At 47.6% G+C, this 69,322-nt stretch overlaps 2 protein-coding genes and 3 long non-coding RNA genes across 5 annotated transcripts; 1 reads left to right on the top strand and 4 right to left on the bottom strand.

Annotated features, from left to right (window-relative positions):
- The first annotated feature begins 5,269 nt into the window (after positions 1-5,269).
- On the top strand, positions 5,270-8,797 carry LOC149912604 (uncharacterized). Its single transcript, XR_016461807.1, has 3 exons — positions 5,270-5,813; positions 6,851-6,914; positions 8,392-8,797. It is a non-coding gene; the product is annotated as an uncharacterized LOC149912604 (long non-coding RNA).
- A 9,973-nt stretch (positions 8,798-18,770) lies between these two features.
- Positions 18,771-20,318, bottom strand: LOC149912605 (maestro heat-like repeat-containing protein family member 2B). Its single transcript, XM_090132483.1, has 4 exons — positions 20,240-20,318; positions 19,610-19,762; positions 19,196-19,350; positions 18,771-19,052 (listed from the first exon to the last, which is right to left on the bottom strand). Exons 1-4 carry the CDS (start codon positions 20,246-20,248, stop codon positions 19,001-19,003), a joined length of 369 nt encoding a protein of 122 aa, XP_089988609.1. The 5' UTR covers positions 20,249-20,318; the 3' UTR covers positions 18,771-19,000.
- A 54-nt stretch (positions 20,319-20,372) lies between these two features.
- On the bottom strand, positions 20,373-21,651 carry LOC149912606 (maestro heat-like repeat-containing protein family member 2B). Its single transcript, XM_090131858.1, has 5 exons — positions 21,528-21,651; positions 21,320-21,412; positions 20,840-20,935; positions 20,543-20,666; positions 20,373-20,380 (listed from the first exon to the last, which is right to left on the bottom strand). Exons 1-5 carry the CDS (start codon positions 21,630-21,632, stop codon positions 20,373-20,375), a joined length of 426 nt encoding a protein of 141 aa, XP_089987984.1. The 5' UTR covers positions 21,633-21,651.
- A 3,024-nt stretch (positions 21,652-24,675) lies between these two features.
- Positions 24,676-25,191, bottom strand: LOC149912607 (uncharacterized). Its single transcript, XR_016461950.1, has 3 exons — positions 25,120-25,191; positions 24,952-24,992; positions 24,676-24,775 (listed from the first exon to the last, which is right to left on the bottom strand). It is a non-coding gene; the product is annotated as an uncharacterized LOC149912607 (long non-coding RNA).
- A 566-nt stretch (positions 25,192-25,757) lies between these two features.
- LOC149912608 (uncharacterized) lies at positions 25,758-26,402 on the bottom strand. Its single transcript, XR_016462269.1, has 3 exons — positions 26,323-26,402; positions 26,164-26,237; positions 25,758-25,833 (listed from the first exon to the last, which is right to left on the bottom strand). It is a non-coding gene; the product is annotated as an uncharacterized LOC149912608 (long non-coding RNA).
- Between the last annotated feature and the right edge of the window lie 42,920 nt (positions 26,403-69,322).

Here is a 69,322-nt window from a genome sequence, read left to right on the forward strand (position 1 = left end):
TCTGAGTCTCTAACCTATAGAGAAGAGTAGTGATACGGCTTGAAACATCACCTGAGGAACAAGGTCTAACTGGAGGTTGAACTGAGGATGTTATCAAGATGAAATGATTTCTTTTAGCATTGTGCTGAATTCAACCTGATAGCAGTGAGAGCCCTAGGCAGAAAATACCAATTTTATGATTGCTTGGTAGGCTTACGACACCTGAGTAAAATTTCTTAATTTGCTATTGCTAGTGTCATACACTGCTACAACTGAGCAAAAGTACTTTAGATGCTCATTGTGCATTCTTATTAATAAGACTTTCTTGCCTCTGAGCCCTTGCAAATCCAAAGTTGATCAGTAGGAGATAAAAGGAAATATCAGAAAGGGATATTCTTAGGCAAGTTCTACGAGATTATAGGAATTTTTCTCACTAGGAAAACAGACCATACATTTGGCATATTACTAGGTTTTTTTCCCTATGTTCAAAAGTTTTTATGAAAAATAATCAAAATAAGCTGAAGACAAACAGCAAGAAGAGTACTCTTCTTTTCCAGTGGAGATAGTTCAGCTTTTGATTTTCACTTTTCAAATACTGTTAGCCATGAGAAAGCTATGGAAAAAACAGAGTCTGATGACTACGTGCAGTGATTAATGTAATTGCCTGCAGGACTAGGCCCCAGATATGTCTCCTATTTTCATCTCGTGGGCACTGTTGGTTTAGGAAAGCTATCAGATGTGTGGGTTTCTCCTCCAGGTGTCTATTGGAATTACAAAATTATATAGGATGTAAAGGACCTCTGGAGGTCATTTAATCTAATGTCCTGTTCAAAATCAGGTACAGGCTAGATCTGGGTGCTGAAGGCTTAACGAGTCAAGCTGTGAGTATCTTCAAGGATGGAGGTCTCACAACCTTTATGAAAGAACCTGTTCTAGATTTTGACTACAATTTTTGTTACAAGATTTTTTTTCTAACATCCAATCGTAATTCCTCTTCTTGCAAGCAGTGTCTCTTGTCCTTTGTCTTTTTCTCTATGAATCTTCAAGAAGTGATGAGTCTTGTTCTGCTAGCCTCCCACTAGCCAGTTGAAGATATGGTCTGGCCCCCTTCCACATCCCAACCCTGAACAAACACAGTTCTGTCAACCTTTCCCACATGTTTCTGTAGACAATGGCATAAAAAATAAAAGAAAGGGATTTTGGAAATATGCGGTAGAAGGGAGAAAGGTCATTGATGGGCTGCCCAATATTAGATCAGATATATCCTTAACATATATTAACTTATATAGTATCCTTGACACTAAAAATGTCAATATGTGTTGAGTGCAGGTTTAATTTTTCATTTGTTAAAAGTCTGTAGGAAAGAGAAGGGCTCTTCAGCCACAGTGCAGCCCAATGGAATACAGATTTTCATGTCTCCTGGTATGTGTTCATATCTTCCAGGTTCCCACAGTCACAGTGCTTTATGTATCAATGTTGCACTGCAAGCAGATAGCTATTTTGATCTTCAGGCACAAATTGGAATATTTTTACCCTACATATTTTAAAATATTCCAAACAATAATATTTATGTTTTGAGTTATTCTCCCCACAGACATCAGTCTACATATTTAAAATCTAACCTCTTTTTTTTTTTCCATTTCTCAATCTTCTGGATTCCTTTTCCCTCTATTTCATTAGAGACTACAATCTTTTCTATTTGAATAGAACTTGCAGCACACTATTGACTCTTTCATCGAGTTGTGGAAGAAGTCAATTGGGCAATCTTTCCTGTACTCAACAAGAACATCCCTCTGCACTGTGCTGGTCTATCGTGACATCCTGCCAGCATTGCTCCTCTCTGCTTATAGCCCTTCACTGAGTTCATTACTGCTCTAACCTGCCATTCCATGCAAAACAAACTGCAGTACATTTCACTCTTCAAATAAACTATTAACCTGTATTCTTAGAGAGGGAAACTTTTCGAGCTGTGTCCTACAATAGAGATTGAGAATATCAGTAGAAATGAGCTCAAAGAAGTGTAAGGAAATATTACCAAGAAGTTAGGAATTAATGTTAAAGCATTACATGTCCTCTCCAGATTGATGCAGCTATATCCCACTTAAAATGTCAGTGCATATGCAGACACCATCTTCAAAGAACTTCTACTATATGCATACACATATATATAAAACTATGTTAATAAGATCAGCCATTTCTGTCTTTGCTCTGAATACTTTTGAGAAAGTGTAGGTGGTTTTCTGTAGTATGATGAATACCTTTTCAGATTAAGAGACTGTAAAAAGAGTTGATTCATCAAAGATGTGCCATCAAATGATATCCAGACAAAACAGTGAATGACTGCATTTCTTTGTGCATGGTTACTTCTTTTCCCTGTTTTTCAAGATACCTTGCTGTTTGTTTAAAAATCCCACTAGAAGAGTTTTTCTGTTGAACAGACAGAAACAGCCATACTGGATTGGACAGAAGATGCCTTAGGGTTAAGTCTTTATTGTCTTTTGAGATAAGCCTTAAAGCAACCTTACAGCCAGTGTGCTATGCCACATGGACTCACTCACGCTCAGCCACAGGCACATCAATCACACATCAGTCTTTCAGGGACATGCAGGCAAACTCTGTGCATGCCTCTGGGTCCTGCTCTGCTCACTCATTTAGAACAGGCTTTGGGATCTAAAGATGTGTAAAGCAGTTGGTATCCCATCTCTTATGCAGTTGGGTGTTAGATGCTTCAAAGGAAGATTCCTGGCTATACTAATGGTGAAGAATTTTGAAATCAATTAGAATCATAGAATCATTGAATTATTTAGGTTGAAGGAGACCTCTGGATGCTATCTAATCCAATCTGTTGCTCAGAGAGGGAGTGATTATATCATTTTGCTCAGGGAGGTTTCTAATTGAGTGTTCAACAACTCCAAGGCTGGAGATCCCAAAAGCTGTCTGAACACGTTCCAGTGTTTGACTATCCTTATAATGAAAATATTTTCCTTATATCTAATTGGAATTTCCTGTGTTCCAAACTCTGCCCACAGCCTTTTTTCCCCTGCTGTTCTGCACATCTGTTAAGAATTTTGCTCAGCCTGGCTCCACCTGCTCTGAGTCTTCAGTTCAGGTACCAACTTGGTTGTTCCTCCTAATCTAGTGTTGTCTGCAGACTTGCTGAGAATGCATATTGTCCTGCCATTGGGGTTAATAATGAAGACATTAAACAGTATGAACTTCAGTGTCAGCCCCTGAAGGGTGCTGTAGTTTCTGGCTGCCAGTTGGACTTTGCACCGCTGATCACAACATTTTGCTATGTTGTTTTCGCAGGGACTGAACTGAGACTGACCAGCCTTTAAGTGACCTGGATCCTTACGCCTGCAATTCCTGAAGCTGGATGAAGACCTGCTGAAATGTTCTTGCCCTGAGGCTCCTGTGGTTAACCATTATTTTATTCTTTATACATAAGAACTTACAAACCTCATAGATAGTGTATCTAGACTTCCATTAAATAAAAAATGCTGCAGATTTCGTGGCTCTAAGAGTAAACTGGGTTAGCAAATTCATGGGTCTGAAACTGTTCCTGTCGATTGTTGTTCCTGAATATGAGCCAGTACCAATTTTTAGAAGTTCTACTTCTCACTAACACATCTTTATTAGGTTCCTTCAGAATCCCTTGCAATCTTCTCTGATCTTGCCAAATGAAATAATTTTCAACCATCTGCAAAATTAATTGACTGACTCACTGTTCACATTTTTTTTTCTCAGTGATTGTACTCATACAAAACACATGGGGTTCTATCAGACGTTGGTCCTATCATGTTCCCTGAGATGTTTTAAAAGACTATTTTTATTTAAATTTTACAAGATTAACTTACATTGAAATAAAACTCTATGATCTGCGTTTCTCCAGTTCCCTACCTTTTCTTTTTTCCTTTCTTTTTTTTTAATAGCTGGAACGGTTGTTACCCTGCAGGTCTCCAGTGGAGCTGCTGATTTTAACCAGAGATTGAATATTTTGATAGCTGTTAAATCCTTTCTGTCTTCAGCATCTGCAGAGCTTTGGAGAGGTACCAGCTAGTCCTAGGGAGTTGTTGTTTGCCAGTTTGTGCCAGCCTCGTTTGCTGTGACATGGTGGGAAGGGATTATTCAAAGAATTCTTTAAGTTTATTTGCATTTTTGTTGTCTTTTAGTTCGTGGTCACCTTGGGCTTGGAGATAACTAATTCACTTCTGACTTCCTGCTTCTGTAATACCTAGAAAGTTTCATTGGGTTTGTTGTATCCCGTGCAGTTCTTCTCCATATTCCTGCTTTGCTCTTCTATCTTCTTTTCTGCACACTGTCACTAATGATTTTCCCTTTCCTGTTGACTTCTCTTCTCTTGGGTCAGATTTCTTTCTTCTCAGTGAGATTAAGTGCACGGCAGTAGATTTTTAACTTTTTTTACTTATCTAGCTAACTTCCTCAGCTACTGCCTTATATTTCATGTTAGTCTTTCTTACGTATATATGTATACATGAGATTCATTGTATCATTTTTCCCACAGAGTAAAACTTCTAAGATACTTCTGTTACTGCACAAAAAAATCCAGCTTTAAATAATGTTTTGTGGAAAACCCAGCTAATCATGAAATCTTTAGCTGTCAAGAAACGTGTTGCTCAGTCCAGTAAAGCTACTTCTGTTAATTCAGGATTCCGTTAATTAAGCATTCACTTCATCAATGGAGACCACAGTGGAAATGTCAGGAGATGAGGAAGTGGGAGATTTTCCAGCAAGAAACGTTTAAAGCAGTAACCCTGAAGTCAGCTTTAACAGTAACCAGAGAACAAAAATTTCAAAGTGCTTGACAGTGGCCTTTAAGTGAAGGATGAATACTGAGGGAGGAAGAAAGAAGCCACAGTCGTGTAAAAACAGGTTTTGGATTTATAGGTTGCTACAGGCTACTGAAGATGCTTATGTTCTTCAGTTTCTATAAATCTTTCTGTGTGAACTTGTTCATCCAGATGGAGACTCAGTGATGGTACTGATACTGCAACCTGCAGAGTGGAGTTGTAGATTACTTTCTTAAAGATTACTTGTGAACTTTTGTTATAATTTCACAGAGATCTACATATATTCATGATTTTTAAGAGTGAAGAAACTTTTATTTATAGCTAGAAGATAATACTTTCTCAGCACCAACCCTCACGTACCAGATTTATTTCTCTAGCTTTGTTATTCTTGGCAGCAACTGAAACCCACAAGAACTTCCTCTTCATAATCTGCAGCTTTCACTACCCTGCAGCAGTTCTGATTACTTAACAAGTACATTTCTAAACCAGACATAGAAAGGAGATGTATTTACGATAAAAAGAAATTGCCAAAGGAATTCTGAAAGCTAAGCAAGCTATCACTTTCTTTCTTTCCCCAGCTCCGTCACAGTATGATGAATCATAGATCGAGTTATCTTTTATTCTCTTGGAAAAGCTTTTGTAGCTACAAAAGCTAGTGGCTATAACACAAAGACAGCTCATCCCTCCTACTAGCCTTCAGTTCAGTTGACACCTGTGCCACTGGGTCTACCCTGAGGTCAAGTTGAGTTCAGGCTGGGTTTTCACCCTTCTAATTTTCTCCCTGCATATCCTAAGAACTTCTCTGTACTCTCCCTGAATTTCCCATCCCTTCTTCCACAGGAATAAGGTTCTTCTTTTCTCTTGGAGCCTCAGGAAAAGCTCCCTGTTCATCCACGCCGGTGCTCTTCCCCACAGGCTCATCTTGCAGCTCAGGGGGATGGGCTGCTTTTGCACCTTCCAGACTTCCTTCTTGAGGAGGGACCAGCTTTTCTGGACCCCTTTACCTTTCAGGAAATAATCCAGGTATGTATGGGGAGGCCTCTCAAACTATGCGAAACACAGTTTGATTTCACTGCAAAGGAAAGCGTGCAGCATGCTTCACAGCTGGAAGGATCGCATTTCCTTCCTCAGTGAGTGAAGCATTCAGAATTAGATGTGGTGCCAAGGACAGCATCCGGACAGGGAGAGCTGGGTGAGGAGTCTTACAAAACGCATGCAGTGCTGCTTGTAATGATGCTGAGTTTGGTCTGTGGTGCAGCTCAAAGTGGTGGCTGCGAATTAATGGGGAATTTAAGCAAGAATTCTCAAATCAGAAATGAATAATTCCAGACAGCTGATGAAAGAGGGTTTCATACACACAGTTCACCTCATTTCTTGCTTAATGGTTGGGCTTTGATGTTAGTGTAATTTTTCCTCCTTTGCCTAACAATTATTTATATTAATGCTGAGATGATACTGCAGTCGTGTTTCTGAATCTTCCAACCAAATCCTTGTTTAATGTCATAGGCAGTGTTTCAGCCAGGTTTTCTCAAGAGAGTAGCTCTATTTCAGGAAACAATTAAATTTAGATTTGCTTGGTGACCTAAAAGTCCTCAACTGGATTTCAAGCTTATAAACACAGTGGGAAGAAAATGATTCCTGAGAAATGAGAACGGAGTCAAGCTGGGGATAAATACTCTAAATAGTGATCTCAGCCACAAATCCTGTTTCAGGAGCAGAGAGAATGCAGGCAAGGTGGTGATCCAGACTCAGAAGACATGAAACTGCAGTACTGGTTTATTAAGTCTAGCACAAGCATGTTAATCAAAGTCGGTGAAAGAAAAAAGGAGTTGCTGGACTGAAGTGATAAAATCAGATACAAAATCTGATTTGCTAAAACAATCTGCAAGAGGCAAAATTTCATTGTAGGGAGCACGGTCACAAAAAGGTAGAGAGTGCTGTGCTCACTTACACTGAAGCAAAAAGCTGTGTAACAGTGAGGGAGAAAATCAGTATCATATAGGAATAAACAAAAAGAGTATGTGCCAGCAGTAAGTCCTTTCATTCTGTTTGAACTCTAGGAAGCTGTGGGGACTGCACTGGGATCTGAATGCTAACTGCATTGCAACTCTTCTCAGGTTAAAGGTAAGGATCACCCCCAGACTGTCTGATTTTCCACTACATTCACATCAGTGCATATAAAAGCAGTTAAGCAAGATAAGAGCTATGCCTGAATCATAGAAACATATAATCATTAAAAGGTTGGAAAAGACCACTAAGATCATCTGGTCCAACCATTCACCTACCACCAGTTAAACTATTCTTGGATATTCTGTTTTAGGAGAGCCTCAGTCAATGTCTTGCTAGTTCATACTTGCCTTCTGCAACACTTTTTGAACAGTTTAGTAATACATTCTGATGGGGGGACATAGCTCTGGTCTTTGGCACTATGTCTGACATTTTCCTTAACTTGCTAGCAATACCTTACTCCCCTCCCATATACTTACTCTACCAAGCTTTCTCCCTGCTCTGATCCAAAGGATCACTGCATTTTCTGTTGTACGTGGCCCAAATCTTGGTCTTCAGCAAAATAAATATTTCTGTGTAGATGTTCACTGTTCCAATTGGTCTTTTCCATGGAAAGGATGACTAGGTTCAATTGAAAACAGTTGTAAAGTTTTTTTCTATGCCATATTTTGTCCCATGGAAAGGATGGAATAATGCTGCTCCACTGCCACACTTGTGCTGCTTTTGAGTTGTGTCAGGGAAGATATGCTGCCACAGTGAGACCCAGTGAAGGGCTCTTGCCAGTGCAGTGGCTGTTTCCTGAATGCAGTCCCTGTAAAGATGGGAAACAGATCTGACTGTGAATTCTTGTTCTACTGTTTTGTAACTGCTGGAACTTTTATTATTTGATGCAGATGCTCTTACTAAAACCTCTGTCAGTTGCCATCCCTAGGGAAGTGGTGATACTTGGCTGAGAGTAGAAAAGGGAAACCTCAGTTAGAGAAAGCGAGAAGCCTGGGGCAGGGAGCGGGGGGAGCACCCACCTTAGATTTTCCTGCTGGAAAAGGTTTCATGCACTTCTTTTTCTGCTCCCTCTTTGCTGAGTGGGAGGCAGAACACTTCTCCCCAGACATCCCCTGGTGCCTTCTGACGTGTCCTGTGCGGCACCTCTGAAGCACACAGCAGTCCCTGCAGATGAGAGAGCTTCCTTCCATGCTTTCCTGGGGACGTTTGAGCAGATTGCATTCTTCAGGGTGGTTACTTTTTGTTCTAATTACCAAGAACAGCTTTACAAGGTTACTCAAACAGTGGTCTATCCAGAGGAAGTTGTGTAACTTGTGACCTGATGGCACTGTGACTGACTCAGATGGGTTTTGAACGTTCAGATCTGGTGTTATTGGCTCTTGTTGTCCAATGCAGTTTCTTTTCAACACAGGCAGAGTGTTGAAATATTTCTTCAGTACACTGCATCTTTGACATCACACAGGCAAACGGAACCTTACAGCTCCTCCCTTCAAATTCATGACAATTATTTAAATATCACAAGAAACATCACAAGAAGGATGGTATTTATTTATTTATTTATTTTAAATATATATTTTTTCTCTGTTTACAGCCTTTAAATTTGTGGCTATGGTGGGTTGACTCCAAGTGGCAGCTAAGTCCCCACTCAGTTTCTCACTCCTTACCTGCAGTACTTGGGAGAGAAAATTGGAAGAGCAAGAGTAAGAACAGATTATGGTTCAAGACAAAGACAGTGTCTGTATCCCCAGCTTTTATGGTTGAGCTTGACGTCATATGATATGGAATTTTGTTCAGCTGGAGTCAGCTGTCCCTCCCAGCTTCTTTTGCAGCCACAGCATCCTCACTGGCAGGGCAGTATGGGAAGCTGAAAGTCCATGACTTGGTGTATGCACTGCTCAGCAGCAGTCAAAACACTGCTGTGCTATCAACATTATTTTCATCCCAAATTCAGAACACAGAACCACCCCAACTGCTATAATAACTCTGTGCTACCTGAGACCAGGTACCTCCCAACCCTTATCTTCTCTCCAGCCTACTTTCAGTGGGGCCAGAAAGGGAAAAAAAGACAAGGCCTATATACCGTGCAAGCGCTGCTCAGCAAAAGCTGGAACACCAGTTTGTTATCACCACTCTCTTGGCCACCAATCTAAAATAAAGCCCCAAAGGAGCTATTATGAATTCCAGCCTAGCTGGACTCAGTTAAATCTCTGCCCCTTTTTCCATGCCATTTACATCATGGTCAGTAATGCCCCACTATCTAATGCCTCTTTGTCAGCCACACCTCTCAACCTCACCTTCAGCACATCTACCCATTCCCTGTGTAACATCTCTAAAATGTACAGCAAATATCCACCAGGTTCATTCAACTCTGCCTGTCCATGCCCACCCCTGGGCCTTCCCTTGCCCAAGCCCAGGCCCCCACACCATCCTGGGGCTGTGGTCCCTTTCCCAGCAAGACAACAGCAGGCTGGGCTTCGGCCCTTCACAGCCCTGCCAGGTCAGCCCTTTGCCCAGCTGAGCCCACCTGTGGCCCAAACCCACCCCAACTTGTGGGCCTGTCCCCCTCCAAGGAGACTCCACACCCAAGGTCTGCACCACTGTCCCTGACCACCTTCCTGTGCTTGGGAACACAGGATGGGATCAGGTTGCCAGGGCCTGCCCTGAACTCCCCATGGGGACCCCCAACACTCTTGTCTTACAGGGTGCCCCTGGCCCATCTTCCCATGCTGTGTCACTGAGTGGCAGAGAACTCTTCCATCCTTTTAAAAAAATTGTTGTTGTTTTCAGCTTTTGTTTGTTTCTTACTTTCTGCATCCAAGCTGTGTTTCTTGCCCAAGCGTGAACCTTAGAGATGAATCTTTCAAAACAACAGAACATAAAACCATACTTCACAGCAAAGTTGTGTTTGCACTTGTGAATATGTTGACAAAAAGGCCAACTTTCAAGAAAGAAAGAAATTCAAGGGAACACAAGAGACACAGGAATAGTCTGTAGGCAGAAATATGGCCTGCCCTTACGTATGAATGGGAAAATACTTCTTCTAATGTAGTATGTAAATAATTATAGATGACGACCCCTAAGAAATATCTTACAAACAGTTGCTTTTTCCAACACCTTCTATTTGGTTTGGTTCAGGTTGTTGTATTTTATTCAGTTTTTATGTCTCCTGGGCTGGATCTTATTGCCTTCTCTGGGCTGAACAGTTGAAACCTATCATTAAAATATTCCTTCTGCTAGATCTTTGAGAGCGAGCACTCAACCTCTGCAAATCCCCATTAGTTCTATATTTTAAGTTGCTGCGGAAGTTTGTTCTGCCGTGTCACATGCACAGTGTGCAAAGTGCAGTGTGAAGGGTCAGGCTGTGTCAGGTGGAATTCCCAGTCCGAACTGAACGTTGCTCAATTTTCCCACTGCCCAGAAGCATTTTGAGAAATGACCTTTCAGTCATGCCTTTAGGCAGGAATCTTCAGACTGTCCGACTTGATCCACCAGCCCTCACAACATGGGTATATGAAAGTTGGGGCCAGGACTTTATTCCAGACTACAGGATATTTTAGTACTGCTCATCAAAGCCCCTGGTTACTCTTACCAGTGTAGTGCACACCATGTTCTTAGAGAACATACTTCTAAACAGCTTAGCTGGCCTTTCAGCATGTTCTGCTTCTCACCTGAGTTAACCATTAAAGAAGGCTGAACAAAGGACATTATCTTCCTACTGATGGCAAACAAATCCAAAGAGAATGATACGGTAGAATTGACAAAGCAGCATGAAATAGAAAGAAGGAGAGCTCTGACACTGATGACTCAAAACCAGCAAATACTCCAAATTTCAAAGCCAGCGTAATTTGAAAACTGTGATGAAATCATAGGAGTATGTTTAGCAAAAAACACTGTGATTACCTCTTTCTTGACAGTCTGCTGCTTCATGGGTACTTGATGGATATTATGTGCATTCATAGCAGTACATAGTTTGAGCAAATGAGTTTCAAAGTACAAAGCTAAATGTTTTCATAATGCAATATTTCAGGATGAACATAGTGCAAATGAGACCTAGAAAATCAGTTCTCTAGAAACATAGTCCATTTCTTTTGTTACATTTTGGCTTATTGAAGGATACAGGTAAGATTGCATGTTACAGTTGTCACTGGAGCAGGTATTTTACATAAAACGTCTATTTAAGTTTAAAAAATATTTTACTTTTTTTTTTTTTTTCAGTATTGAAAAGATATTATGCTGTTTTGTGGATTCTGGGCTATCATTTATTCACACTTTTATGTACCTCTGACTGCAATTCCTGCATATATTAATTCTCTCTTTAGCAGCTTCATCTGCAAGAAAAAAAATTGCAGCACAAGAGTTGTCCTATCTGCAAATTTTGCAAGGAGCAAAATTTGTAGAGCAAATTCTGAAAAACATTTCAATACAGTTTTCCTTGTGTGACATCTAATACTGCTAAAAGCAGTGTTTTGTTCCCATTTCTAGGGATTTATTTACAGTATGAGGGAACCATCAGCTGCACTTCCTTTCTCTTGTAATTCTTACTCCTTTATTGAAGTTGCTGTTACATGGCTTCTCCTGGAAGCTGTTGGCACTGTCTGTGGTCTCTACCAGCATCATGATTTGGAAGGTACGACATTTCTGGCTCAATGGAAAGAAAGTACATGTAGTAGATGTAGAAAGTCATGCTTCCATGTTCTGACAGCACTTGGTTACAGGACGGCAGCCCTTTGGCACTGTGCAGCTGGGTGTGATTTAGAAAGAAGTTTGCCGAGGCATCTCCAGACAGTGTGGGAAATTCAGTTCACAAAGGGCTTAGAAATGAAGGATGTATATTCCTGTGCCCTTTTTCTGTTGCTGTGCTTTTTCTTGGCAGTGTGAAAGCAGGAAACAGTAACGGAAGGAACAGAAACCTGCAGATGATGTTCTTGCAAACAAAGTACGCTCATGTTACTCTTGAGATTTTCACCTTGCAGATCGCTGAGTAGAATTCAGGTGCTTGTGCATGAATGGCTACAACTATTTTAGATGCCTTGGGACACCTGAAACATTCAGAAGCCTGCAAACATGCCGTGGATCCTACAGAAGATCTGTATCCTTGTGGAGAGCAAGTTACAGGCCAAGAGAAAAGCTGGGGAGGCTTAATTGGTGTTAGATGTCCTGTGCTTATTTGAAAGATTCCTGTCTACACTGCGTCTCAGGTGAGTGTCCTGTGTCTGAAAGGAGAGGGCAAAGAGTAGAGAAGGGAGGTTCACATGGATGTATTGGTAGAAATGTTCTGTAGATTGTAGGTCAGTTGGCTCTTATCTTCACCATCACTGTTAGTAAGAAAACTATTTTGCATTGTATAGCACTGTATGAGTGTGCCTTTCAGTGCATGGATTGTTCTTACCGTGTTTGCTCTGAGAACTTGCCCCTTGCTCTACAGCACTGGTGACGTGAAAGAGGGGAAGGTTGAGCTCATCACAGCACCAGTTCTTTTTGTGAGAGCACTTATATAGTGTATGTTAGCCTCCAGAACTGCTGGATGTTCTTTCCCAGGTCAAGAGGTACTGCTTAAAATGGAGATTGCTTATGTTACCTGAAAGCAAGTAAACTGTGTTACAAATACTGATGAAATGATTTAATCTTCTTCATTCATACAAATACAATTAAGCCACTGTTCTCCACTCTTCCCTCTAATCCTCACATTGACACAGAGTCAGTGGGACAGTTGTTATTCTGGGGTTTGCTATCTGATAGAACAAAAAAATAAAGGACTTATTCATTACAGAATGGTTTATGGTCAGTGAAGCTCTGACTACCTGTTCTCTTTAGCTGTACTGTATTCTCATGTCAGGAATGAGAAAATACAAATTTGTCCATTTCATCTCTCTTTTGGGAACAAAAAAAGTTGTAGCAATTTTTGTTTGGACACGTGCTAATTTTTCTTCCTGCCCTAGGACAGAATGGTTTGGAAATGGCTTTAACAGAGTGCTTTGGAAACTGTTCCCAGCTAATGAAAGCTATTAAGTAGCCAGATCTAGCTGAAGGAGGATGGCTTTGGTAACCTGTGTAGAGCAACATGCTGGTTTTGCTTTGCAGTATAATTAGCCTCTGGATGAGGCACCCTGCTTTTATTTTAAAAGTAAAATATATGTGTGGTTTATGAAAACCAAGCATCTGCCACAGAAACACTAAAATATGTACCCTAAAATATCTTCTGCTAATACACTGCTAAGTACATTAAACAAATTAACAACGATCCAAACGGACATTTTAACACTGAAATTATGGTTACCTGTCACTTAACTCATGTATCTTCCCATTAACTATACTTCTGATATACAAAAATATATCTTCCATGTTTCTGAATCATCTTTTCATCTACTGACCACAAGACTTGCTTCACTCCCAGAATGAGCAGATCTCATACATTTTTCTTCTCAATTCTTTTCTTCTTAATTTCTTCTTTATTTCCTCCTTAATTGTATAGGATTGATTCCTCTTTATCATTGCTCAGTGATGTCTACCCTAGAAAAGCAGAAGACCAGTTTGTCACCTGTCAGATGCTAGCAGAATAAGAGACACTGATTGATGGAACGATGACTTCAATCTCCCCACATATGCCGAAACTGCCCTAAATATTCCTTTGGCCGTGGTATTTACAGGAAAAAATGCTGGAATGTGGCAATAAAGGAAATGAATATGAAGGGCAGACTGACTTTTCTGCTGGTGGTTTTCGCTACACAAAAACTTAACTCCCAGGCAGTGACACCTTGTACTAATGAGAAGCACCGTTATCCAGGGTCTTTCCTAACAGCACATGAAGCTTACTTGAAGTTTCAGCTTTCTCTCCCCTACTAATTGAAACTAGAAAACACAACTAATGCATTTGATAATTAAACTGCCAAGTTACTTCATGGGAAACCGCTCACACCACTTCAGCTTGTGTTCAAATCAGCAACCGGCTGGAGAAACGTGGTGTCTTTTCATCATTCTGTTGTCAAAGGGCAAGCTTGGAAAACAAACTGAAACATGCATGCTGGCTTTCTGTCACTGAATAGGCGGTAGCAAAAAGTGAATGCTGACACGGACTTAAAGATTGGAGATCTTGAAAGTGAGGGAGGCAAGTTTTCCTAAGATTTCATTAGAACTCTCCAATAAGGTAAGGCAAGGCTGCACTTACAGGCACTGAAATTGTTGAGAACAGAAATAATTTCTGTTGAGAGTCAGAGTTGTAGTTCATGGGAGGAACTACTCTTAAAATCTCCTCGTCTGAATGCAGTTTGATAGCTGGATAAGCTAATGGTGTGAATTAAGTTTCTGTCTGTACATTCCCTTTTCTTTATTTGTTGATTTGTTTAGTTTGCTTTTCAGGGAGGAAGAGGCAGTAGGACAAGACCAGCTGTTTTAACATCAGGCTGTGAAAAACAGCCACCAAATAATGCAATAAATTATTCCTCTTGTCCAGTGAGCAGCACTATGGAACCACCTTCAGTGAGAAAATAGAGATTTGTAAATACAGAACATTTCACAAGGATTGTATTAAGAAATCTTTGAAAATAATTTGTTTCAACTTCATTTAGAATAAAAAACGTGTGCATTTCTTATGCTGCATGTTGGTGGTAAACTTGAGACACACACAAAATGAACATACTTCTACATGTATAATAAGCCATGGTGCAAATGAGAAATCTTTTTTAAAAGAAATAGGTTGTTTTTCACTGAGGGCATTCTGAGTCTTCATGCTGGAAAACTATGGCTCTCATTTCAGTACGATTTTAATTGCAAAGTCTCCTTCAGCAGAAAAACAATGAACTGCTGGATGGGTAGATGAAGGTACGTGATTAATGGAGTTGTTACCTGGAAAGGGAAATATTCAGCCACATTAGAAGCCTAGCCTGTTTCTGTTTGCATATTTGGCAGCCTTAAAAAAAAGACATTAACCAGTACTGCTGTGTCAGTGGGGTTATGTCATATTGTGTGGGGACACCAGTGGTTCTTCCCTATATGATATTCTAAGGTTAAAAAGGAGAGGGAGAGGAAAAAAAAAAGATAAATCAAAATCAAGTTGTTCATTTTTGCTGTTGTAGTGTTTCTTTTAGTGCAAAAATTAAAACATAGTTTTATTTTATCTTAGCCATTTGTCAAGGAAATAAGGAAAAGTTTAAACTTGTGCTCTTGTTCTTGAAAAAGCAACAAGCAACTAGTGCATGATGTAGTAACCTTTTCATCTTAGCAGCATTTCAGTGCTTGTATATGTTTGCAGAAAATAACACTTTTTTTTCTAGCATCTGTCTGTAGCGCCATCTGCTGCTGTGCTTCAGGCAGCTTCAACTGTGTGAACTTAGCTTTCCAGACAGTTTGCCAGATGTGGAGCTGCTGAAGATGTATCCTCCTTCATGCCCTACTGAGACCTTTGATGGTGTCCAGCAGACGCAGTGCAGAATGTGCAGACCTCAGCTGTAGTGAAAGCATTTCTTGCTTCCTCAGTTCTGCTTGTGACTTCACACGTCTGAGTCAGCAGGATGCGCACTGGGGACAGATAACAGCATTCTTCCTGCCGCTCCAGGTTTGAATTAAACACACGCAAGGAGAGCTTTATTTCTCTTTGCACATGACACACAAAGGAAACAAGTTACATGAGTAAGTAACAGCGTGGTCTCCAGGAGAGACACTGGGCCACTTTTGCTTTTCCTCCATGAATTGCAACAGAGAAAACCATTAAAAACGTTTCCCAGTCTTCTTGTATTACCAGTGGTGAATCTTTGCATCTCATTTTCCACCTTGTGACTGTCACTATTCTCTCTTGCTCTTTGTTTCCTATTGTGAATACCAAACTTGCATTTAGGAATTACAGAAAGAAAATCATTTCTTCTGTTAGAGTCTCTGAATAGATTGTGTAGGTGTATGTAAGCTCCTTTATTTTTTAATATTTTCCTACTGTGTGTCTTCAAGTAGGCCATGGGTAGTTGCTGAAGGAAATAAACTAACAGAAGTATGTACTGAGAGATTTTCTGGTTCTTAATTTGTAATTCCAGGGAAAAAAAATCTTCTAATCTTTTTCGTTTTCCCTTTCTTTAGGTACACTTAATTTTATTTATTTACGTATTTATTTTTCTGTCATGGACATTTATGGAAAATGAAATTAAAACTTCCTTGCTTAAGCATTCCCTTAAAGCAGACCTAAATTCTCTCTCCATAAGTAATTTTCTCATCAGATAATCACATTGTGATCTGCTGACTCATAGACCTGCCCCTGTGACACAGCCCTGCTCTGAGCTCTGGGTTTATTTACCAAACAGACTGAACACACATTTCTTTCTTTCTGCTGCAGAGTTCGTATCTGATCCAATGCAGCAAGTTAACAGATATTGTGTGCACGAATAGAGAGGATTGTTTTTGTATTTTGCTATTCTGTGTCGAGGACATGCAGCTGCTGCCATCTTCAAAAGATCAAGATAACGTGTGAGCTAATAGACCTGACACGATTGCACTAAAGCAGTTTCAGGCTGAGTTTATGGAAGTAAGCTGTAGTGGCAGGTTTATGAATCAGCAGATCATAAAGTTGCAGTGAATGGAGGTTGAAAGCTTAGTATTTCTGTGCTGAGAAAATTACCCCGCGTCCAGAGGAACAGACAGACATTACAGCCATGACACCTATGTGGATTTTGTTATGCCTGTCCTTCTCATGGACATAGGCCCTGAGTCTTCAGAATTTGTAGACAGAAGTGCCTTTAAACAACCTGTGTGTCAGTTTTGGACTGGGCCCTAGAGAAAAAATAGCCTCCTACCACCCCCTCTCCTCAATTTTGCATGCGTGTAAGAGGCTCTCCTGTAGGCTCTTGGTCTGTGCTTAAGAAGCAATCAGAAACGTGCCAGAACATCCAGGTGCATCTCATGTAATAACTAAGTGCTGCTCCTGGGCCAGCAGTCGGACCTGTGCTTTTTCTTCATGATGCTTTTCTGCAACGTACAGCAAGGCATGTGACCTTTGTCTGTGAATAAAATGTATCATAGAATCATAGAATCACAGGATAGCCTGGGTTGAAAGGAACAATGATCACACAGTTTCAACGCCCCTGCTGTGTGCAGGGCACCAAGCACTCAACCAGGCTGCCCAGAGCCACATCCAGCCTGGCCTCGAATACCTCCAGGGATGGGCATCCACAGCCTCCTTACTCTTCTCCAGTGTGAGAAATGCTATTGCTGGGCTACCTTGGAGTTTGTTCTGTGTCCTCACGATGTTCTAGTGAGGCCAAACATCTGCCAACCTGTCTAATTGAGTGTGGCTGACAGCTGCTTTTGCTTCTGGAAGTCTGTAAACCCACTGAATCTAACTAGGAGCACAGCGTAGTTGTGAGAGATGTGTGAACTTGCAGCCTAATTCCACCCTTAGCTGTGCAGCCCATCTGCCACTGCTGAGAGTGGCTTCTATTACTGTTGGTTCACATTTCATGCTGTTGCCAAAATAATGCAAATTATTGTGTGAATATTTCCAGATTTGCTGCCAAGATAAGCAGAGCTAGCAGATAAATACCTCTTTGGCATCTGAGTTGCCAAGAGACATTGCTGAGTTTTGAACGAGCGTCAGCCACTCAGTGAGGAACCACCCACAGCTCCAACATGGACCAGATTCTCTCAGTGGTACTCATGTCTGACTGCACAACTGAGGAGCCTCCAAATTTAAGGCGTCTGCAGCAACTACATTTGAGTGTCTAAATGTAAGTGTCTGAATCTAGAGCTGAGCTACACAGCTTCTGGTCTGAAAGACTGTTAAAATTAAAGCCTGCCACCAAGCACTATCTGCCAACTTATTATGACACATTTTGTCATGGATGCTAGGGATGTGAGGAATTTAAGGGGGAAAAAGAGACGTGTAGATGTGTCCTAGTTTCATGAGAGACACATGCACTTAGACTGCTGAGGTAAACTTTTACAGTTCATAACTCAACTAGTTTTTCAATTCTGAAGGCCACTCAGACTTTCAGACCCCTCAGTAAGGGTGATGGAGCACTGGAGCAGGTTGCCCAGAGAGGCTGTGGGGTCTCCTTCTCTGGAGACATTACTCAAAACCTGCCTGGATGCGTTCCTGAGTGACCTAATCTAGGAGTTCTGCTAAGGCAGGGGATTGCACTAGATGAGCTTCCCAGGTTCCTTCAGCTATAAATAGGAAGACTGCTAAAAAAGTACCCTTTTCACATCTCAGCCAGGATTCTCGCATTTATTTATTTTTAATAAATGATACAATCTTCTCTTCTCTTCTCTTCTCTTCTCTTCTCTTCTCTTCTCTTCTCTTCTCTTCTCTTCTCTTCTCTTCTCTTCTCTTCTCTTCTCTTCTCTTCTCTTCTCTTTCTTTCTCCTCTCTTCTCTTCTTTCTCCTCTCTTCTCCTCTCTTCTCTTTCTTTCTCCTCTCTTCTCCTCTCTTCTCTTTCTTTCTCCTCTCTTCTCCTCTCTTCTCCTTTCCCCTCCTTTCCTTTTTCCTTCCCTTTTCCTTCCCTTTCTCCTTCCATTTTCCCTTCCCTTTTTCTTCTACTCCTCTCATTTTAATTTTTTTTTCATTCCCTTTTTCCTTCCCTCTCTGTTTCTTCCTCATCCCCCCTCCTTTCCCTTTTCCCTCCTCTCCCTTCTCCTCCCCTTCTCTCTTTTCATTTTCTTTCCTCCCCACTCTTCTCCTCCCTTCTCTTCTCCTCCCTTCTCTTCTCCTCCCTTCTCTTCTCCTCCCTTCTCTTCTCCTCCCTTCTCTTCTCCTCCCTTCTCTTCTCTTCTCCTCCCTTCTCTTCTCCTCCCTTCTCCTCTCTTCTCTTCTCTTCTCTTCTCTTCTCTTCTCTTCTCTTCTCTTCTCTTCTCTTCTCTTCTCTTCTCTTCTCTTCTCTTCTCTTCTCTTCTCTTCTCTTCTCTTCTCTTCTCCTCTCCTCTCCTCTCCTCTCCTCTCCTCTCCTCTCCTCTCCTCTCCTCTCCTCTCCTCTCCTCTCCTCTCCTCTCCTCTCCTCTCCTCTCCTCTCCTCTCCTCTCCTCTCCTCTCCTCATTTTAAATTTCTCTTTTTCATTCCCTTTTTCTTCCCTCCCCTTTCCTCTCATTCCTCCTCATTCCCTCTCCTTTCCCTTTTCCCTCCTCTCCCTTCTACTCCCCTTCTCTCCTTCTTCTCTTTTTTTCTTTTTTCTCTTCTTTCATTTTCTCTTTTTCTTTTCGTTTCCTTTTCTTTTTCTTCCTTTTTCTTCTACCGGCTCCACCGTTGAAGGCAGAACTCTCTTATTCTCTTCCACGTCTCACTAGAAAATGGAGAGTCTCAAGTTGTGACTGAGTAATTTCCACCTCACACAGACTTTGAGAGGAAAAAAGAGAAGCTGCCTCCTCCCTGGATCCCTCTGACAGAGGCAAGCTACAACTACAGCAAAGGCAGGAGTGCCAGTACCTGTCTGTGGGTCCAGGCGGCCGGGAGAAGTTGTTCATCACGGCCTCAGTGTGACAGCGGGTGAGGATGACCACCGCCTGGCACAGGAAGGGCACGAACGTGCTCTGCTGCGTAGATGACGCGCAGCTGCGCAGGATGTAGAGGATGGGTGGCACCTGGAAGAAGAAGGGGAGAAGGAAGGACTTGCTGCATCCTGGACTCTGCAGGGCCTAACCAGGGACATTCAGCGCGTGAGCAGTGCCCGCTCCCTTGACATGCTGCAATGCCTAAGCCTAAATTTCAAACCAGGCCCCCTGTCCAAGCCCTGGCTCTGCGCTCAGGCTGTGCTGCTTTAGTACCAGAGGCAGACGGCACAGGGCATGGTGCAACAGCCAGAAACAAACCAAGACACGTGGAAGAAAGAAAGTCTCTTACGTTCCAACAGATGTCCTTCCCGTGCATCTGCAGAAAGGTGGTCACCCACTTCCCAGCAGCACGCACGCGCACTCCTGTGGCTTTCCGGATGGTCTCCTTGGTGGCCATCATGAAGTCGACGGTGCGTTCGACGGGGAAGTTTCTGCACACGATCTGCAGAGAGATGAGAAGCAGGAGAGATCCCATCACTGCTCTGCGCAGCTCTTCAGAGCACAAAGCAGGCTGGAGGGCATTCTTAGCTCAGTGGCTTGCCGGCCATTCACAACGCTCCTGCTGTCCGTACCCTGCTATTTACACGGAAGGCGGCTGAGCCTTCGCTCAGCTTCTGCACCCATGGTGTCTGCTGACATGCAAAGCCTACCTCCCAGCAGCCACAGTCACACATGCACGCAAGTGCACACACACACACACACACACACACACACACACACACACACACATCATGGAGTCAGCCCCTTGCACTGCGTGCCTGAAGGCCAGCCATAGCTCAGAGCCTCCTGCTGCTTGCTGAGAACAGCGGTCTCAGGGTGACAGCTCATTTTGGAAACGGTGTGAAAGGCTGGGAGCAGCACAGAGTCGTGCAGAAGCCTCCGCACAGAGATCCCACCACCCCTTTCTGGGTCCACTTACCATGGCCATTTTGGACGTGGTCTGGAGCTGAGAGACACTGCTGCAGGCATGCAGTCCCTCAGACAGGCTCCCGATGTCTCCTGGCTCCCTGTTGGCTGTTTTGGCTGGAAAGAGCCCGGGGAGAAAAGGGAAGTCATGCTTCTGGAAATGGAACCGCTCTCCACGGGGGAGACAGAGGACAGGGTGGGGACGAGAAGAGAGCTGTGCACGGTGCCTCTCCCTCCTGTAAACAGGGCCCAGCCCGTGGGGCTCTGGCAGTGCTACGGAGGAGGGCAGAGGGCTGGTGCAACCTGCTCTGCTCACCTTGGATTCGGAGAAGGGAGCTCAGACACGTGGCAGCCAACTGGCGGGATGCGGGCATGGGGTCGCACGTCAGAGGCGCCAGCAATCCCACCAGGGAGCCAAAGTGCTCGCAGGCATCTGCTCTCTGCAGGGGTGAGAGGCAGGAAGAAAGCTGTAGGCAGCCCCGGCTCTCCCTGGCTTCTCCGCCTGTGCCTTCCTCACGCCGTGGCACAGCATGCACAGCTGGGCGGAGCTCGCCTTCCAGCTCAGGGGCTCTGGGAAGGGAGCAGGGGGCATGCGGTGGGGCTCTTTACTCACTCGAAGCTCTTCGCAAACAGCCAGCAGCTGGGAGCAGGTCTGCAGGGCCCTCTTGCGCTCCCACACGTTCTCCGCTACCATGGATTTCTGCAGGACCTGGGGTAGAGCATCTGTCTCACTGAGGACATCTTTGCTTTCCCTCCTGCCGCCCCTCTCCCTGTCCCTCCTTCCCCAGCACTTTCCCCCAAGGCTGCCCTGTGGCTCCACGTGGCCTCCAGCCTCACTGAGCACCAGCACTGCTGCCCCCGCTCTCTGCAGTCATCCTGCCTGCCAACCCGGGAGCTTTTCCTCGGCTGTGGCCTGCCAGGGGCTGGCTCCTGCCTTTCCCCTGCAGGGCCCATCGCTCTGCCCATTTCTGAGCTCGCAGTGAGCTGGCACGTCAGCAGGAGATTGCTCCCCTCTGATCACCCTCTCAGTCCCCAGATCTGCCCCCACTACCGACAGGCACCATGCTTTCTCCCTTGCCCCACACATACTCACATGCACTATGTTCTGAAAGAAGCCGCCGCTGGGCTCTGTCTGGAGCAGAACCGCCATGAGCCGGCCCAGAGCTTTCAGGGACGTTTGCTGAAGCTGAAAGCAGAAGAGGGCAGTGAGGTTTAGCATCACGGCTGCTGCCAGAGCATAGGCTGTGTGTGCTGAGGTCGGGTTTGACCGAGAGGTGGCCGGGAAAGTTACGGCAGGTTACCTGCAGGTACTGCGCTGCGTGCTGTGACTTCCTGATCTTCAGCATCATCTCTGCTGAAGGGTGCGTCACGATGTTCTTGCAGCACAGGACCAACATCTCCCGCATGTCCTTGCTTTCGAAAGTGGGCTTCAGCTTGCTGACAGGAGGAAGAAAGGAAGAGAAATCAGAAAGGGCCTTTAGCAGCGCTCTCCAGACTGGTTCAGACAGCATCTGACTTTCTCCTAATCGACAGCTACCAAGCCAATACCCCCAGCTCCTGCTGCTGAGCACTGTCTTCAGTTCCAGCAGCGCCCACCTCCTCTCCGGCAGCACTGAACCAGCTCCCGCTCTGAAGGGAAGGAGACCCCAACTCTCCCTTCTCTTCCCTGCCAGGGGACAGGAGCACCAGGGCCTTTCTCCCTGCCCAGAACCTCAGCTCTGCTGGGCACAACAGCCCAGTCTTCACTCCTATAGATGCGGCTCCTCGCCCCCTACCCCCTCCAGGCCTTCAGGAGCTACCCAAAATGGGGACCACCATCCTGCCTTGCAACCTCAGACCTTACCTCAGCTGCTCCAGGGCCAGGACCACCTTGAGGGGCACTGGGGAGACAGGGATGCCCGAATAATATTTCTTCAGCAGGTCCTGCAAGTCCCAGAGAGACACTGTCAAGGTGGGCAGGGGGCACACGAGAGCTGTTCCACCCGGCTCCGAGACAGGCACAACTGCCACACACCAGCCCCATCACTCCCATGTTTCCCATGGAAGCACTGCAGGATGCAGCAGCTCGACAGCTGGTGCACCTAGCCCGCTGCCCAGCAGCTGCCTCCAGCACCCAAAGTCCCCACCAGCTGGAGACGTGTGGCTGATGGAGACCTGTGTGCCCCCAGGGAAGTGGGCCGCGTGGCACAGCCCAGAACTCTGCAGGCAGCCCTGCCTCTAGGCACTCACCATCAGGATCTCCAGAAGCTTTCCCTTCAAGGAGGGATTAAAGCATGCAGAATCACCCACGACTGCTTGGAAGGCAGAGCTGAAGTCGGTGATGCTCTGCACCAGTGCGAGGTTGTTCTGCAGGTCCTGAGGCCCAAGAGAGAAGAACATTCTTTGAACTGCGGGATGGGACAAGGGCTGCAAGGGGGACACGTGGGGACAACGCTAAGGGAAGGGCTTGGGTCTTCATCTGGGCACAAACCATTCCCTGAGGGACCGTTGGAAAGGGAAGGCCCATCTCAGCATCCCCCCATGTGGAGGGGCTGCAGCTGGGCGCTCAGACACCCTGGCACGCTTTGAGCTCTCACCCGGCAGCTGCAGCTGTAGAGCATCAGGATGTTGCCCACGATGTCTCCCTCCAGGTGGGCGAGCAGCTGTTCCTTGGAGGCACGCAGTGCCAAGCTGCCGTGGGCGAGCACGAGAGCGCTGCGTGTGGCCTGAGCTCTCGTGCTGTCCAGCTCCATCTGTGTGGGAAGAAATGCCTTGAGACACTCGCTCAACGGCCCCCAGTGCCCCGCAATGCACCTGGGCTCCAGGGCAGAAAATAAGGCAGAAGAATGCCAAGATGGAAACCCGTAACGCTTTACCTTCTTGCGCCTGGAAATCCTCGCGTTGCGGCCTTTGCACAGCCTGGACGCAAACGTGGTGAGCGTGGCCAGGACTGCTTGGAAGTTACTCTCAGCCGCGTGGCTCAGAAGAGAGACCATTCCCTGCACAAAGGAACAAGGGGCAGTTGGCACAGGCCTGCATCTACAGATCCTCTCCTGAGGAAAAGGGCAGCAGGGAGGAGATGGAAAGGCGCGGAGCAGGGCCAGGAGAAGCCCTCTGCCCCAGGGACGGAGCGGGGATGCTCGCAGGAGCTGGAGGAGAGCAGGGCTCACCTGGGCCTCACATGGGTCCTCCGCGTTTGCTTCCTCCAGGTGCTGCAGCAGCTTCTCCTGGACGTGGAGGACTCCCTTACAGGCTCCCAGCACTGTGCCCAGAGCCTTGTACAGGAAAGACTGCAGGGGAAGGGAAGGAAGAAGTTGAGATGTGGCAGCAGCTTAACCTGTTGGGGGAGGGCCAGGTGGAAGGAGCCACGCTCCCCGGGAGTCGCTGAGAGCAGCTGCAGGGCCGAGCTTTATCCATCCCTGGGCAGATTGCAGGGAAAGGCCCTCTGGGGGCACAGACTGGGGAAGCAGCACCAGCATCCCGCGTGGGCAGAGCACCAGCCGCAGCCCCAGCCCCAGTTGGACACCTGCAGCTGCACCGCTGGGTGGAGCCAGGGGGAACTCACCTTTTCTGCAGAGCTGCTGGCAGAGCTGCTCAGCCACCGGCTCAGCTCACAGCTCAGGGCCTCGATCCAGGCCTCATCCCGTATGGTGTCCATTGACGCCCCGAGGAACTGTTGGAGAACAGGAGAAGACGATGTTCCCTTGCCCTTTGCCTCTTCCCTCACTCCCAATTGCTGCAGCCCTCTGGGGAGAGGTGTCTGGAAGAACAGTTCCTCTCCCAGCTCCCCCAGCATTCCCTCCCTTAAAGCCTCCTGCCGCTCTTCTCCTAAGACCCCCCTTGGGCTTGGGACAGAGCGGAAGAGGCAGCGCCTCAAAGGCTCCTCAGCAGCACTGGAGAGGCTGTTCCTGTCCCGTGGTGGCTCATATGGGAGCGGGGCTACTTGGGGCAGGCAAGCACTTCTCTGCACCCAGCAGTGCTGTACCTTCAGCAGACGGCGCTCCCACCCTGCAGCATCCAGGAAGCTCTCATCTTTCCCTGCACAGCAACAGGAAGAAAAAGACCCTTACTTGGGATCAAGGCACAGAAGAAGAGCTGCTGCAAACCTGGCTTGGCCTGGGCACTTGACACTGCCAAGCTGGGACCCGCACCCCCTCCACCATGACCTGTCCCTCCCCACAAACACTGTCCCCGCAGGAACACAGAACTAACTGAGGGGACGTGAAGGGCCCATCCGTGTCCTGGAAGGGGCAGATCCCCGCGGGGAAAGATCCCCGGGCCTCAGCGCTGTCTCCCTGGAATGGGAACAGCAGCAGAGCAAGCACTGGGCTGCAGGCAATGCTTCCCCTCTGCCACCCTGCAGAGAGAGCTGCATTTTCACTCCCGCCCTTCCCTGCCTCCGCCTCTCCCTCCCCACCAGCACTTTACCTTGGAGACACTGCAGCAGCAGGGGGATCTCAGCGGCCCACATGGCCCCCACAGCTCTGTGGAACCTGCTGTGGAGGTTTTGCATCAGCTGCAAGGCAGCGGCCTGGAGTTCGCTGCCTGCAACAGGGCTCCCTGCCACCACCTGAGCGAGAGCAAGGAGAAGCAGGGTCACTTCTGCAGCAAGAGCAGCGGCTTCCCCCCAGGATGGAAGCAGCGTGGCTCTGCCCTGGCAGGCAAGGAGCAGCCAACAGCTCTGCCCGTGGCCGTGCTGCTTCCTCCCGGGGGCTGGTGGCACTGGGCTCTGGAGCATCTACTCACCAGCAGGCGCGCCAGCAGTGTCTGGGGAGTCAGTCGTGGGCCTGTGAGGAGAAAAAAGTGCTGAGTCAGACTCCAAGACGCTCCGTGCCCAGCCACGCGCAGCTCCGCTGTCCCTTCTGGGTGGTAGCACAGGTCAGCAGAGCTCACTGGCGGAGCTTCTGCTCCTACCTTGAAACATGGAGCTGAGGAAATGGGGATCCAGCTCCTCTACTCGCCGTCCTGTCAGATCCTCTCTCTCGGCCAGGGCTCGGACACAGCGCGAGACCGGGATCAGCATGCCGGTGTGCTGGGCTGGCACCACGAACAGCAGCAGCCGTGGCCACACGAGCTGTCGGGAACGAGGCAGTTGAGCGTGTCAGCATTCCTGCCTCCGCTCAGAGACGAAGAGGACTCTGCGAATTTCCCTGAGCCTTGCGTGCTTCAGAGCACGCTGGAGGAGAGACCTGGGGTGGTGGGATGAGGAACAGGTGGTGCGAAGGCAAGGAGCAGCAGCAGGGCAGATGTGACTTACTTTGGACATCCCTGTCGCAGAGACGTCCAGAGACCCCAGGATGTCCATGCACAGCGTCTGCAGAGCTCCTTCTTCCTGGGCTTCCCGGGCAGAAAGGTCTCCAGCTGCCTGCACAACAACGGTGTTGAAACCCGGTTACCTCAGTTCTCAGGAGCCTCTCAGGAGGCTCAGGTGCGGCCCCAGCGGTGCTTCTGTGCCACCCTCTGAGCGGCACAGGTCTTCCCAAAGAAGATGCTGCCCACTGTCCTTACCCTTCTTCCAGCGGTGCGGCTGAACTCAGTGAAGATGTGCCCCACCACATCCCAGGCTGAGCAGCTCCGGGTGTTCGAACTGAGCAGGTCCTTGATGAAGTGCAGAACTGCCGTCCTCACCTGCCAGGGGTCAGTTGTGGGTGTGATTTTTCAGGTCAGAAGGCAAAGGGAAGCCACCTGCTCATCGGGGCAGCCTTTGGGCACGAGCAGAGACAACAGGAGCAGAGGAGAAGCCTTGGCTCCTGAGGTGAGGGCCAGGCCGTAGCACCAGGCTGTGCACTTTCCAAGCACAGCACAGGGACCTGCCCGCTCCGCTCTGCCTGCTCTCCCACAGGAGCCATCGTGACCGTGTGGTCAATGCCCCAGCACCTCTCTAGTCACCCCAGCCCTGCCCGTGTTGGCAGCAGCATCACCACCCTGACAGAGCTTTCCATTCCCAAAGCAGCTCACCCGGATCCTGAGGTCGCTGCACAGACACTGCACAGCCTCAACCACCTGGGGCAGCTTCTCCATCATCACGGGCTCTGCAAGAGATGCACAGAAGCATGAGCGGAGCCACAACCCCGATGGCAGAGGGGATCCCTGGAAGTCCCAGCCTGTGGTACTGACCATCAGAGCGAGCCAGAGCACCGAGCAGACCCAGTGCTGCCACGCGTCCAGCCTCCCAGTCCTCGCCCAGCTGTGACTGCAGAAACAGGACCATTTCCTCTGGGCAGATCCGGGCTGCAGGGAGGAAATCCCACGCTATGTTAGCAAGAAACTCAAGCCCATTCCTGAGGTTTGTGAGAGGGGTTTTGGCCAGGGCACCGCCAAGCATTGCCAAAGCTCCTCTCCTTACCCTGCAGCAGGATGCAGTGGGTCAGCTCCGCACGATCAGGCTCGCTGTGCTGCTTGGTGTTGTCATAGAGCTGTGGGAACAAAGTCCATATGAGAAAATCACATCAGCACTGAGGATGGAAAAGACGCTGTGCTGCTGCTCTCATCTCCCTGGGCACTCTCAGGAAGAGCACAGGCAGACAAAACCCAGCCTGCCTCACAGCATCCCCGGGGGGACAGGCACGGTTCTGGAACAGCCATGAGCATGCAGGAGCCAAGGCTGAGCTGCATTAGTCAGGAGCTCAGACCTTTGCACTCCTCCTGAGACTTAGGCAAGAGGGAAACTGCTGTGGGCACAGGGATAGGCTCCCCTTACCTGGTAGAACACGGCACTCGTGATGTCCAGAAACCTGTCCTTCTGGATGACAGACTCAATGCCCTCTAAGGCCTCCAGGAAGACAGTGAGGCTCTGCAAGAGACAAGGAGAGGAAGAAAGGGATGAAGCCACATCTAGCCACTTGGGAGTGGAAAAACTTTTTCCCAATTGTTTCTCTGCAGGGAGAAGCTCCTGCACAGGCTTTTTATCCCCCACCTCCCAGCAGCACCGAGAGTCTCTCTGCTCTCAAACAAGCTGTGTTTGGGCATCATTTGCAGGCATTTCCCACCCAGCAGCCCTCTTCTCCTCCAGTCAGATGCAACTGACCCCCAGTTGCTAGCACAGAGCTCCTCAGGCTCTCAGGCACCCATTCCTCCTTTCTCCAAGGGCTCCCCACCTCCTCCCTGCACCCCCCGACCCCTCGTGGCACTTGCACTGGCCCCACGTCCACCCTGAGCCCTGCACAGCGTCTCACCTTGGCCACCCTGCAGGTGTCTTGGATCTCCTGACACGGGTGCACGAGCCAGAGGAGCTGCTCCCAGACGTGCTCTTGGTGCAGCTCCTCTTGCAGGAGAACATCCAGCATGGCAGCCACGGCCCCGAGGACGGCCTGTTTGTCCTGGAGAGGGATGGCAGAGGCCCGGCATCAAAGACCGAAGGTCTGCCCTTCCTACAGAGAAGGCTTTCTCTTTCCCTTCCCCTTCCCCAACCCCCACGCCCAGCAGGAGATGGGCTCGCTCTGGAGGGCAGGCAGGTTTTCCCCAGACCCTCATCCCCAGCTCTTCCTGCCACATGCTGTGACATGCAGCTGCTCCCTGCCACAGAGCCACTTCGGGGCCCTTTGCAGAGCCAGCCCACTCCCTCCCATCACTGCTCAGCTGCCAGCCCACTGGGCACAGACAGAGCTGCCACATGGGTGCCCCCGCTGCCACCCTGGGCTGGGGGCGCAGCAAGGCTCACCTCCTCCTCCTGGCAGTCCTGCCAGCTCCTCAGCACAGAGAAGAGCAGCTCCTGAAGGTTCTCATAGATCTGCTCTTTCTCCATGGCAGGCAAGGGGCATTGGGATCCAGAGGACAAGTTAGACTTCACTCCATCCAGCCACTGTTTCAAAACTGAAAACAAACAAACAAACAAAAATAATGAATAATATATATATATATATTTTTTAAAACAGAGTGAGAGAAAAGGCAGCCTGTGAGAGCCTGCAGCAGGGCGAGGTGCAAGGGCTGTCCCGAGGCCCCCTGCTCTGGAGCCAGCACTCACCAGCACAAGCGAGGCGCAGGGTCCGGCCGCTCCTCACCTGGCCCACCACACTGCGCAGGCCAGCCAGCATCAGCCACGTGAAGGGGATGCACTGTGGAGCTGCAGAGGAGAAGGAGAGGTCCACAGTCAGAGCCCTGGCAGTAACAGAGGCGGGGGGGAAGCCCTGCATCCCCCAGAGAGGAAAGACCCCTTTCCCCAGTTGTCATAGGTGTAGGGTGGCTGAGAGCACTCTACCGTAGATGCCGAACAGTTTGCTGAGGGTGATGAGCACGAAATCCTTGGGTTTCTCCCCGATGGCCTTCAGCTGGCCCTGGAGCTCAGCCATCACCAAGCTGAAATGCATCCGGGCCAGAGCCACCAGGACGTTGCTGGCAGCCGTCCTCACGTTGTCCCTGACACCCTGAAAAGGAGTCACTGGTGACACACCGTCCAGGAGACTGCCTGAGACCCTGGGAAGGGCTGAGCCACCGCCGTCCACCAGCACAACACCAGCACGGGCAGCGGCTCCCTTTGCCTTTGGCTGTAACCCCTCACCTGGGCTGCCGTCAGGTCCCGGGACACCTCTGCCAGCAGCCGGTTCACCACTCCGCACGGCGGGCGGCTGTCGTCTTCCCACAGGGCGCCCTCCAGCTCGCGGTACACCTGTGCTCGATCACCCTGGGGACAGGGACCAGTCATGCTTTGCTTTGCCCTTGCTCTCGGGGAGCCGCCCACTGCCACCCATCACCGTGCCGGTGTGGTGCCGCGGCCCGGCACCCACAGGACCACGGCACTGCGCCACGGCAAGGATTCACGGCCGGACGTCCCCAGCTCACCTCCCGGTCTTGCAGGCGCTGTTGCAGCACAGTCACAGCGGAGACAGGGACAGGGCTCGGCACCCTGCTTCTCTCCCTGCGACGCGTACGTCTGGGCACGCAGCCCACACAGGCAAAGAGACCTGGAAGCAAAGAGCGGAGCAGCTGCCGCCGGTGTCGCTCGGAGCCAGGGCCGAGCATCCGGCCGGCTCTGGGAGGAACGCTCCTCCAGCCCCACGGTTGGCGGGGACGGGGGAGGGAGCTTTCCCCTTGCTGGGGTGCCGGGGAAACCACGGCGGGCAGCTGCGCTCAGCAGAGCGAGGACGGTGCTGCCGGCGCGGCCTGAACTGACTCTGGAGGCACACGTGCGCTCGGGCGGCGTCACGGCGTGCGGAGAGGTGGAGGGACTCACCTCGAAGGGCTCTCAGCCGCTCCATGACAGCAGGAAATCTCCAGGTAGACGCAACGCTCTCTCTGGTTCCGCTTCCTGCGGGTCCCACAAGCGGACTGAGCCACCGCTCCCACCGCTGCCACGAGGGCGCACGAGGTACCACTGTGACATCACAGCGCAGTGTCACCTCACAGGGAATGGCTGGGGACCAGGCAGCACGCAGGGCAGCCCTGCAGGCCCCCAAACGCAGCATCTTCTGTGATGCACTCGGCTCTGGGGTTCCGGTTCCATGCGGAATTCCAAGCAGGGAATGACCTCAGCTGAGGGAGAGCCCCTGCCAGGGAGCAGCTGCTGGGCACCGCTGCCCGGCACTGTCTCAGTGACTGGGGACTCCATGCTGGGAGGTCCTTCTGGATCGCATCCCTCCCTTCTACTCTGCCAGCTGTACCACCTCACTGGGTATCATCAGCAAATTTGCTGAGGGTACACTTGTGTCATGGAATCATAGAATCTTGCAATGGCCTGGGTTGAAAAGGACACCATGATCACATAGTTTTAATCCCCCTGCTGTGTGCAGTCACAACCAGCAGCCCAGGCTGCCCAGAGCCACATCCAGCCTGGCCTGGGATGCTTGCAGGGATGGGGCATCCACAGCCTCCTTGGGCAACCTGTTCCGGTGCCTCACCACCCTCCGTGTGTTGTTTCCACTGCCTATGACATTGATGAAAACGCTGAAGAGCACCAGTCCCAGGATGGACCCTTAGGGGACACCACTCACGACTGGCCTCCACCCGGACTCAGAACCGGTGATAACAACCTCTGGCTGTGACCATCAGACCAATTATTTGCCCACAGAATGATTCAGCCTTCAAATCCATCTCTCTCCAACTTAGAGATAAGGACGCAATGTGGGAACATGTCAAATCTCTATTGTAGAAAATGCTGGCATACAAAATAATCTCCTTTATTGAAAAGTTTACGGTTAAGAGTTCAGCCCACATGAAGATAGAAGCTTCACTTCTTTTGATTGCTATCTGGAGCTCTGCTGCTACGTTTCTAATAAAATTGGAAACATGACAAACCTAGCTAGCAACACTAACCTTAGAGTCTAAATCATGAAAAAGAAAAGGGAAGGCAGCAATTTCACATTTCCACTGCTGTCGCCGTCCAAGGAGGTGACTAGGCTGCATTATTTTCAACAGCTGAAGTCATCAGGGCCCAAACTGTGTAACTGTAAAGGAAGACCAGCGTGTTCTGACTCAGACTGCTTGCTTATCTCTGTGGCTGCAAGGAAAAACTGAAATCTTCCATTCAGTTCAGCAGTCAGCTCCTCCAGCTGACACAAGGCCAAATGTTCTATTGCACTCACTCATAAATAAAGCATGGGGCAGATCTGCTAGGTTTACAAATTGCTGGAGGAGATGGTGTCTGCAGATTGCCTTTCCTTTGCCCTCTTCTACTACATGTGAGAGGAATCCAAACTGAGTTCTTCCTCTGCCTGGGGCATTTGGAACCCACACAGTCAGATCCGATACTAGGAGAAAAATTCTAAGAGTGGTGAGGTGCTGAACACCTCAATAGAAAGCAGAAAACTCTCCAAATCCTGTCCTTATTGCTTGTGTCCCACACTGAAGTTAGCTTTTCCCTTCCCACCAAGGGCCGCAGTCTTTGATTCTCTCCATCTTCCCCCATCTTGCTCCCTTCTCCGTCACAGAAAAGCTTTACTTTCTAAAGTGCACACGATGCCTTGTTTACCTGCTGCCATGCTGCTCAGTACCGTCTCTTCTCCTGCTCTGTGCTGGAATATATTCAGACACAGCCTGATTTTCCAAGAAATCAAGCTCACAGTTCTGTTCCGACCATTACTGGATTGTGGAAGGATGCTCCCAGCAATATGCCATTCAGCAGGTAGAGCTTGTTGCTGGGAGGATGGTAAGATTTGACTCAGAAAGAAGGCTGTCACTGCAGCCAAAACCTTGTCAGAAGAGAGACGTGAGCTTGTCATTTGTCCATTGCATTCCTTGCAGGTTTGATATAGCACATGAAGATTTCGGTACATCAGCAGTGAGCTTCCACCATTCTCATCTTCACTTGTGATTGCTTGGGTGATTTACATACCAGCAGCACAAGGAGCCTTTATACTTCTTCTTCCTTTGTTTTCTTATTGGAAAATTACTGTGAGACAGGTAAAATGGTTTACAGGTGTCAGTGCAATATATTTGCTTCTAGTAATGCAGATGTATTGATGCCTTGTTTTTCATCTGGCGAATGTACTTTGTAAGTTATGTACTTCTTTGTAAGCAGTAAGCAAGTACTTTTAATTACTGATACAAATTATTTTACCTGGACTTGAGCAAGGCCTTTGACATGGTCCCCCACCACATCCTTCTCTCCAAACTGGAGGGATGTGGATTTGATGGGTGGACCACTCGATGGATAAGAAACTGGTTGAAAGGCCGCAGACAGAGGGTGGTCATCAATGGCTCCATGTCCAGGTGGAGGCCGGTAACGAGCGGCGTCCCCCAGGGGTCTGTGTTGGGACCGGTGCTCTTTAACACCTTTATCAATGACATCGAGGACGGAATCGAGTGCACCCTCAGCAAGTTTGCTGACGACACCAAGCTGAGTGGTGTGGTTGACACGGTTGAAGGACGGGATGCCATTCAGAGGGACCTCGAGAGGCCAGAAAGGTGGGCCCGGGTGAACCTGATGAGGTTCAACATGGCAAAGTGCAGAGTTTTGCACTTGGGCCGGAGGAATCCCAGGCATCCCTACAGACTGGAAGGAGCGGTCCTTGAGAGCAGCCCTGTGGAGAAGGACCTGGGGGTCTTGGTAGACGAAAAACTTAACATGAGCCAGCAGTGTGCCCTTGTGGCTCGGAAGGCAAATGGGATCCTGGGCTCCATCAGAAGAGGGGTGGCCAGCAGGGACAGAGAGGTGATTGTTCCCCTCTATTCTGCTCTTGTGAGGCCCCATCTGGAATACTGCGTCCAGGTCTGGAGCCCCCAGTACAAGAAAGACGGGGAGCTGTTGGAGAGGGTCCAGAGGAGGGCCACGAAGATGATCAGGGGACTGGAGCACCTCCCCTATGAGGACAGGCTGAGGCAGCTGGGCTTGTTCAGCCTGGAGAAGAGAAGGCTGCGGGGTGACCTCATGGCAGCCTTTCAGTACCTAAAGGGAGCCTACAAACAGGAGGGAAATCAACTCTTTGAAAGGGTGAGTGACAGCAGGACAAGGGGAAATGGTTTTAAGCTGAAGGAAGGGAGATTTAGGTTGGACGTCAGGGAGAAGTTCTTTACGGAGAGAGTGGTGAGGTACTGGAACAGCTGCCCAGGGAGGCTGTGGATGCTCCATCCCTGGAGGTGTTCGAGGCCAGATTGGATGGGGCCCTGGGCAGCCTGGTCTAGCATTAGGTGGGATGGTTGGTGGCCCTGCGTGTGGCAGGGGGGTTGGAGATTCATGACCCTTGAGGTCCCTTCCAACCCTGGCAATTCTGTGATTCCTTGATAAAATTCCTTACTACCTTCAGTTTTATAGCCAAAGCAGTGTTTGAGCTGGTAATGTATTCTTGAACAGCACTGCTGCCTTTAGCATTTGTATGTTTAGATATGAAAAGAGAACTTGGTCATTATTTCACGATGAGAGAACCTTGATTTCACACAACAGAATTACAATACTGTAAAATGCCACTGTAAGAATGTGGCTTTTCTTCTTTCTTCTTTTTTTTTTTTTTTTTTTTTTAATTGCAATGGTGAGTGTATGATTGATTCAAGATAAACATTTTTTTGTAAGTCAATCTCTATACCTGTTTTGAAAAATATGTGTTTTTATTTCTCATTATTTATTGTCAGGCGTGAAGAATCACGAGGTCACTCATGCTACAAGATCAGTAAATATCTCACGTCAAGGTTAGAGAACATTCTCTGTGTACATTTTAACAGAGGAGCTGCATCTGTACGTAACTGTAGCTACACACGATGAGCTTTTCTTGAAGGTAGGCAGGAAATTTGGTCTGCGCTGGAACAAAAATCCAGTCCTGTTTTGACTGCTCTACTTTTCACTGAGATAAAAAAATGGCATCATTCTGCAGGATGAACTAGATATACGGAATTTGGCACTGCCCTTAAATTTTGTGTAGTGAACTGAGGGACATCAGAGCTTTACAGATTTCTACATATTCTCATGGAGAAATCTAGAGAGATCACAGGACGTAACACTGAGCTTCCAAATGAATAACAAAACACTGATGTTTTTCAGAAGACCAGAAGCTGTAGAGGACCAAGTAGCCTGGCTAGAAAAAGAGTGCACTGAATAATTGGCTGGATTAAATGAACTGCAGTGTATTTGCAGTGTTTATTCTGGAGTACTGCAGGACTTGACTGATTTTTGGCATCCTATGAGAATATACTACAGCATTTACATTCTGATTAAATCATAGAATCACAGAATGGTCTGGGTTGAAAAGGACCACAATGATCATCTAGTTTCAACCCCCTGCTCTGTGCAGGGCAGCCAACCACTAGACCAGGCTGCCCAGAGCCAAATCCAGCCTGGCCTTGAATGCATACAGGAGTGGGGCATCCACAACTTACTTGGGTTTTCACTTTCTGGTAATAATCCAGAGATGTCATGCAGCCGGGAGCAGAGGACCAAAGTTCCACCTCATGAGGACCTGCTGAAAACTGAGAGATTCTTCAGTCTGTGTTTGTCTAGTCTGAACTATGGGCAAATTGTCAGGTGGATACTCAGGGTCCAGAAGAATGTGTGATCGCCAAAGTGAAAGACAATTTGATGATAGCCCATGGAAACAGGAATCCTCCTGGCCTCTGGCACTCAAAGACAAAGAGAAGAGTAAAACCAGATGTGTTCCCCTGCCCATGGCAAACACCTGCCTTTCCATCCTTCCTGATGCCCACAGATGCCAGCAGCTGATGCCCTCAAGGACAGCCAGCCTGGACTTATTTTCATTACATATCTTTGTCCTGATGTCCTTCTACAAGCTGGAACATTTCTCCATCTCAGCAGAAGAGGGCAGGAGGGGTCCAAGGTGAGGGCACACTCTCCTCTTTTTCTGGCACTCAAAGAGAAAGAGAAAATGAAAACCAGATGTGTTTCCCTGCCCATGGCAAACACCAGCCTTTCCATCCTTACAGTCCTTCCTGACATCAGCAGCAACAGAAACAACATCCCACTCACCTTTGCCATGTCTGGCAGAGGTTGCAGCTCTGTCTATTGCATCCCTCTAGCTGTCAAGTCAAGAGCTCCTGTGTCACTCAAGGAAAAGCAATCTTTTACCTGCTTTGCCATGCTCATGGCAGCAGCAATGCAGATGCCAGCAGCTGATGCCCACAAGGACAGCCAGCCTGGACTTATTTTCATTACATATCTTTGTCCTGATGTCCTTCTAGAAGCTGGGACATTTCTCCATCTCAGCAGAAGAGGGCAGGAGGGCTCCAAGTTGCAGGCACACTCTCCTCTATTTTTCTGGCACTCAAAGACAAAGGGAACAAGAAAACCAGATGTGTTTCCCTGCCCATGGCAAACACCAGCCTTTCCATCCTTACAGTCCTTCCTGATGGCAGAGATATTTTGCTTTCTTGTGCCACTTCATCCCTTTAGCATCTGGCATTCTAACAAAAAAGTACTTACAAGGAATTTTAATATTTTCATATTAAATGTCAGAATTAGAACCTTAGATTTACCAAATATTTAAAATGTTCAACCCAGTGAGAAGTGAATTGATGTTGTATTTAGCATTCAGGTAAGAACTTGTAAAGGAAGTAAAAAGTGCTGCTTTCATAAACTATAGTCTCCTTGTCAAGCCTTGCACTGTCTCAGCAGATTATTACAGAATGTTCATTCAAGCAGGAATTAAGAGATGCGTCTGAATTGATAACAACAACGAATAATTAAGAAAGCTTGACTGCAGTCTGCTTGAGGATTCCAGTCTGAAGTGTGTTCCACCTGATGACAACTGGGAATGTCTTTCTCTCACCATTAGAACCATTGCACCTCTGACTAAACACATAGCTAATCACCACTGAAAACTAACTACATGTTGATTAACATTCAGAGAGATTGTGCAGGTGTCCTTTTAGGAACTGGCCTACAGTGTGCTAAGAGGGATGGATGTGGGGACATTAGGATAACGTGCCCTCTGCCTTTTAAGGCAGCCCCAGCAGAGCAGGTCAGCAGGCTGAAGAGCTGCGTGGGTCACCAGGGCTCAGAGACTTCACTCGGCCATCTGAAAGTTGAGGGACTTCAGCCCAAGCTGCCCTTTTCCATGCAGGCAAGGAGGCCAAGAGAAGGTGGATCGGCACGGTTCTGGTGCAGACAGGGGCTGCAGTGTGAGCAGGCCTACACAGACAAGGCTGTGCCCACACAGAGTGACAGCAGCTTTCGCTGTGAGCAGATTCCCAGGGGGCCTGAGCCATGGCAGTTCTTGATGGCAGCATGTTCCAATCAGCCCTGGAAGTCTTCTCTGGACGTCTGTCGCATTCTGGAATCCACACTGAGGACGCAGTCGCTGTGTCAGAGCAGCTGGCAGAGTCACGGGGAACCGTGACGTAGTTGGCCCAGGGAGCAACAACAAGGCCTGCACTGCTCAGCCAGCCCAGGCCAAAGGGGAGCACGAGAGAGAGCAGAGGAGAGAGGGGGGGAAAGAGGGCCAGGAAGGAAAGGCCTGTGCCTGAATGGACGTGTAGCAGCAGCTGCTGACAGCAAACTCGGTGATGGCAGGGGCACAGCAGAGCAGTGCAATGCTGGCAGCTTCCTGTGTCTTTCACACAGGCACTGCAGACATGGCCAGCACTGGGAGATCAGCAGAACTGCTGCACACCTCTGCCAGCCCAGGCCAGAGGAGTGCAGAACAGTGAGCTGCTGCTGAGGGGAGAGAGGATGGCCTGAGAGCTGACCTGAGAGGCAGGGCTGGCTGTGTTACAGCAGCCTCTGTGTCCTCCTCCTGTGTCTGTGAGGGCCAGAGGGCCAGAAGAGAACATGCCCAGACAACGAAGCCCTGCTGTCCTCTGCTGCTCAGCTGGAGAGATGTTCCGCCTTCCTGAAGGACGCTGATCCAAAGGGAAGGAATCAAAGGAAGTCCAGGCTGGCTGTCCTTGTGGGCATCAGCTGCTGGCAGCTGCCTCTGTGCTGCCATGGGCAGGGCACAGCACACACAGTGTTTGCAGTTCCCTGTGTGACACTGGCCCTGGTGACCTGACAGCCATAGGGAGACAAGAGAAAGAGCTGCCTCCCTCTGCCAGATGAGGCAAAGGGGAGAATCCCAGAATCACAGCATGGCCCGGGTTGGAAAGGAGCTCAAGGTTCATGAATCTCCAACCCTTGGCTCTCCAAGGGTGCACAGGGGGCTTTGTTCTCCCTGTGGTGCAGCTTCAGTGCCAACTCACAGCTGAGCTGGTTGGCACACTGTGACAGCCTGCCGCTCTGAAGCTCTTGGGGCAGTGCTCAGTTCTTTCTGAAGTACTCTGGAAAATGCTGCTTCTCCTTCACCAAGTCTGTTTCCAGACAGACGTCTTTTTCTCCTCTGTACACACAAACAGTATCTTGTAACTCCCTGGCACAGTGCTCAGAAGTGATACTTCTGGAAGCACGTCAGAGAAAAGTGGCCTTGTCCCAGTGGACTTTCAGAGCAGATGAGAACAAGTCTTGGTTGACGGCTTTCTTCTGCTTCTGGAACTGCACAGGCAGGTTGTGTGTTGTCATACTTTATGCCAAAGTGCCAAACTGAAGCAGTTTCTGCAACTTCTTTTTTTCATACTTGTCACTCTTTGCTGAGACCTTAACTTAGTCATTTTTAATGCGCTCTCATCTAAACTACTGTGTCCTCCAGTGTCAGTGTTGTATGAATCAGGACTGTGGGATTTCATCAGTGAAAGGATTCTGCTCTAATGACTGTCATTCTAAAGCTGATATTGTTTCTACCGCATCAGGCTTGCAGGAAGCATCTTTGATCAACAGAGAAATCAGAAAAATTGCTTTTCCTATTGCAGTTTCCTTTTAACTAGTGATGAAAGCTGTCAGTTTATTTTTGGCACCAGAAATCCTGGGATGCAACCAGGTTAGAGAAGAAGTGAAACTGAGTCAACAGTAAGGGAACACAGATGAGATAGCATCACACAGCTCTGGAAAAGATGTTCCAGCTCTGTGTCTACCTACACCTTCAGGAGATGAAAAGTACTGGCTTACTGAGGTGTCCTGGGTTGCAGGTTCTGTTAATCTCCATTTTTGGAAGAGCTGCTTGCAATAAATACCTTGTAAGGTGAATGAGCTTGATAGAAGTAGGGTGTGAAAGAGATGGATTTGCTGTTTCCCTGAAGGTGCAGGAGTATTGCTGTGCCTACAGTCAGTAAACAAGGCAGAAATCACTGTGTTCCTCAGAATGAAAAGCAAAAGAATAAAAATCTTTTTGGGAGTGACAGCACGCCTGAATGAAGCATAAATCTAAACATTTAAAATAAGGGCTAGTGTCAAAGGGACTTGCAGTATTTCTCGTGAAGAAATATTTGATGCTTCTTCATGAAAGTCATCATAACAAAAGTGTCCTGATGTCTTTGCTGAGGATTTCCTTGGTTCCAGCCTGAAGGTGTGCGCAGGCATGAGCAGGCAGTGCTGAGCTGCAGGTGAGTGCCTGTGTCCCACAGCAGGAAACCCGTGGATGTCTTCAGGGGGTTGAAATGGGCAGAGCTGTGAAACCTGCAGGCTTTCACTGAAATTGTCCCCTGCTTTATTTTGTAATCTTAGTTTCACCAATGCTTTCCAATATAATTTTCGTATGAATGCAGATACATGGGATAGGATTTAAAGTTTTTATGGTGCTGCTGTATAGTTTTCTGTGGTCATCATAAGCCAATAAAAAAAATAAATGGTAATCAGGCAATCTATTAACAACCTGTGGCACGTGTAAAACAATGAAATTCCTTGCAGGAAGACAATATTGCCATATAATAATGTGGCTATCCAAAACTGTTAATTATACTTGATGAGCTGGAGATAAACCTGAAATGCAGGACTTTGATCTTAGCCAAGAATAATAAAAGTTATTATCGTTCTTAAATTGGCAGCTGCTATCAAAAGCCTGTGTCTTATTTCCCTTTTAGTAACACTGGCTAAATCAGAGAAAGTGATAAAAGAATTTCATGATTGCAGCTTAGGGATTCTTTCCCACTTGAACAGAAGTAATCTATGTCCAAAAATGTCTGTAAATACTTTTTCTATCTTATTTTGCCAGATGTATTGATATTTGAGATGAATGGCAAAAACATTTTGCGTACATAGATAAGCAGTGCAAATTTGTTGGATTGTTTTAGAGAAAAAAGCTCTGGTTATCAGATCGTTTCCATGCAGAAATAAGATTTACATAAAAATTCTCATTATTATTATTCATGCATGAATAAGTTCAAAAAAGAGACGTGGGGGATGTTGTTTCAATTCCGTCTGATTGTAGGAAGGACTGTCAGGATGGAAAGGCTAGTGTCTGCATGGGCAAAGAAACACTTCTGGTTTTCATGTTCCCTTTGTCTATGAGTACAAGAGGCCATGAGGAGAGTGTGCCCTAAACTTGGACCCTTTTTGACCATTGCAGCAGAGATGGAGAAGTGTTCAACCTTCTAGAAGGACTTCAGGACAAAGATATGTAATGAAAATAAGTCCAGGTTGGCTGTCCTTGTGGGCATCAGCTGCTTACATCTGCATAGTTGTTGCTATGGGAATGGCAGAACAGCAGGAATGTTGCATTTCCTTGTGTGACACAAGCACTGGTGAATTCAAAGCCAGAGGGGTATAATAGAAAGAGCATCACCTCCCTTCCAGATTAGGCAAAGGTGAGTGGGATGTTGTTTCAATTAGTACTGATGTCAGGAAGGACTGTAAGGATGGAAAGCCTGGTGTTTGACATGGGCAGGGAAACACATCTGCTTTTCATTTTTTCTTAATCTTTCACTGCTAGATAAATAGAAAAGAGTGTGCCCTCACCTTGGAACTCTCCTGCCCTCTGCAGCTCAGAGGGAGAAATGTCCAAGCTTCTAGAAGGACATCAGGACAAAGATATATAATGTAAATAAGTCCAGGCTGGCTGTCCTTGTGGGCATCAGCTGCTGGCATCTGCATTGCTGCTGCCATGAGCATGGCAAAGCAGGTAAAAGATTGCTTTTCCTTGTGTGACACAGGAGCTCTTGACTTGAAAGCTAGAGGGATGCAATAGAAAGAGCTGCAACCTCTGCCAGACATGGCAAAGGTGAGTGGGATGTTGTTTCAATTAGTGCTGAGGTCAGGAGGACTGTAAGGATGGAATGGCTGGTGTTTGCCATGGGCAGGGAAACACATCTGGTTTTCATTTTCTCTTTGTGTGCCAGAAAAAGAGCAGAGTGTGCCCTCACCTTGGACCCATCCTGCCCTCTTCTGCTGAGATAGAGAAATGTTCCAACTTCTAGAAGGACATCAGGACAAAGATATGTAATGAAAATAAGTCTAGGCTGGCTGTCCTTGTGGGCATCAGCTGCTGGCATCTGCATTGCTGCTGCCATGAGCATGGCACAGCAGGTAAAAGATTGCTTTTCCTTGTGTGACACAGGAGCTCTTGACTTGAAAGCAAGAGGGATGCAATAGAAAGAGCTGCAAGCTCTGCCAGACATGGCAAAGGTGAGTGGGATGTTGTTTCAATTAGTGCTGATGTCAGGAAGGACTGTAAGGATGGAAAGGCTGGTGTTTGTCATGGGCAGGGAAACACATCTGGTTTTCATTTTCTCTTTGTGTGCCAGAAAAAGAGCAGAGTGTTCCTGCTAGTTCTAACTCTCCTGCCCTCTTCTGCTGAGTGGGAGAAATGTTCCAGCTTCTAGAAGGACATCAGAACAAAGATATGTAATGAAAATAAGTCCAGGCTGCCTCTCCTTGTGGTCATCAGCTGCTGGCAACTGCATTGCTTCTGCCATGAGCATGGCAAAGCAGGTAAAAGATTGCTTTTCCTTGTGTGACACAGGAGCTCTTGACTTGAAGGCTAGAGGGATGCAATAGAAAGAGCTGCAACCTCTGTCAGACATGGCAAAGGTGAGTGGGATGTTGTTTCAGTTGCTGCTGAAGTCAGGAAGGACTCTAAGGATGGAAAGGCTGGTGTTTGCCATGGGCAGGGAAAAACATCTGGTTTTCATTTTCTCTTTCTCTTTGAGTGCCAGATAAACAGGGGAGAGTATGCCTGCAACTTGGACCCATCCTGCCCTCTGCTGCTCAGAGGGAGAAATGTTCCAGCTTCTAGAAGGACATCCGGACAAATATATGTAATGAAAATAAGTCCAGGCTGGCTGTCCTTGTGGGCATCAGCTGCTGGCATCTGCATTGCTGCTGCCATGAGCATGGCACAGCAGGTAAAAGATAGCTTTTCCCTGTGTGACACAGGAGCTCTTGACTTCAAAGAAAGAAGGATGTAATAGAAAGAGCTGCAACGTCTGCGAGACATGGCAAAGGTGAGTGGGATGTTGTTTCAGTTGCTGCTGATGTCAGGAGGACTGTAAGGATGCAAAGTCTGGTGTTTGCCATGGGCAGGGAAACACATCTGGTTTTCATTTTCTCTTTGTGTGGCAGAAAAAGAGGAGAGTGTGCCTGCAACTTCTAACTCTCCTGCCCTCTTCTGCTGAGTGGGAGAAATGTTCCAGCTTCTAGAAGGACATCAGGACAAAGATATGTAATGAAAATAAGTCCAGGCTGGCTGTCCTTGTGGGCATCAGCTGCTGGAAACTGCATTGCTTATGCCATGAGCATGGCAAAGCAGGTAAAAGATTGCTTTTCCTTGTGTGACACAGGAGCTCTTGACTTGAAAGCTAGAGGGATGCAATAGAAAGAGCTGCAACCTCTGCCAGACATGGCAAAGGTGAGTGGGATGTTGTTTCAATTAGTGCTGAAGTCAGGAAGACTGTAAGGATGGAAAGGCTGGTGTTTGCCATGGGCTGGGAAACACATCTGGTTTTCATTTTCTCTTTGTGTGGCAGAAAAAGAGAAGAGTGTGCCTGCAACTTCTAACTCTCCTGCCCTCTGCTGATCAGAGGGAGAAATGTTCCAGCTTCTAGAAGGACATCAGGACAAAGATACGTAATGAAAATAAGTCCAGGCTGGCTGTCCTTGTGGGCATCAGCTGCTGGCATCTGCATTGCTGCTGCCATGAGCATGGCACAGCAGGTAAAAGATTGCTTTTCCTTGTGTGACACAGGAGCTCTTGACTTGAAAGCTAGAGGGATGCAATAGAAAGAGCTGCAACCTCTGTCAGACATGGCAAAGGTGAGTGGGATGTTGTTTCAGTTGCTGCTGATGTCAGGAAGACTGTAAGGATGGAAAGGCTGGTGTTTGCCATGGGCAGGGAAACACATCTGGTTTTCATTTCCTCTTTCTCTTTTTGTGCCAGATAAACAGCGGAGAGTGTGCCCTCACCTTGGACCCCTCCTGCCCTCTGCTGCTCAGAGGGAGAAATGTTCCAGCTTCTAGAAGGACATCAGGACAAAGATATGTAATGAAAATAAGTCCAGGCTGGCTGTCCTTGTGGGCATCAGCTGCTGGCATCTGCATTGCTGCTGCCATGAGCATGGCAAAGCAGGTAAAAGATTGCTTTTGCTTGTGTGACACAGGAGCTCTTGACTTGAAAGCTAGAGGGATGCAATATAAAGAGCTGCAACCTCAGCCAGACATGGCAAAGGTGAGTGGGATGTTGTTTCCATTGCTGCTGATTTCAGGAAGGACTGTAAGGATGGAAAGGCTGGTGTTTGCCATGGGCTGGGAAACACATCTGGTTTTCATTTTCTCTTTCTCTTTGAGTGCCAGATAAAGAGCAGAGTGTGCCCTCACCTTGGACCCATCCTGCCCTCTGCTGCTCAGAGGGAGAAATGTTCCAGCTTCTAGAAGGACATCAGGACAAAGATATGTAATGAAAATAAGTGCAGGCTGGCTGTCCTTGTGGGCATCAGCTGCTGCCATCTGCATTGCTGCTGCCATGAGCATGGCAAAGCAGGTAAAAGATTGCTTTTCCTTGTGTGACACAGGAGCTCTTGACTTGAAAGCTAGAGGGATGCAATAGAAAGAGCTGCAACCTCAGCCAGACATGGCAAAGGTGAGTGGGATGTTGTTTCAATTAGTGCTGATTTCAGGAAGGACTGTAAGGATGGAAAGGCTGGTGTTTGCCATGGGCTGGGAAACACATCTGGTTTTCATTTTCTCTTTGTGTGCCAGAAAAAGAGCAGAGTGTGCCCTCACCTTGGACCCATCCTGCCCTCTGCTGCTCAGAGGGAGAAATGTTCCAGCTTCTAGAAGGACATCAGGACAAGGATATGTAATGAAAATAAGTCCAGGCTGGCTGTCCTTGTGGGCATCAGCTGCTGGCATCTGCATTGCTGCTGCCATGAGCATGGCACAGCAGGTAAAAGATAGCTTTTCCCTGTGTGACACAGGAGCTCTTGACTTCAAAGCAAGAAGGATGTAATAGAAAGAGCTGCAACCTCTGCCAGACATGGCAAAGGTGAGTGGGATGTTGTTTCAGTTGCTGCTGATGTCAGGAGGACTGTAAGCATGCAAAGTCTGGTGTTTGCCATGGGCAGGGAAACACATCTGGTTTTCATTTTCTCTTTGTGTGGCAGAAAAAGAGGAGAGTGTGCCTGCAACTTCTAACTCTCCTGCCCTCTGCTGATCAGAGGGAGAAATGTTCCAGCTTCTAGAAGGACATCAGGACAAAGATATGTAATGAAAATAAGTCCAGGCTGGCTGTCCTTGTGGGCATCAGCTGCTGGCATCTGCATTGCTTATGCCATGAGCATGGCAAAGCAGGTAAAAGATTGCTTTTCCTTGTGTGACACAGGAGCTCTTGACTTGAAAGCTAGAGGGATGCAATAGAAAGAGCTGCAACCTCTGCGAGACATGGCAAAGGTGAGTGGGATGTTGTTTTAATTAGTGCTGAAGTCTGGAAGAACTGTAAGGATGGAAAGGCTGGTGTTTGCCATGGGCTGGGAAACACATCTGGTTTTCATTTTCTCTTTGTGTGCCAGAAAAAGGGCAGAGTGTGCCCTCACCTTGGAAGCATCCTGCCCTCTTCTGCTGAGATGGAGAAATGTTCCAGCTTCTAGAAGGACATCAGGACAAAGATATGTAATGAAAATAAGTCCAGGCTGGCTGTCCTTGTGGGCATCAGCTGCTGCCATCTGCATTGCTGCTGCCATGAGCATGGCACAGCAGGTAAAAGATAGCTTTTCCCTGTGTGACACAGGAGCTCTTGACTTCAAAGCAAGAAGGATGTAATAGAAAGAGCTGCAACCTCTGCCAGACATGGCAAAGGTGAGTGGGATGTTGTTTCAGTTGCTGCTGATGTCAGGAAGGACTGTAAGGATGGAAAGGCTGGTGTTTGCCATGGGCAGGGAAACACATCTGGTTTTCATTTTCTCTTTGTGTGCCAGAAAAAGAGCAGAGTGTGCCCTCACCTTGGACCCATCCTGCCCTCTTCTGCTGAGAGGGAGAAATGTTCCAGCTTCTAGAAGGACATCAGGACAAAGATACGTAATGAAAAAAAGTCCAGGCTGGCTGTCCTTGTGGGCATCAGCTGCTGCCATCTGCATTGCTGCTGCCATGAGCATGGCACAGCAGGCAAAAGGTTGCTTTTCCTTGTGTGACACAGGATCTGTTAACTTGAAAGAAAGAAGGATGCAATAGAAAGAGCTGCAACCTCTGCCAGACATGGCAAAGGTGAGTGTGATGTTGTTTCAATTAGTGCTGATGTCAGGAAGGACTCTAAGGATGGAAAGGCTGGTGTTTGCCATGGGCAGGGAAACACATCTGGTTTTCATTTTCTCTTTGTGTGCCAGAAAAAGAGCAGAGTGTTCCTGCTAGTTCTAACTCTCCTGCCCTCTTCTGCTGAGTGGGAGAAATGTTCCAGCTTCTAGAAGGACATCAGAACAAAGATATGTAATGAAAATAAGTCCAGGCTGCCTCTCCTTGTGGTCATCAGCTGCTGGCAACTGCATTGCTTCTGCCATGAGCATGGCAAAGCAGGTAAAAGATTGCTTTTCCTTGTGTGACACAGGAGCTCTTGACTTGAAAGCTAGAGGGATGCAATAGAAAGAGCTGCAACCTCTGCCAGACATGGCAAAGGTGAGTGGGATGTTGTTTCAGTTGGTTCTGAAGTCAGGAAGGACTCTAAGGATGGAAAGGCTGGTGTTTGCCATGGGCAGGGAAAAACATCTGGTTTTCATTTTCTCTTTCTCTTTGAGTGCCAGATAAACAGGGGAGAGTATGCCTGCAACTTGGACCCATCCTGCCCTCTGCTGCTCAGAGGGAGAAATGTTCCAGCTTCTACAAGGACATCAGGACAAATATATGTAATGCAAATAAGTCCAGGCTGGCTGTCCTTGTGGGCATCAGCTGCTGGCATCTGCATTGCTGCTGCCATGAGCATGGCACAGCAGGTAAAAGATAGCTTTTCCCTGTGTGACACAGGAGCTCTTGACTTCAAAGCAAGAAGGATGTAATAGAAAGAGCTGCAACCTCTGCCAGACATGGCAAAGGTGAGTGGGATGTTGTTTCAGTTGCTGCTGATGTCAGGAGGACTGTAAGGATGCAAAGTCTGGTGTTTGCCATGGGCAGGGAAACACATCTGGTTTTCATTTTCTCTTTGTGTGGCAGAAAAAGAGGAGAGTGTGCCTGCAACTTCTAACTCTCCTGCCCTCTGCTGCTCAGAGGGAGAAATGTTCCAGCTTCTAGAAGGACATCAGGACAAAGATATGTAATGAAAATAAGTCCAGGCTGGCTGTCCTTGTGGGCATCAGCTGCTGGAAACTGCATTGCTTATGCCATGAGCATGGCAAAGCAGGTAAAAGATTGCTTTTCCTTGTGTGACACAGGAGCTCTTGACTTGAAAGCTAGAGGGATGCAATAGAAAGAGCTGCAACCTCTGCCAGACATGGCAAAGGTGAGTGGGATGTCGTTTCAATTCGTGCTGATGTCAGGAAGACTGTAAGGATGGAAAGGCTGGTGTTTGCCATGGGCTGGGAAACACATCTGGTTTTCATTTTCTCTTTGTGTGCCAGAAAAAGAGGAGAGTGTGCCCTCACCTTGGAAGCATCCTGCCCTCTTCTGCTGAGATGGAGAAATGTTCCAGCTTCTAGAAGGACATCAGGACAAAGATATGTAATGAAAATAAGTCCAGGCTGGCTGTCCTTGTGGGCATCAGCTGCTGGCATCTGCATTGCTGCTGCCATGAGCATGGCACAGCAGGTAAAAGACAGCTTTTCCCTGTGTGACACAGGAGCTCTTGACTTCAAAGCAAGAAGGATGTAATAGAAAGAGCTGCAACCTCTGCCAGACATGGCAAAGGTGAGTGGGATGTTGTTTCAGTTGCTGCTTATGTCAGGAAGGACTGTAAGGATGGAAAGGCTGGTGTTTGCCATGGGCAGGGAAACACATCTGGTTTTCATTTTCTCTTTGTGTGCCAGAAAAAGAGCAGAGTGTTCCTGCTAGTTCTAACTCTCCTGCCCTCTTCTGCTGAGTGGGAGAAATGTTCCAGCTTCTAGAAGGATATCAGAACAAAGATATGTAATGAAAATAAGTCCAGGCTGCCTCTCCTTGTGGTCATCAGCTGCTGGCAACTGCATTGCTTCTGCCATGAGCATGGCAAAGCAGGTAAAAGATTGCTTTTCCTTGTGTGACACAGGAGCTCTTGACTTGAAAGCTAGAGGGATGCAATAGAAAGAGCTGCAACCTCTGCCAGACATGGCAAAGGTGAGTGGGATGTTGTTTCAGTTGCTTCTGAAGTCAGGAAGGACTCTAAGGATGGAAAGGCTGGTGTTTGCCATGGGCAGGGAAAAACATCTGGTTTTCATTTTCTCTTTCTCTTTGAGTGCCAGATAAACAGGGGAGAGTATGCCTGCAACTTGGACCCATCCTGCCCTCTGCTGCTCAGAGGGAGAAATGTTCCAGCTTCTAGAAGGACATCAGGACAAATATATGTAATGAAAATAAGTCCAGGCTGGCTGTCCTTGTGGGCATCAGCTGCTGGCATCTGCATTGCTGCTGCCATGAGCATGGCACAGCAGGTAAAAGATAGCTTTTCCCTGTGTGACACAGGAGCTCTTGACTTCAAAGCAAGAAGGATGTAATAGAAAGAGCTGCAACCTCTGCCAGACATGGCAAAGGTGAGTGGGATGTTGTTTCAGTTGCTGCTGATGTCAGGAGGACTGTAAGCATGCAAAGTCTGGTGTTTGCCATGGGCAGGGAAACACATCTGGTTTTCATTTTCTCTTTGTGTGGCAGAAAAAGAGGAGAGTGTGCCTGCAACTTCTAACTCTCCTGCCCTCTGCTGATCAGAGGGAGAAATGTTCCAGCTTCTAGAAGGACATCAGGACAAAGATATGTAATGAAAATAAGTCCAGGCTGGCTGTCCTTGTGGGCATCAGCTGCTGGCATCTGCATTGCTGCTGCCATGAGCATGGCACAGCAGGTAAAAGGTTGCTTTTCCTTGTGTGACACAGGATCTGTTAACTTGAAAGAAAGAAGGATGCAATAGAAAGAGCTGCAACCTCTGCCAGACATGGCAAAGGTGAGTGGGATGTTGTTTCAGTTGCTGCTTATGTCAGGAAGGACTGTAAGGATGGAAAGGCTGGTGTTTGCCATGGGCAGGGAAACACATCTGGTTTTCATTTTCTCTTTGTGTGCCAGAAAAAGAGCAGAGTGTTCCTGCTAGTTCTAACTCTCCTGCCCTCTTCTGCTGAGAGGGAGAAATGTTCCAGCTTCTAGAAGGACATCAGAACAAAGATATGTAATGAAAATAAGTCCAGGCTGCCTCTCCTTGTGGTCATCAGCTGCTGGCAACTGCATTGCTTCTGCAATGAGCATGGCACAGCAGGTAAAAGATTGCTTTTCCTTGTGTGACACAGGAGCTCTTGACTTGAAAGCTAGAGGGATGCAATAGAAAGAGCTGCAACCTGTGCCAGACATGGCAAAGGTGAGTGGGATGTTGTTTCAATTAGTGCTGAAGTCAGGAAGGACTGTAAGGATGGAAAGGCTGGTGTTTGCCATGGGCAGGGAAACACATCTGGTTTTCATTTTCTCTTTCTCTTTGAGTGCCAGATAAACAGGGGAGAGTATGCCTGCAACTTGGACCCATCCTGCCCTCTGCTGCTCAGAGGGAGAAATGTTCCAGCTTCTAGAAGGACATCAGGACAAAGATATGTAATGAAAATAAGTCCAGGCTGGCTGTCCTTGTGGGCATCAGCTGCTGGCATCTGCATTGCTGCTGCCATGAGCATGGCACAGCAGGTAAAAGATAGCTTTTCCCTATGTGACAAAGGAGCTCTAGACTTCAAAGCAAGAAGGATGTAATAGAAAGAGCTGCAACTTCTGCCAGACATGGCAAAGGTGAGTGGGATGTTGTTTCCATTGCTGCTGATTTCAGGAAGGACTGTAAGGATGGAAAGGCTGGTGTTTGCCATGGGCTGGGAAACACATCTGGTTTTCATTTTCTCTTTGTGTGCCAGAAAAAGAGCAGAGTGTGCCCTCACCTTGGACCCATCCTGCCCTCTTCTGCTGAGAGGGAGAAATGTTCCAGCTTCTAGAAGGACATCAGGACAAAGATATGTAATGAAAATAAGTCCAGGCTGGCTGTCCTTGTGGGCATCAGCTGCTGCCATCTGCATTGCTGCTGCCATGAGCATGGCACAGCAGGTAAAAGGTTGCTTTTCCTTGTGTGACACAGGATCTGTTAACTTGAAAGAAAGAAGGATGCAATAGAAAGAGCTGCAACCTCTGCCAGACATGGCAAAGGTGAGTGTGATGTTGTTTCAATTAGTGCTGATGTCAGGAAGGACTGTAAGGATGGAAAGGCTGGTGTTTGCCATGGGCAGGGAAACACATCTGGTTTTCATTTTCTCTTTGTGTGCCAGAAAAAGAGCAGAGTGTTCCTGCTAGTTCTAACTCTCCTGCCCTCTTCTGCTGAGTGGGAGAAATGTTCCAGCTTCTAGAAGGACATCAGGACAAATATATGTAATGAAAATAAGTCCAGGCTGCCTCTCCTTGTGGTCATCAGCTGCTGGCAACTGCATTGCTTCTGCCATGAGCATGGCAAAGCAGGTAAAAGATTGCTTTTCCTTGTGTGACACAGGAGCTCTTGACTTGAAAGCTAGAGGGATGCAATAGAAAGAGCTGCAACCTCTGCCAGACATGGCAAAGGTGAGTGGGATGTTGTTTCAGTTGCTGCTGAAGTCAGGAAGGACTCTAAGGATGGAAAGGCTGGTGTTTGCCATGGGCAGGGAAAAACATCTGGTTTTCATTTTCTCTTTCTCTTTGAGTGCCAGATAAACAGGGGAGAGTATGCCTGCAACTTGGACCCATCCTGCCCTCTGCTGCTCAGAGGGAGAAATGTTCCAGCTTCTAGAAGGACATCAGGACAAAGATATGTAATGCAAATAAGTCCAGGCTGGCTGTCCTTGTGGGCATCAGCTGCTGGCATCTGCATTGCTGCTGCCATGAGCATGGCACAGCAGGTAAAAGATAGCTTTTCCCTGTGTGACACAGGAGCTCTTGACTTCAAAGCAAGAAGGATGTAATAGAAAGAGCTGCAACCTCTGCCAGACATGGCAAAGGTGAGTGGGATGTTGTTTCAGTTGCTGCTGATGTCAGGAGGACTGTAAGGATGCAAAGTCTGGTGTTTGCCATGGGCAGGGAAACACATCTGGTTTTCATTTTCTCTTTGTGTGGCAGAAAAAGAGGAGAGTGTGCCTGCAACTTCTAACTCTCCTGCCCTCTGCTGCTCAGAGGGAGAAATGTTCCAGCTTCTAGAAGGACATCAGGACAAAGATATGTAATGAAAATAAGTCCAGGCTGGCTGTCCTTGTGGGCATCAGCTGCTGGAAACTGCATTGCTTATGCCATGAGCATGGCAAAGCAGGTAAAAGATTGCTTTTCCTTGTGTGACACAGGAGCTCTTGACTTGAAAGCTAGAGGGATGCAATAGAAAGAGCTGCAACCTCTGCCAGACATGGCAAAGGTGAGTGGGATGTTGTTTCAGTTGCTGCTGATGTCAGGAGGACTGTAAGGATGCAAAGTCTGGTGTTTGCCATGGGCAGGGAAACACATCTGGTTTTCATTTTCTCTTTGTGTGGCAGAAAAAGAGGAGAGTGTGCCTGCAACTTCTAACTCTCCTGCCCTCTGCTGCTCAGAGGGAGAAATGTTCCAGCTTCTAGAAGGACATCAGGACAAAGATATGTAATGAAAATAAGTCCAGGCTGGCTGTCCTTGTGGGCATCAGCTGCTGGAAACTGCATTGCTTATGCCATGAGCATGGCAAAGCAGGTAAAAGATTGCTTTTCCTTGTGTGACAGAGGAGCTCTTGACTTGAAAGCTAGAGGGATGCAATAGAAAGAGCTGCAACCTCTGCCAGACATGGCAAAGGTGAGTGGGATGTTGTTTCAATTAGTGCTGAAGTCAGGAAGACTGTAAGGATGGAAAGGCTGGTGTTTGCCATGGGCTGGGAAACACATCTGGTTTTCATTTTCTCTTTGTGTGCCAGAAAAAGAGCAGAGTGTGCCCTCACCTTGGAAGCATCCTGCCCTCTTCTGCTGAGATGGAGAAATGTTCCAGCTTCTAGAAGGACATCAGGACAAAGATATGTAATGAAAATAAGTCCAGGCTGGCTGTCCTTGTGGGCATCAGCTGCTGGCATCTGCATTGCTGCTGCCATGAGCATGGCACAGCAGGTAAAAGACAGCTTTTCCCTGTGTGACACAGGAGCTCTTGACTTCAAAGCAAGAAGGATGTAATAGAAAGAGCTGCAACCTCTGCCAGACATGGCAAAGGTGAGTGGGATGTTGTTTCAGTTGCTGCTTATGTCAGGAAGGACTGTAAGGATGGAAAGGCTGGTGTTTGCCATGGGCAGGGAAACACATCTGGTTTTCATTTTCTCTTTGTGTGCCAGAAAAAGAGCAGAGTGTTCCTGCTAGTTCTAACTCTCCTGCCCTCTTCTGCTGAGAGGGAGAAATGTTCCAGCTTCTAGAAGGACATCAGAACAAAGATATGTAATGAAAATAAGTCCAGGCTGCCTCTCCTTGTGGTCATCAGCTGCTGGCAACTGCATTGCTTCTGCAATGAGCATGGCAAAGCAGGTAAAAGATTGCTTTTCCTTGTGTGACACAGGAGCTCTTGACTTGAAAGCTAGAGGGATGCAATAGAAAGAGCTGCAACCTGTGCCAGACATGGCAAAGGTGAGTGGGATGTTGTTTCAATTAGTGCTGAAGTCAGGAAGGACTGTAAGGATGGAAAGGCTGGTGTTTGCCATGGGCAGGGAAAAACATCTGGTTTTCATTTTCTCTTTCTCTTTGAGTGCCAGATAAACAGGGGAGAGTATGCCTGCAACTTGGACCCATCCTGCCCTCTGCTGCTCAGAGGGAGAAATGTTCCAGCTTCTAGAAGGACATCAGGACAAAGATATGTAATGAAAATAAGTCCAGGCTGGCTGTCCTTGTGGGCATCAGCTGCTGGCATCTGCATTGCTGCTGCCATGAGCATGGCACAGCAGGTAAAAGATAGCTTTTCCCTATGTGACAAAGGAGCTCTAGACTTCAAAGCAAGAAGGATGTAATAGAAAGAGCTGCAACTTCTGCCAGACATGGCAAAGGTGAGTGGGATGTTGTTTCCATTGCTGCTGATTTCAGGAAGGACTGTAAGGATGGAAAGGCTGGTGTTTGCCATGGGCTGGGAAACACATCTGGTTTTCATTTTCTCTTTGTGTGCCAGAAAAAGAGCAGAGTGTGCCCTCACCTTGGACCCATCCTGCCCTCTTCTGCTGAGAGGGAGAAATGTTCCAGCTTCTAGAAGGACATCAGGACAAAGATATGTAATGAAAATAAGTCCAGGCTGGCTGTCCTTGTGGGCATCAGCTGCTGCCATCTGCATTGCTGCTGCCATGAGCATGGCACAGCAGGTAAAAGGTTGCTTTTCCTTGTGTGACACAGGATCTGTTAACTTGAAAGAAAGAAGGATGCAATAGAAAGAGCTGCAACCTCTGCCAGACATGGCAAAGGTGAGTGTGATGTTGTTTCAATTAGTGCTGATGTCAGGAAGGACTGTAAGGATGGAAAGGCTGGTGTTTGCCATGGGCAGGGAAACACATCTGGTTTTCATTTTCTCTTTGTGTGCCAGAAAAAGAGCAGAGTGTTCCTGCTAGTTCTAACTCTCCTGCCCTCTTCTGCTGAGAGGGAGAAATGTTCCAGCTTCTAGAAGGACATCAGGACAAATATATGTAATGAAAATAAGTCCAGGCTGCCTCTCCTTGTGGTCATCAGCTGCTGGCAACTGCATTGCTTCTGCCATGAGCATGGCAAAGCAGGTAAAAGATTGCTTTTCCTTGTGTGACACAGGAGCTCTTGACTTGAAAGCTAGAGGGATGCAATAGAAAGAGCTGCAACCTCTGCCAGACATGGCAAAGGTGAGTGGGATGTTGTTTCAGTTGCTGCTGAAGTCAGGAAGGACTCTAAGGATGGAAAGGCTGGTGTTTGCCATGGGCAGGGAAAAACATCTGGTTTTCATTTTCTCTTTCTCTTTGAGTGCCAGATAAACAGGGGAGAGTATGCCTGCAACTTGGACCCATCCTGCCCTCTGCTGCTCAGAGGGAGAAATGTTCCAGCTTCTAGAAGGACATCAGGACAAAGATATGTAATGCAAATAAGTCCAGGCTGGCTGTCCTTGTGGGCATCAGCTGCTGGCATCTGCATTGCTGCTGCCATGAGCATGGCACAGCAGGTAAAAGATAGCTTTTCCCTGTGTGACACAGGAGCTCTTGACTTCAAAGCAAGAAGGATGTAATAGAAAGAGCTGCAACCTCTGCCAGACATGGCAAAGGTGAGTGGGATGTTGTTTCAGTTGCTGCTGATGTCAGGAGGACTGTAAGGATGCAAAGTCTGGTGTTTGCCATGGGCAGGGAAACACATCTGGTTTTCATTTTCTCTTTGTGTGGCAGAAAAAGAGGAGAGTGTGCCTGCAACTTCTAACTCTCCTGCCCTCTGCTGCTCAGAGGGAGAAATGTTCCAGCTTCTAGAAGGACATCAGGACAAAGATATGTAATGAAAATAAGTCCAGGCTGGCTGTCCTTGTGGGCATCAGCTGCTGGAAACTGCATTGCTTATGCCATGAGCATGGCAAAGCAGGTAAAAGATTGCTTTTCCTTGTGTGACACAGGAGCTCTTGACTTGAAAGCTAGAGGGATGCAATAGAAAGAGCTGCAACCTCTGCCAGACATGGCAAAGGTGAGTGGGATGTTGTTTCAATTAGTGCTGAAGTCAGGAAGACTGTAAGGATGGAAAGGCTGGTGTTTGCCATGGGCTGGGAAACACATCTGGTTTTCATTTTCTCTTTGTGTGCCAGAAAAAGAGCAGAGTGTGCCTGCAACTTCTAACTGTCCTGCCCTCTGCTGAACAGAGGGAGAAATGTTCCAGCTTCTAGAAGGACATCAGGACAAAGATACGTAATGAAAATAAGTCCAGGCTGGCTGTCCTTGTGGGCATCAGCTGCTGGCATGTGCATTGCTGCTGCCATGAGCATGGCACAGCAGGTAAAAGATTGCTTTTCCTTGTGTGACACAGGAGCTCTTGACTTGAAAGCTAGAGGGATGCAATAGAAAGAGCTGCAACCTCTGCCAGACATGGCAAAGGTGAGTGGGATGTTGTTTCCATTGCTGCTGATTTCAAGAAGGACTGTAAGGATGGAAAGGCTGGTGTTTGCCATGGGCTGGGAAACACATCTGGTTTTCATTTTCTCTTTGAGTGCCAGAAAAAGAGCAGAGTGTGCCCTCACCTTGGACCCATCCTGCCCTCTTCTGCTGAGATGGAGAAATGTCCCAGCTACTAGAAGGACATTAGGACAGAGATATGTAATGAAAATAAGTCCAGGCTGGCTGTCCTTGTGGCCATCCGCTGCTGGCATCTGCATTGCTGCTGCCATGAGCATGGCAAAGCAGGTAAAAGATTGCTTGTCCTTGTGTGACACAGGAGCTCTTGACTTGAAAGCTAGAGGGATGCAATAGAAAGAGCTGCAACCTCAGCCAGACATGGCAAAGGTGAGTGGGATGTTGTTTCCATTCCTCCTGATTTCAGGAAGGACTGTAAGGATGGAAAGGCTGGTGTTTGCCATGGGCTGGGAAACACATCTGGTTTTCATTTTCTCTTTCTCTTTGAGTGCCAGATAAACAGGGGAGAGTATGCCTGCAACTTGGACCCATCCTGCCCTCTGCTGCTCAGAGGGAGAAATGTTCCAGCTTCTAGAAGGACATCAGGACAAAGATATGTAATGAAAATAAGTCCAGGCTGGCTGTCCTTGTGGGCATCAGCTGCTGGAAACTGCATTGCTTATGCCATGAGCATGGCAAAGCAGGTAAAAGATTGCTTTTCCTTGTGTGACACAGGAGCTCTTGACTTGAAAGCTAGAGGGATGCAATAGAAAGAGCTGCAACCTCTGCCAGACATGGCAAAGGTGAGTGGGATGTTGTTTCAATTAGTGCTGAAGTCAGGAAGACTGTAAGGATGGAAAGGCTGGTGTTTGCCATGAGCTCGGAAACACATCTGGTTTTCATTTTCTCTTTGTGTGCCAGAAAAAGAGCAGAGTGTGCCCTCACCTTGGACCCATCCTGCCCTCTTCTGCTGAGATGGAGAAATGTCCCAGCTACTAGAAGGACATTAGGACAGAGATATGTAATGAAAATAAGTCCAGGTTGGCTGTCCTTGTGGCCATCCGCTGCTGGCATCTGCATTGCTGCTGCCATGAGCATGGCAAAGCAGGTAAAAGATTGCTTTTCCTTGTGTGACACAGGAGCTCTTGACTTGAAAGCTAGAGGGATGCAATAGAAAGAGCTGCAACCTGTGCCAGACATGGCAAAGGTGAGTGTGATGTTGTTTCAATTAGTGCTGATGTCAGGAAGGACTGTAAGGATGGAAAGGCTGGTGTTTGCCATGGGCAGGGAAACACATCTGGTTTTCATTTTCTCTTTGTGTGCCAGAAAAAGAGCAGAGTGTTCCTGCTAGTTCTAACTCTCCTGCCCTCTTCTGCTGAGTGGGAGAAATGTTCCAGCTTCTAGAAGGACATCAGGACAAATATATGTAATGAAAATAAGTCCAGGCTGCCTCTCCTTGTGGTCATCAGCTGCTGGCAACTGCATTGCTTCTGCCATGAGCATGGCAAAGCAGGTAAAAGATTGCTTTTCCTTGTGTGACACAGGAGCTCTTGACTTGAAAGCTAGAGGGATGCAATAGAAAGAGCTGCAACCTCTGCCAGACATGGCAAAGGTGAGTGGGATGTTGTTTCAGTTGCTGCTGAAGTCAGGAAGGACTCTAAGGATGGAAAGGCTGGTGTTTGCCATGGGCAGGGAAAAACATCTGGTTTTCATTTTCTCTTTCTCTTTGAGTGCCAGATAAACAGGGGAGAGTATGCCTGCAACTTGGACCCATCCTGCCCTCTGCTGCTCAGAGGGAGAAATGTTCCAGCTTCTAGAAGGACATCAGGACAAAGATATGTAATGCAAATAAGTCCAGGCTGGCTGTCCTTGTGGGCATCAGCTGCTGGCATCTGCATTGCTGCTACCATGAGCATGGCACAGCAGGTAAAAGATAGCTTTTCCCTGTGTGACACAGGAGCTCTTGACTTCAAAGCAAGAAGGATGTAATAGAAAGAGCTGCAACCTCTGCCAGACATGGCAAAGGTGAGTGGGATGTTGTTTCAGTTGCTGCTGAAGTCAGGAGGACTCTAAGGATGGAAAGGCTGGTGTTTGCCATGGGCAGGGAAACACATCTGGTTTTCATTTTCTCTTTGTGTGGCAGAAAAAGAGGAGAGTGTGCCTGCAACTTCTAACTCTCCTGCCCTCTGCTGCTCAGAGGGAGAAATGTTCCAGCTTCTAGAAGGACATCAGGACAAAGATATGTAATGCAAATAAGTCCAGGCTGGCTGTCCTTGTGGGCATCAGCTGCTGGAAACTGCATTGCTTATGCCATGAGCATGGCAAAGCAGGTAAAAGATTGCTTTTCCTTGTGTGACACAGGAGCTCTTGACTTGAAAGCTAGAGGGATGCAATAGAAAGAGCTGCAACCTCTGCCAGACATGGCAAAGGTGAGTGGGATGTTGTTTCAATTAGTGCTGAAGTCAGGAAGACTGTAAGGATGGAAAGGCTGGTGTTTGCCATGGGCTGGGAAACACATCTGGTTTTCATTTTCTCTTTGTGTGCCAGAAAAAGAGCAGAGTGTGCCCTCACCTTGGACCCATCCTGCCCTCTTCTGCTGAGATGGAGAAATGTCCCAGCTACTAGAAGGACATTAGGACAGAGATATGTAATGAAAATAAGTCCAGGTTGGCTGTCCTTGTGGCCATCCGCTGCTGGCATCTGCATTGCTGCTGCCATGAGCATGGCAAAGCAGGTAAAAGATTGCTTTTCCTTGTGTGACACAGGAGCTCTTGACTTGAAAGCTAGAGGGATGCAATAGAAAGAGCTGCAACCTCAGCCAGACATGGCAAAGGTGAGTGTGATGTTGTTTCAATTAGTGCTGATGTCAGGAAGGACTGTAAGGATGGAAAGGCTGGTGTTTGCCATGGGCAGGGAAACACATCTGGTTTTCATTTTCTCTTTGTGTGCCAGAAAAAGAGCAGAGTGTTCCTGCTAGTTCTAACTCTCCTGCCCTCTTCTGCTGAGTGGGAGAAATGTTCCAGCTTCTAGAAGGACATCAGGACAAATATATGTAATGAAAATAAGTCCAGGCTGCCTCTCCTTGTGGTCATCAGCTGCTGGCAACTGCATTGCTTCTGCCATGAGCATGGCAAAGCAGGTAAAAGATTGCTTTTCCTTGTGTGACACAGGAGCTCTTGACTTGAAAGCTAGAGGGATGCAATAGAAAGAGCTGCAACCTCTGCCAGACATGGCAAAGGTGAGTGGGATGTTGTTTCAGTTGCTGCTGAAGTCAGGAAGGACTCTAAGGATGGAAAGGCTGGTGTTTGCCATGGGCAGGGAAAAACATCTGGTTTTCATTTTCTCTTTCTCTTTGAGTGCCAGATAAACAGGGGAGAGTATGCCTGCAACTTGGACCCATCCTGCCCTCTGCTGCTCAGAGGGAGAAATGTTCCAGCTTCTAGAAGGACATCAGGACAAAGATATGTAATGCAAATAAGTCCAGGCTGGCTGTCCTTGTGGGCATCAGCTGCTGGCATCTGCATTGCTGCTACCATGAGCATGGCACAGCAGGTAAAAGATAGCTTTTCCCTGTGTGACACAGGAGCTCTTGACTTCAAAGCAAGAAGGATGTAATAGAAAGAGCTGCAACCTCTGCCAGACATGGCAAAGGTGAGTGGGATGTTGTTTCAGTTGCTGCTGATGTCAGGAGGACTGTAAGGATGCAAAGTCTGGTGTTTGCCATGGGCAGGGAAACACATCTGGTTTTCATTTTCTCTTTGTGTGGCAGAAAAAGAGGAGAGTGTGCCTGCAACTTCTAACTCTCCTGCCCTCTGCTGCTCAGAGGGAGAAATGTTCCAGCTTCTAGAAGGACATCAGGACAAAGATATGTAATGAAAATAAGTCCAGGCTGGCTGTCCTTGTGGGCATCAGCTGCTGGAAACTGCATTGCTTATGCCATGAGCATGGCAAAGCAGGTAAAAGATTGCTTTTCCTTGTGTGACACAGGAGCTCTTGACTTGAAAGCTAGAGGGATGCAATAGAAAGAGCTGCAACCTCTGCCAGACATGGCAAAGGTGAGTGGGATGTTGTTTCAATTAGTGCTGAAGTCAGGAAGACTGTAAGGATGGAAAGGCTGGTGTTTGCCATGGGCTGGGAAACACATCTGGTTTTCATTTTCTCTTTGTGTGCCAGAAAAAGAGCAGAGTGTGCCCTCACCTTGGACCCATCCTGCCCTCTTCTGCTGAGATGGAGAAATGTCCCAGCTACTAGAAGGACATTAGGACAGAGATATGTAATGAAAATAAGTCCAGGTTGGCTGTCCTTGTGGCCATCCGCTGCTGGCATCTGCATTGCTGCTGCCATGAGCATGGCAAAGCAGGTAAAAGATTGCTTTTCCTTGTGTGACACAGGAGCTCTTGACTTGAAAGCTAGAGGGATGCAATAGAAAGAGCTGCAACCTCAGCCAGACATGGCAAAGGTGAGTGTGATGTTGTTTCAATTAGTGCTGATGTCAGGAAGGACTGTAAGGATGGAAAGGCTGGTGTTTGCCATGGGCAGGGAAACACATCTGGTTTTCATTTTCTCTTTGTGTGCCAGAAAAAGAGCAGAGTGTTCCTGCTAGTTCTAACTCTCCTGCCCTCTTCTGCTGAGTGGGAGAAATGTTCCAGCTTCTAGAAGGACATCAGGACAAATATATGTAATGAAAATAAGTCCAGGCTGCCTCTCCTTGTGGTCATCAGCTGCTGGCAACTGCATTGCTTCTGCCATGAGCATGGCAAAGCAGGTAAAAGATTGCTTTTCCTTGTGTGACACAGGAGCTCTTGACTTGAAAGCTAGAGGGATGCAATAGAAAGAGCTGCAACCTCTGCCAGACATGGCAAAGGTGAGTGGGATGTTGTTTCAGTTGCTGCTGAAGTCAGGAAGGACTCTAAGGATGGAAAGGCTGGTGTTTGCCATGGGCAGGGAAAAACATCTGGTTTTCATTTTCTCTTTCTCTTTGAGTGCCAGATAAACAGGGGAGAGTATGCCTGCAACTTGGACCCATCCTGCCCTCTGCTGCTCAGAGGGAGAAATGTTCCAGCTTCTAGAAGGACATCAGGACAAAGATATGTAATGCAAATAAGTCCAGGCTGGCTGTCCTTGTGGGCATCAGCTGCTGGCATCTGCATTGCTGCTGCCATGAGCATGGCACAGCAGGTAAAAGATAGCTTTTCCCTGTGTGACACAGGAGCTCTTGACTTCAAAGCAAGAAGGATGTAATAGAAAGAGCTGCAACCTCTGCCAGACATGGCAAAGGTGAGTGGGATGTTGTTTCAGTTGCTGCTGATGTCAGGAGGACTGTAAGGATGCAAAGTCTGGTGTTTGCCATGGGCAGGGAAACACATCTGGTTTTCATTTTCTCTTTGTGTGGCAGAAAAAGAGGAGAGTGTGCCTGCAACTTCTAACTCTCCTGCCCTCTGCTGCTCAGAGGGAGAAATGTTCCAGCTTCTAGAAGGACATCAGGACAAAGATATGTAATGAAAATAAGTCCAGGCTGGCTGTCCTTGTGGGCATCAGCTGCTGGAAACTGCATTGCTTATGCCATGAGCATGGCAAAGCAGGTAAAAGATTGCTTTTCCTTGTGTGACACAGGAGCTCTTGACTTGAAAGCTAGAGGGATGCAATAGAAAGAGCTGCAACCTCTGCCAGACATGGCAAAGGTGAGTGGGATGTTGTTTCAATTAGTGCTGAAGTCAGGAAGACTGTAAGGATGGAAAGGCTGGTGTTTGCCATGGGCTGGGAAACACATCTGGTTTTCATTTTCTCTTTGTGTGCCAGAAAAAGAGCAGAGTGTGCCCTCACCTTGGACCCATCCTGCCCTCTTCTGCTGAGATGGAGAAATGTCCCAGCTACTAGAAGGACATTAGGACAGAGATATGTAATGAAAATAAGTCCAGGTTGGCTGTCCTTGTGGCCATCCGCTGCTGGCATCTGCATTGCTGCTGCCATGAGCATGGCAAAGCAGGTAAAAGATTGCTTTTCCTTGTGTGACACAGGAGCTCTTGACTTGAAAGCTAGAGGGATGCAATAGAAAGAGCTGCAACCTCAGCCAGACATGGCAAAGGTGAGTGTGATGTTGTTTCAATTAGTGCTGATGTCAGGAAGGACTGTAAGGATGGAAAGGCTGGTGTTTGCCATGGGCAGGGAAACACATCTGGTTTTCATTTTCTCTTTGTGTGCCAGAAAAAGAGCAGAGTGTTCCTGCTAGTTCTAACTCTCCTGCCCTCTTCTGCTGAGTGGGAGAAATGTTCCAGCTTCTAGAAGGACATCAGGACAAATATATGTAATGAAAATAAGTCCAGGCTGCCTCTCCTTGTGGTCATCAGCTGCTGGCAACTGCATTGCTTCTGCCATGAGCATGGCAAAGCAGGTAAAAGATTGCTTTTCCTTGTGTGACACAGGAGCTCTTGACTTGAAAGCTAGAGGGATGCAATAGAAAGAGCTGCAACCTCTGCCAGACATGGCAAAGGTGAGTGGGATGTTGTTTCAGTTGCTGCTGAAGTCAGGAAGGACTCTAAGGATGGAAAGGCTGGTGTTTGCCATGGGCAGGGAAAAACATCTGGTTTTCATTTTCTCTTTCTCTTTGAGTGCCAGATAAACAGGGGAGAGTATGCCTGCAACTTGGACCCATCCTGCCCTCTGCTGCTCAGAGGGAGAAATGTTCCAGCTTCTAGAAGGACATCAGGACAAAGATATGTAATGCAAATAAGTCCAGGCTGGCTGTCCTTGTGGGCATCAGCTGCTGGCATCTGCATTGCTGCTGCCATGAGCATGGCACAGCAGGTAAAAGATAGCTTTTCCCTGTGTGACACAGGAGCTCTTGACTTCAAAGCAAGAAGGATGTAATAGAAAGAGCTGCAACCTCTGCCAGACATGGCAAAGGTGAGTGGGATGTTGTTTCAGTTGCTGCTGATGTCAGGAGGACTGTAAGGATGCAAAGTCTGGTGTTTGCCATGGGCAGGGAAACACATCTGGTTTTCATTTTCTCTTTGTGTGGCAGAAAAAGAGGAGAGTGTGCCTGCAACTTCTAACTCTCCTGCCCTCTGCTGCTCAGAGGGAGAAATGTTCCAGCTTCTAGAAGGACATCAGGACAAAGATATGTAATGAAAATAAGTCCAGGCTGGCTGTCCTTGTGGGCATCAGCTGCTGGAAACTGCATTGCTTATGCCATGAGCATGGCAAAGCAGGTAAAAGATTGCTTTTCCTTGTGTGACACAGGAGCTCTTGACTTGAAAGCTAGAGGGATGCAATAGAAAGAGCTGCAACCTCTGCCAGACATGGCAAAGGTGAGTGGGATGTTGTTTCAATTAGTGCTGAAGTCAGGAAGACTGTAAGGATGGAAAGGCTGGTGTTTGCCATGGGCTGGGAAACACATCTGGTTTTCATTTTCTCTTTGTGTGCCAGAAAAAGAGCAGAGTGTGCCCTCACCTTGGACCCATCCTGCCCTCTTCTGCTGAGATGGAGAAATGTCCCAGCTACTAGAAGGACATTAGGACAGAGATATGTAATGAAAATAAGTCCAGGTTGGCTGTCCTTGTGGCCATCCGCTGCTGGCATCTGCATTGCTGCTGCCATGAGCATGGCAAAGCAGGTAAAAGATTGCTTTTCCTTGTGTGACACAGGAGCTCTTGACTTGAAAGCTAGAGGGATGCAATAGAAAGAGCTGCAACCTCAGCCAGACATGGCAAAGGTGAGTGGGATGTTGTTTCAATTAGTGCTGATGTCAGGAAGGACTGTAAGGATGGAAAGGCTGGTGTTTGCCATGGGCAGGGAAACACATCTGGTTTTCATTTTCTCTTTGTGTGCCAGAAAAAGAGCAGAGTGTTCCTGCTAGTTCTAACTCTCCTGCCCTCTTCTGCTGAGTGGGAGAAATGTTCCAGCTTCTAGAAGGACATCAGGACAAATATATGTAATGAAAATAAGTCCAGGCTGCCTCTCCTTGTGGTCATCAGCTGCTGGCAACTGCATTGCTTCTGCCATGAGCATGGCAAAGCAGGTAAAAGATTGCTTTTCCTTGTGTGACACAGGAGCTCTTGACTTGAAAGCTAGAGGGATGCAATAGAAAGAGCTGCAACCTCTGCCAGACATGGCAAAGGTGAGTGGGATGTTGTTTCAGTTGCTGCTGAAGTCAGGAAGGACTCTAAGGATGGAAAGGCTGGTGTTTGCCATGGGCAGGGAAAAACATCTGGTTTTCATTTTCTCTTTCTCTTTGAGTGCCAGATAAACAGGGGAGAGTATGCCTGCAACTTGGACCCATCCTGCCCTCTGCTGCTCAGAGGGAGAAATGTTCCAGCTTCTACAAGGACATCAGGACAAAGATATGTAATGCAAATAAGTCCAGGCTGGCTGTCCTTGTGGGCATCAGCTGCTGGCATCTGCATTGCTTATGCCATGAGCATGGCACAGCAGGTAAAAGATAGCTTTTCCCTGTGTGACACAGGAGCTCTTGACTTCAAAGCAAGAAGGATGTAATAGAAAGAGCTGCAACCTCTGCCAGACATGGCAAAGGTGAGTGGGATGTTGTTTCAGTTGCTGCTGATGTCAGGAGGACTGTAAGGATGCAAAGTCTGGTGTTTGCCATGGGCAGGGAAACACATCTGGTTTTCATTTTCTCTTTGTGTGGCAGAAAAAGAGGAGAGTGTGCCTGCAACTTCTAACTCTCCTGCCCTCTGCTGCTCAGAGGGAGAAATGTTCCAGCTTCTAGAAGGACATCAGGACAAAGATATGTAATGAAAATAAGTCCAGGCTGGCTGTCCTTGTGGGCATCAGCTGCTGGAAACTGCATTGCTTATGCCATGAGCATGGCAAAGCAGGTAAAAGATTGCTTTTCCTTGTGTGACACAGGAGCTCTTGACTTGAAAGCTAGAGGGATGCAATAGAAAGAGCTGCAACCTCTGCCAGACATGGCAAAGGTGAGTGGGATGTTGTTTCAATTAGTGCTGAAGTCAGGAAGACTGTAAGGATGGAAAGGCTGGTGTTTGCCATGGGCTGGGAAACACATCTGGTTTTCATTTTCTCTTTGTGTGCCAGAAAAAGAGCAGAGTGTGCCTGCAACTTCTAACTGTCCTGCCCTCTGCTGATCAGAGGGAGAAATGTTCCAGCTTCTAGAAGGACATCAGGACAAAGATACGTAATGAAAATAAGTCCAGGCTGGCTGTCCTTGTGGGCATCAGCTGCTGGCATGTGCATTGCTGCTGCCATGAGCATGGCACAGCAGGTAAAAGATTGCTTTTCCTTGTGTGACACAGGAGCTCTTGACTTGAAAGCTAGAGGGATGCAATAGAAAGAGCTGCAACCTCTGCCAGACATGGCAAAGGTGAGTGGGATGTTGTTTCCATTGCTGCTGATTTCAAGAAGGACTGTAAGGATGGAAAGGCTGGTGTTTGCCATGGGCTGGGAAACACATCTGGTTTTCATTTTCTCTTTGAGTGCCAGAAAAAGAGCAGAGTGTGCCCTCACCTTGGACCCATCCTGCCCTCTTCTGCTGAGATGGAGATATGTCCCAGCTACTAGAAGGACATTAGGACAGAGATATGTAATGAAAATAAGTCCAGGCTGGCTGTCCTTGTGGCCATCCGCTGCTGGCATCTGCATTGCTGCTGCCATGAGCATGGCAAAGCAGGTAAAAGATTGCTTTTCCTTGTGTGACACAGGAGCTCTTGACTTGAAAGCTAGAGGGATGCAATAGAAAGAGCTGCAACCTCTGCCAGACATGGCAAAGGTGAGTGGGATGTTGTTTCCATTCCTCCTGATTTCAGGAAAGACTGTAAGGATGGAAAGGCTGGTGTTGGCCATGGGCTGGGAAACACATCTGGTTTTCATTTTCTCTTTCTCTTTGAGTGCCAGATAAACAGGGGAGAGTATGCCTGCAACTTGGACCCATCCTGCCCTCTGCTGCTCAGAGGGAGAAATGTTCCAGCTTCTAGAAGGACATCAGGACAAAGATATGTAATGCAAATAAGTCCAGGCTGGCTGTCCTTGTGGGCATCAGCTGCTGGCATCTGCATTGCTGCTACCATGAGCATGGCACAGCAGGTAAAAGATAGCTTTTCCCTGTGTGACACAGGAGCTCTTGACTTCAAAGCAAGAAGGATGTAATAGAAAGAGCTGCAACCTCTGCCAGACATGGCAAAGGTGAGTGGGATGTTGTTTCAGTTGCTGCTGATGTCAGGAGGACTGTAAGGATGCAAAGTCTGGTGTTTGCCATGGGCAGGGAAACACATCTGGTTTTCATTTTCTCTTTGTGTGGCAGAAAAAGAGGAGAGTGTGCCTGCAACTTCTAACTCTCCTGCCCTCTGCTGCTCAGAGGGAGAAATGTTCCAGCTTCTAGAAGGACATCAGGACAAAGATATGTAATGAAAATAAGTCCAGGCTGGCTGTCCTTGTGGGCATCAGCTGCTGGAAACTGCATTGCTTATGCCATGAGCATGGCAAAGCAGGTAAAAGATTGCTTTTCCTTGTGTGACACAGGAGCTCTTGACTTGAAAGCTAGAGGGATGCAATAGAAAGAGCTGCAACCTCTGCCAGACATGGCAAAGGTGAGTGGGATGTTGTTTCAATTAGTGCTGAAGTCAGGAAGACTGTAAGGATGGAAAGGCTGGTGTTTGCCATGGGCTGGGAAACACATCTGGTTTTCATTTTCTCTTTGTGTGCCAGAAAAAGAGCAGAGTGTGCCCTCACCTTGGACCCATCCTGCCCTCTTCTGCTGAGATGGAGAAATGTCCCAGCTACTAGAAGGACATTAGGACAGAGATATGTAATGAAAATAAGTCCAGGTTGGCTGTCCTTGTGGCCATCCGCTGCTGGCATCTGCATTGCTGCTGCCATGAGCATGGCAAAGCAGGTAAAAGATTGCTTTTCCTTGTGTGACACAGGAGCTCTTGACTTGAAAGCTAGAGGGATGCAATAGAAAGAGCTGCAACCTCAGCCAGACATGGCAAAGGTGAGTGTGATGTTGTTTCAATTAGTGCTGATGTCAGGAGGACTGTAAGGATGGAAAGGCTGGTGTTTGCCATGGGCAGGGAAACACATCTGGTTTTCATTTTCTCTTTGTGTGCCAGAAAAAGAGCAGAGTGTTCCTGCTAGTTCTAACTCTCCTGCCCTCTTCTGCTGAGTGGGAGAAATGTTCCAGCTTCTAGAAGGACATCAGGACAAATATATGTAATGAAAATAAGTCCAGGCTGCCTCTCCTTGTGGTCATCAGCTGCTGGCAACTGCATTGCTTCTGCCATGAGCATGGCAAAGCAGGTAAAAGATTGCTTTTCCTTGTGTGACACAGGAGCTCTTGACTTGAAAGCTAGAGGGATGCAATAGAAAGAGCTGCAACCTCTGCCAGACATGGCAAAGGTGAGTGGGATGTTGTTTCAGTTGCTGCTGAAGTCAGGAAGGACTGTAAGGATGGAAAGGCTGGTGTTTGCCATGGGCAGGGAAAAACATCTGGTTTTCATTTTCTCTTTCTCTTTGAGTGCCAGATAAACAGGGGAGAGTATGCCTGCAACTTGGACCCATCCTGCCCTCTGCTGCTCAGAGGGAGAAATGTTCCAGCTTCTAGAAGGACATCAGGACAAAGATATGTAATGCAAATAAGTCCAGGCTGGCTGTCCTTGTGGGCATCAGCTGCTGGCATCTGCATTGCTGCTACCATGAGCATGGCACAGCAGGTAAAAGATAGCTTTTCCCTGTGTGACACAGGAGCTCTTGACTTCAAAGCAAGAAGGATGTAATAGAAAGAGCTGCAACCTCTGCCAGACATGGCAAAGGTGAGTGGGATGTTGTTTCAGTTGCTGCTGATGTCAGGAGGACTGTAAGGATGCAAAGTCTGGTGTTTGCCATGGGCAGGGAAACACATCTGGTTTTCATTTTCTCTTTGTGTGGCAGAAAAAGAGGAGAGTGTGCCTGCAACTTCTAACTCTCCTGCCCTCTGCTGCTCAGAGGGAGAAATGTTCCAGCTTGTAGAAGGACATCAGGACAAAGATATGTAATGAAAATAAGTCCAGGCTGGCTGTCCTTGTGGGCATCAGCTGCTGGAAACTGCATTGCTTATGCCATGAGCATGGCAAAGCAGGTAAAAGATTGCTTTTCCTTGTGTGACACAGGAGCTCTTGACTTGAAAGCTAGAGGGATGCAATAGAAAGAGCTGCAACCTCTGCCAGACATGGCAAAGGTGAGTGGGATGTTGTTTCAATTAGTGCTGAAGTCAGGAAGACTGTAAGGATGGAAAGGCTGGTGTTTGCCATGGGCTGGGAAACACATCTGGTTTTCATTTTCTCTTTGTGTGCCAGAAAAAGAGCAGAGTGTGCCCTCACCTTGGACCCATCCTGCCCTCTTCTGCTGAGATGGAGAAATGTCCCAGCTACTAGAAGGACATTAGGACAGAGATATGTAATGAAAATAAGTCCAGGTTGGCTGTCCTTGTGGCCATCCGCTGCTGGCATCTGCATTGCTGCTGCCATGAGCATGGCAAAGCAGGTAAAAGATTTCTTTTCCTTGTGTGACACAGGAGCTCTTGACTTGAAAGCTAGAGGGATGCAATAGAAAGAGCTGCAACCTCAGCCAGACATGGCAAAGGTGAGTGTGATGTTGTTTCAATTAGTGCTGATGTCAGGAAGGACTGTAAGGATGGAAAGGCTGGTGTTTGCCATGGGCAGGGAAACACATCTGGTTTTCATTTTCTCTTTGTGTGCCAGAAAAAGAGCAGAGTGTTCCTGCTAGTTCTAACTCTCCTGCCCTCTTCTGCTGAGTGGGAGAAATGTTCCAGCTTCTAGAAGGACATCAGGACAAATATATGTAATGAAAATAAGTCCAGGCTGCCTCTCCTTGTGGTCATCAGCTGCTGGCAACTGCATTGCTTCTGCCATGAGCATGGCAAAGCAGGTAAAAGATTGCTTTTCCTTGTGTGACACAGGAGCTCTTGACTTGAAAGCTAGAGGGATGCAATAGAAAGAGCTGCAACCTCTGCCAGACATGGCAAAGGTGAGTGGGATGTTGTTTCAGTTGCTGCTGAAGTCAGGAAGGACTCTAAGGATGGAAAGGCTGGTGTTTGCCATGGGCAGGGAAAAACATCTGGTTTTCATTTTCTCTTTCTCTTTGAGTGCCAGATAAACAGGGGAGAGTATGCCTGCAACTTGGACCCATCCTGCCCTCTGCTGCTCAGAGGGAGAAATGTTCCAGCTTGTAGAAGGACATCAGGACAAAGATATGTAATGCAAATAAGTCCAGGCTGGCTGTCCTTGTGGGCATCAGCTGCTGGCATCTGCATTGCTGCTGCCATGAGCATGGCAAAGCAGGTAAAAGATTGCTTTTCCTTGTGTGACACAGGAGCTCTTGACTTGAAAGCTAGAGGGATGCAATAGAAAGAGCTGCAACCTCTGCCAGACATGGCAAAGGTGAGTGGGATGTTGTTTCAATTAGTGCTGAAGTCAGGAAGACTGTAAGGATGGAAAGGCTGGTGTTTGCCATGGGCAGGGAAACACATCTGGTTTTCATTTTCTCTTTGTGTGCCAGAAAAAGAGCAGAGTGTTCCTGCTAGTTCTAACTCTCCTGCCCTCTTCTGCTGAGTGGGAGAAATGTTCCAGCTTCTAGAAGGACATCAGGACAAATATATGTAATGAAAATAAGTCCAGGCTGCCTCTCCTTGTGGTCATCAGCTGCTGGCAACTGCATTGCTTCTGCCATGAGCATGGCAAAGCAGGTAAAAGATTGCTTTTCCTTGTGTGACACAGGAGCTCTTGACTTGAAAGCTAGAGGGATGCAATAGAAAGAGCTGCAACCTCTGCCAGACATGGCAAAGGTGAGTGGGATGTTGTTTCAGTTGCTGCTGAAGTCAGGAAGGACTCTAAGGATGGAAAGGCTGGTGTTGGCCATGGGCTGGGAAACACATCTGGTTTTCATTTTCTCTTTGTGTGCCAGAAAAAGAGCAGAGTGTGCCCTCACCTTGGACCCATCCTGCCCTCTTCTGCTGAGATGGAGATATGTCCCAGCTACTAGAAGGACATTAGGACAGAGATATGTAATGAAAATAAGTCCAGGCTGGCTGTCCTTGTGGCCATCCGCTGCTGGCATCTGCATTGCTGCTGCCATGAGCATGGCAAAGCAGGTAAAAGATTGCTTTTCCTTGTGTGACACAGGAGCTCTTGACTTGAAAGCTAGAGGGATGCAATAGAAAGAGCTGCAACCTCAGCCAGACATGGCAAAGGTGAGTGGGATGTTGTTTCCATTCCTCCTGATTTCAGGAAGGACTGTAAGGATGGAAAGGCTGGTGTTTGCCATGGGCTGGGAAACACATCTGGTTTTCATTTTCTCTTTCTCTTTGAGTGCCAGATAAACAGGGGAGAGTATGCCTGCAACTTGGACCCATCCTGCCCTCTGCTGCTCAGAGGGAGAAATGTTCCAGCTTCTAGAAGGACATCAGGACAAAGATATGTAATGCAAATAAGTCCAGGCTGGCTGTCCTTGTGGGCATCAGCTGCTGGCATCTGCATTGCTTATGCCATGAGCATGGCACAGCAGGTAAAAGATAGCTTTTCCCTGTGTGACACAGGAGCTCTTGACTTCAAAGCAAGAAGGATGTAATAGAAAGAGCTGCAACCTCTGCCAGACATGGCAAAGGTGAGTGGGATGTTGTTTCAGTTGCTGCTGATGTCAGGAGGACTGTAAGGATGCAAAGTCTGGTGTTTGCCATGGGCAGGGAAACACATCTGGTTTTCATTTTCTCTTTGTGTGGCAGAAAAAGAGGAGAGTGTGCCTGCAACTTCTAACTCTCCTGCCCTCTGCTGCTCAGAGGGAGAAATGTTCCAGCTTCTAGAAGGACATCAGGACAAAGATATGTAATGAAAATAAGTCCAGGCTGGCTGTCCTTGTGGGCATCAGCTGCTGGAAACTGCATTGCTTATGCCATGAGCATGGCAAAGCAGGTAAAAGATTGCTTTTCCTTGTGTGACACAGGAGCTCTTGACTTGAAAGCTAGAGGGATGCAATAGAAAGAGCTGCAACCTCTGCCAGACATGGCAAAGGTGAGTGGGATGTTGTTTCAATTAGTGCTGAAGTCAGGAAGACTGTAAGGATGGAAAGGCTGGTGTTTGCCATGGGCTGGGAAACACATCTGGTTTTCATTTTCTCTTTGTGTGCCAGAAAAAGAGCAGAGTGTGCCCTCACCTTGGACCCATCCTGCCCTCTTCTGCTGAGATGGAGAAATGTCCCAGCTACTAGAAGGACATTAGGACAGAGATATGTAATGAAAATAAGTCCAGGTTGGCTGTCCTTGTGGCCATCCGCTGCTGGCATCTGCATTGCTGCTGCCATGAGCATGGCAAAGCAGGTAAAAGATTGCTTTTCCTTGTGTGACACAGGAGCTCTTGACTTGAAAGCTAGAGGGATGCAATAGAAAGAGCTGCAACCTCAGCCAGACATGGCAAAGGTGAGTGTGATGTTGTTTCAATTAGTGCTGATGTCAGGAAGGACTGTAAGGATGGAAAGGCTGGTGTTTGCCATGGGCAGGGAAACACATCTGGTTTTCATTTTCTCTTTGTGTGCCAGAAAAAGAGCAGAGTGTTCCTGCTAGTTCTAACTCTCCTGCCCTCTTCTGCTGAGTGGGAGAAATGTTCCAGCTTCTAGAAGGACATCAGGACAAATATATGTAATGAAAATAAGTCCAGGCTGCCTCTCCTTGTGGTCATCAGCTGCTGGCAACTGCATTGCTTCTGCCATGAGCATGGCAAAGCAGGTAAAAGATTGCTTTTCCTTGTGTGACACAGGAGCTCTTGACTTGAAAGCTAGAGGGATGCAATAGAAAGAGCTGCAACCTCTGCCAGACATGGCAAAGGTGAGTGGGATGTTGTTTCAGTTGCTGCTGAAGTCAGGAAGGACTCTAAGGATGGAAAGGCTGGTGTTTGCCATGGGCAGGGAAAAACATCTGGTTTTCATTTTCTCTTTGTGTGGCAGAAAAAGAGGAGAGTGTGCCTGCAACTTCTAACTCTCCTGCCCTCTGCTGCTCAGAGGGAGAAATGTTCCAGCTTCTAGAAGGACATCAGGACAAAGATATGTAATGAAAATAAGTCCAGGCTGGCTGTCCTTGTGGGCATCAGCTGCTGGAAACTGCATTGCTTATGCCATGAGCATGGCAAAGCAGGTAAAAGATTGCTTTTCCTTGTGTGACACAGGAGCTCTTGACTTGAAAGCTAGAGGGATGCAATAGAAAGAGCTGCAACCTCTGCCAGACATGGCAAAGGTGAGTGGGATGTTGTTTCAATTAGTGCTGAAGTCAG

Source organism: Phasianus colchicus, chromosome Z, assembly GCF_987193195.1.
Source record: "Phasianus colchicus chromosome Z, bPhaCol1.hap1.1, whole genome shotgun sequence".
In the NCBI taxonomy this organism is placed as follows: Eukaryota; Metazoa; Chordata; class Aves; order Galliformes; family Phasianidae; genus Phasianus; species Phasianus colchicus.

Excerpts from the sequence above, each read along its gene's own strand:
- LOC149912605 (XM_090132483.1), bottom strand. Across the intron at positions 19,351-19,609 it reads GGAAGGACATCTGTTGGAAC|GTGCCACCCATCCTCTACAT; the intron begins GTAAGAGACTTT and ends TTCTTCTTCCAG. Across the intron at positions 19,053-19,195 it reads CCGCCTGGACCCACAGACAG|TGAGACGTGGAAGAGAATAA; the intron begins GTACTGGCACTC and ends TCCATTTTCTAG.
- LOC149912606 (XM_090131858.1), bottom strand. The coding sequence starts at position 21,632 with ATGCGGGAGATGTTGGTCCTGTGCTGCAAGAACATCGTGACGCACCCT. Across the intron at positions 21,413-21,527 it reads ACGCAGCGCAGTACCTGCAG|CTTCAGCAAACGTCCCTGAA; the intron begins GTAACCTGCCGT and ends TTCTGCTTTCAG. Across the intron at positions 20,667-20,839 it reads CTGTTTGCGAAGAGCTTCGA|AGAGCAGATGCCTGCGAGCA; the intron begins GTGAGTAAAGAG and ends TCACCCCTGCAG.